Source organism: Cetorhinus maximus, chromosome 10 (genome assembly GCF_964194155.1).
Source record: "Cetorhinus maximus chromosome 10, sCetMax3.hap1.1, whole genome shotgun sequence".
Taxonomy (NCBI): Eukaryota; Metazoa; Chordata; class Chondrichthyes; order Lamniformes; family Cetorhinidae; genus Cetorhinus; species Cetorhinus maximus.
In genome coordinates, this window is record NC_135888.1 from 59,780,555 (window position 1) to 59,850,219 (window position 69,665).

The 69,665-nt window shown below is 42.7% G+C and overlaps 1 protein-coding gene and 1 non-coding gene across 6 annotated transcripts; both read right to left on the minus strand.

The window, feature by feature from the left end:
* Positions 1–2,885: 2,885 nt before the first annotated feature.
* Positions 2,886–33,455, minus strand: thg1l (tRNA-histidine guanylyltransferase 1-like). Of its 5 annotated transcripts, XM_078550522.1 has the most exons (8): positions 33,415–33,434; positions 25,486–25,670; positions 19,411–19,663; positions 15,931–16,107; positions 11,848–12,017; positions 11,038–11,126; positions 5,440–5,547; positions 2,886–3,558 (listed from the first exon to the last, which is right to left on the minus strand). In XM_078550522.1, exons 3-8 carry the CDS (start codon positions 19,653–19,655, stop codon positions 3,397–3,399), a joined length of 951 nt encoding a protein of 316 aa, XP_078406648.1. In that variant the 5' UTR covers positions 19,656–19,663; positions 25,486–25,670; positions 33,415–33,434; the 3' UTR covers positions 2,886–3,396. The 5 variants fall into 5 exon arrangements, with proteins under 5 accessions (XP_078406648.1, XP_078406651.1, XP_078406649.1 ...); XM_078550525.1 differs by lacking the exon at positions 25,486–25,670 and having other exon boundaries at positions 33,415–33,455; XM_078550523.1 differs by lacking the exon at positions 33,415–33,434 and having other exon boundaries at positions 25,524–25,692.
* Positions 20,251–20,369, minus strand: LOC144686146 (5S ribosomal RNA). The gene has a single exon (XR_013577850.1). It is a non-coding gene; the product is annotated as a 5S ribosomal RNA (ribosomal RNA).
* Positions 33,456–69,665: the final 36,210 nt, after the last annotated feature.

A 69,665-nucleotide genomic window follows, 5' to 3' on the forward strand; every position in this document is an offset into this window, starting at 1 on the left:
GCCGCCATCTTGAATTCCCACGCGCTGGGCATTGTGGGATCCCTCTCCACATTGAATCAAATCCTTCAGGCTGTCCCGAAGTGTCTCCCCGCCGATCAATCACTACCTGTTAAAAGCGCGGTGACTTGTCAGGAAACATAGCAGTCAATTTGCACACAGACACCATCCTACAGGCCAGATAATCTGTCACCACAGTGTTATCCCATAGGAATGAACATTGGTTGACCTCCCCTGCTCTTCAAATTCAGTCGTAGGACCCTTCTCACACACCCGGGAGGGTAGACAGGGGCCTCTGTTTAGCCTGTTGCGAACACAGCACCCCTGCCACCCACCCCACACACACAACGTGGCACTCCCTCAGCACTGAAGCAAATGGCCAGCCTGGATTAGGTACTCAAATCTCTGGAGTTGGGAGCTTGAATCAACAACCTTCTGCCATATGGTCAATAGTGTACCAACTGAGCCATGGCTGACACCTTGATCACATCTCAAATTTACATAACACCTTTTTCTCAAAACCATACAAAGCACCCCACAGTCAATGATATACTTTTGAAGTGGAATCACTATTTTGCAGCAGCCAATTTGCACACAGGAAGATCCTCCATCAATCCATTTACAATGGTGACAAGTTAGACTTGCCTAAATGCAGATGTGGATTGGTAACACTGGTCCAATGAAAGGAAACATTAAGTACTACTCAAAATAAATGCTAAACCACATCCATATCAAGTTTTATTGTAAATCCCATCCCCCATAGCTATTGATTCATAATATAAGAGCAAAGCGATAAGAGCAACTATGAGGAAGGTGAACACAGTCAGGGTGAGGTTGTGGACATCAATAATTTGAATATGTCTCATCATATCTAGTGAAACCTAAATTTTGTTCATACATTCTGAACTCATGCTTTTAAGCAATTTATAAAAATCATGTCCAGTTCAACAATGCACATCCACCTGAGGTCCACCTGTCCCTCTCCATGGCCAAATAATATTATTTGACGCTCCTCCTAGATAAGAACAAATCCAAATTGCCTTTCTCCAGTGCTACCCGTCTCCTCGGACTTCACTTCTGCCCTCCCTTTTGCTCTCAACAGTGTGAGCTCAGACTTCTTTGCCCCTCTCACCCATTTCAGCTGGTTTTGCTTTGCATTGTTCCACATAGCCCAAAGAAACCAAAACAAACAAGGACAAAATATCCAAGTAGGCTAGATACATTTTTTATGCCCGGTAGCTCTGACCTAATGTTCCATGGCTCACAGCAAGTGTCAGCATTCTAGATATGTTTGATATTTCTAGAGTGTGGTCAGCTCAGAGTTAGAACTGCACAAGTGCTGTTAAATATCTTCAATAAAACAGCTATGAACACAAATCAGGCATGTATTTTTAAAATAAACTACCCCAACATAAATTCTATTCCCTGGCCACCTAGGCCATTCCTCTCCCCAACTATTGACTGCTGCTGAACCAGACTGTTCATAACTTTGGTATCCTACATGACCCCAAACTAAGCTTCCAACCACCTATCCTCTACCATCACCAAGTCCTCCACCTCCATAACATTGCCCCACGCTGCCCCTGCCTCAGCCCTTCCACTGCTGAAATCCTCATCTATACCTTTGTCACTACTAGACTGACTAATCCAATGCTCTCCTGGCTGGTCCTCTGCCTTGCACTCTGTAAACTTAGGCTGGTCCAAAACTCTGCAACCCATAAACTAATTCATTCCAAGTCCCATCACCCATCTGTTCTCAATAGTATACCTTAGAACCCAGTGTCAAAATCGTGTTTGACAATTTTATTACGAGTTTTTTGAGGATCTTTGAGATTCTAAGGAACTTGACAGGTAAGATGTTGAGACGATGTTTTGCCTCGTGGAGAATCAAGAACTAGGGGGCACAGTCCCAAGGAATCTCTCATTTAAGACAGAGATGAGGAGGGTCCCTCTCATCAGTCTTTGGAATTCTCTATTCCAGATAGCAGCTGAGGCTGGGCCATTGAATATATTCAAGGCTGAGTTAGACACAATTTTGATTCTCAGGGGAGTCAAGAATTATGAGAGGCAGGCAGCAGAGTGGAGCTGAGGCCATGATCAGATCAGCCACAATCTTATTGAATATCTTGAGGAGGCCAAATGGCCTATTCCATTATTTTATGTTCTTATACCTCATTTTTAAAACTCTCATCCTGGTTTTTAAATCCCTCCATGGCCTCATTCCTCCCCATCTCTAATCTTCACTAGATCCACAACTGTCCATGGTCTGTGCTTTTATGATTCTCTTGCACATCCCTGATTTCCTTAGCTACAACATTGGCAGCTGTGCCTGCAGTTGCCTAGGCCTTAAGATCTGGAGATCCCTCCCTAAACTCGTCCAGCTCTCTCTCCTCCTTTAAAATGCTCTTTAAAATCTTCCTCTTTGACTACGCTTAGGTCACATGTCCTACCTAATATTTTCTTATTTGGCTTGTTGTCAAGCTGTGTGTGATGACACCCCTGTGAAGCAGTTTATGTTGTTTGATTACATTAAAACACTATATAAATATAAGTTGTACTCATTGCTAATCACAAGCATAAAAAGTGCTCAATGGCCCATATTAAATCATCCACCTAGAAAACATGCAAATCCCTCCCCCACCACCCATCACAGCATTCAACTAGCCCACACAGAGGCAGTTGCCGCCACTATCTCTACCTTGAAGTCTCTTACAGGTATTAATGACTACAAAGAAAAAAATGACTAGCTAAAAATCTTCTGTGAATTTGTACAAAGGTCTGCAAAGTAAGTCAGCTTAGCTTCACTGCTAAGTATCCGAGTGTAAGGTGCATAAATAATGAAATAGGTTGAACATGCATGAACTAACACAACTCACTGGGAAAAGGCATTTAAAAAGGTTACCAACATTTAATATGAGAATTATTAACCTGAATTTGGGACTCAATTACAGCCATAATATTACATTTCTTCATTCAAAGACATTTATCAAAAACACATCTAATATTAAAACATTAAAAAGCCACATATAAATTCAACTTTAAATGGGGTCAGGGCCCCAGCTTAAATTTTATAGTCTCTTCCAAAGTTCACTTCAGCCAGTAGCAGGGAATGATGGCTAGCCTTGGTCAGGGAGGCAAGGAAAGATAAAAACAAAGGACTCTTGTTCCTGCATGCTAACCAGTGAATGCCACTGGAAGGTACACCTGTGTATCTTGGAACCAGACAGGGAGCTGACTTGTTCGTGATGCATCATCCCTCTATCCCTGATATATCATTCCCTGCAGCTCAGTCAAAAATCACCACCTGAACAAGACAGCATGAGCACCAACAGTGCTTGTTGATCTGTACTCCAGCACATCAACACCATCTGGAGTGGGGGAGCAAAAGAGGTCTTCTGCTTAGCTGTCATCAGCAAGAATCTCCAAATGCTCTTCCCAGAACTTATCACCAATGATGTCCACATGAAATGGGAGTACTTTGTTACGAGTTCTTTTCACCACAACAGTTTTCCCCTCTGGTGCATCCGGAGTTGTGACCCTTTTCTCAATAGTTTCTTCAACCTTAAGGGGGAAAAAAATCAAAAGGGGATCTCAACACCATTAAATTCACAAGATTAGTAAATTTTGATCTTTATTTCACAATGATAACATGGTATTAGGAATTTAATAACCACAATCTGACCAAGATAAATCTCACCACAAATGCACATTAAAACATAGCATTGAGGTACAAACAAAGGACTAACAGACCCAATAAGATTGTCCTATTTAAAGATCAACTTCACCATATCTTCTGCACTCAATGCTCTCCAGAAGATCAAATTGCCCCTTGAAACCATTTAAACTATCCACTTCAACAGCCTTTCCTTGTAACCTATGCCGCAACTCATTATAATTGGGCTAAAGCGTTTCTCCTGACTGCCTCCACCGGTATTTGAATTCCACATCTGCTAGAGCAGGAATCAATCCTATCCGCTACAGGGCTGTAGCTTGTTCCAAACACTGATACTTCAAGCAACAGAGAAGACTTGCATTTCTATAACATCTTTCATGAGCACATGATATTCTTTCAAAGCACTTTACAGCAGTACCTCTGAAGTGTAGTCGCTGTAGTAATGTAGGAAATGCGGCAGCCAATTTGCACAGCAAGCTCCCACACACAGCAATGTGATAACGACCAGATAAACAAATTTTAAAAGTAAAAAGTGATATTGTTTGAGGGATAAATATTGACCAGGACACCAGGGAAAACTCCACTGCTCTTCTTCGAAATAGTGCCATGGGATCCTTTATATTCACCTGACGGAGAAGATGGGGTCGCAATTTAACATCTCCCAAAGACTGTTTATTTATATTTTTCTTTATTTATTCTATCATGGGATGTGGGTATTGCTGGCAAGGCCAGCATTTGCTGCCCATCCCTATTTGCCCTTCAACTGAGTGGCTTGCTAGGCCATTTCAGAGAGCAGTTGAGAGTCAACCACATTGCTGTGGATCTGGAGTCACATGTAGGCCAGACCACATAAGGATGGAAGATTTCCTTCCCTATAGAATATTAGTGAACCAGATGGGTTTTACGACAACTGATGGTTTCACGGTCACAATTACTGAGACTAACTTGCAATTCTAGATGTTATGAATTGAATTTAAATTCTACCAACTACCATGGTGGGATTTGATCCTGTGTCCCTATAGTATTAGCCTGGGTCTCTGGATTTACTAGTCCAGTGACATTACCACTACGCCACCGTCTCCCCAGACTTGGTGTTTATATAGTGCCTAATTAATCATGTCCTCAGCATAACCAAGTGCAATTCATTAAAAATGAATTATTTTTGAAGTGCAGTCACATTTTTCTCGTAAACAAACATTGTGGCCAATTTGCACACAGTAAGATGGTCAGATTAAAATCAGGACCTTCCATTTCTGTATGGCTGATTTGATGCTGCCTTCAATACAAAGAAAGCCAATCACCTTTTACACATGCACTTATACAGCACAGAGCTCCACCTGCATCTTTCCACATATGCTTCATTCAGCAAGCCAAATAGAAACAGAGCATCTCATTAACCTTTATTGTTGGAGATCAAATCCCATAACAATATATGACCTAAAGAGAGGATTACTCACGCTCACAGAACATCATGCAACCTGGAAGTTTCAGTTACATTCCCAACCCAGAATGAGTCCCAAACAATCTCCGCTGCCACCACAGTCAACCTCCTAATTCCCGCAGATTATAAATATACCAAAGGGTTCCTTTTCCTACGATGTTTCTTCCCTACATTTGCTTTGTTCTTGGTTCCCAGTGAGGGGGGAACACGAGGAGGGAGCTACAGAGGCAGCTGAGTGGATAGCCTCGAACTTGCAATGAAACACTGGTCACAGTGTAAATCCTGGACATCAATGTGGTTGGTATACTAGCTATACTAATATACTCACCTTATGCCATATCAGCACAGTTCCTTTTCTATAAATTTCTGGTTCATTATTGTAGTTAATGTTGAATTCCAGAAATAAAATGTCATTTTTTTCTCCTGCAAGAGTGCCCTATGCCAGAAGTAAAAAAAAATGCATCATTTAGTGAATTAAAAAACATCTCTCCTCAAGTTACAATTTAAAAACAAGCAGTTCCAAAAGTGGCAAGCACAGCACAAGATCTACAGATACTAATGGATGGGATGAAATAGGGAAAGCTTGTGGAATGAAAATTAATGTAAAAGAAAAAGTTATGAAGATCGGAAAATATAATGACAGGAAAGTGAAGGTCAACATCTTGGATAGCAATTGCAATTTAAGTAGCTGGGAAATATCTCGTCAGAAGATGCTTATTACCAGAAGGAAATCAGAGCTAGAGTAACAATGGCAAATAATGCATTCTCCAAATATAAAGAATTTTTCTTCAGAAGAATGAGTAGACATCCTAAGAAAAGAGCTATCAGGATTGTGGTTTGGTGTGTCTTGTTGCACTGTGCTGAAGCATGGATCTTGAGAAAAGATAAAAGGACACCCAAAGACTAGAAAATTGTGAAATGTGGTTCTGGAGGAGGATGGAATGGGTTAGATGGAGAGAACTCAAAAGCAATGAAGGCGTTCTCAGGATGGTGGAAGAGGAAAGATTGTTAGTAAACATCATCAAGAAAAGGTAACAAGGTTGTGTTGGCCATATTCTAAGGCATGAGAACCTGCTGAAGGAGGTGATTGAAGGAAAATTAAAGGGATATAGACCAAGAGGGAGAAAGACAATGACCATGTACACAACTTGAAATTGAAAATGGAAAGGCTCCTTTATGCAACTGAAAAAGGAAAGCTAAGACCACAAGTTATGGAACAATGAGCAGAGAACCTGCCCTTAGGCAGATCACTAGTACTGGTTTTTAAAAATTAAATACTTGCATTTATATAAATGTTATTACAGCCCTCAAACCAACCTGGCATAAGTGTTACTTTGAATCGCAAGGATTTGTACAGTCAAATTGGCAGTCATTTTGCACATCAGGATCCCAGAAACAGCAATCAGAATAATGACAACCTCACGGAATTTTAATGGCACCATTCAGAGACGACCATTCGGCCCATTGTATCTGCACCGGCTCTCCAAATGAGCATTATGAACCAGTGTCATTGCTGTGCCTTTTCCCTGTATCCCTGCACATTGTTTCTATTCAAATTATCATCTAATGCCCTCTTGAATGCCTCGATTGAACTTGCCTCCACCACACTTCCAGGCAGTGCATTCCATACCTGAACCATTCGTTGTGTGAAAAAGATTTTTCTTGCGTCACATTTGCTTCTTTTGCAAATCACTTTAAATCTGTGCCCTCTCATTCTCGATCCTTTTACAGGTGGGAACAGCTTCTCCCTATCTATTCTGTCCAGCCCCGTCATGGTTTAGAGCATCTCTATCAAATCTCCTCTTAGCCGCTTTCTCTCCAAGGATAACAATCTCAACCTTTCCAATCTATCTTCGTGACTGAAGTTTCTCATCCCTGGAACCATTCTTGTAAACCTCTTCTGCACTCTCTCCAATGTGTTCACATCCTTCCAAAATGTGGCACCCAGAACTGTACAAGATACTCCAGCTGAGGTCTAACGAGTGTCTTTTATACATTCAGCGTAACCTCCTTGATCTTGTACTCTTATGCCCCTATTAATAAAGCCCAGGATACTATATGCTTTATTAGCTGCTCTCTCCACCTGTCCTGCCACTTTCAATGATCTATGCACACGTACACTCAGGTGTTATGACCGATGCAGCTGGTAAAGCAGAGTTATTTAAAAATCCCAGAGGGAAACTTTAAACAACTGTCATAGCCAGTAATTTAAGTGTTATGTTTGAGATGTGACTCTAAACTCAGGAATCAGACCACTAGTTCTCGAGGCTTTACATTAAACCAATTAGAAACATTTTATTAATTCACACAGGTTAAAATATATGTACACATGGCTACAAATTACTACTATCATAACTTATAACAAATTCCCAAACTAATCTCCATTAAGGCAACAGCAACTCAGACTTAACCAAAGCGCCAGGCAAAGCATTTTCACCTTACAATTTCAAAATGAGGTTCTTCCACTTTGGAGCCAGTTGGAGGCTTGCAGCTGCCTTTTGATCTTACATTGCCTCTGCCTGCACACCTGAAAACTACTGAAGTTATACCTATCAGCCCCATTGAATGTTAATTCTCATTATATCAACAATTTCTTTGAACTTCACCTTTTAACAATGAAACCCCTTTCATAATACCAATTTTATTAGTAATATAAACATATTGCTTGGTAGCTGTCAGAAAGGTATCAAGTTTTCATCCCACTTCTTGAATGCTCTATTCAAAAAATGCAAATGCATGCTATCTCTCTGTTTATATCTCAAACTAGTACATCAAAGCACCCAGACTAGCTGGCTTTAATCCAATTAGACATACCCATAGACCAAGCCTCTATTTTAAAAGAAAAATATTTTCCAAAATATTATATATTTTAATAGCTTCATGACACCAGGTCTTTCTGCTCCTGCACCCCCTTCAAAATTTCACCCCTTATTTTATATTGGCTGCACACGTTTTTCCTACCAAAATGCACCACCTCTCACTTCTCCACATTGAACTTCATATGCTCACTCCACCAACTTGTCTATGTCCCTTTGAAGTTCTACACTGTCCTCCTCTCAGTTTACAACACTCCCAACTTTGTATCATTTGCAAACTTTGAAATTGTCCCCTGCACACCAAGATCTAGATCATTAATATATATCAGGAAAAGCAAGGGTCCTAATACCGACCCCTGGGGAACTCCACTACAAACCTTCCTTCAGCCTGAAAAATATCCATTGACTATTACTCTCCTTCCTATTTTTCAACCAATTTTGTATCCACGTTGCAACTGTCCCTTTTATTCCATGAGCAATAACTTTTCTCAAATCTGTTGTGTGGCACTGTATGAAATGCCTTTTGAAAGTCCATGTACACCACATCAACAGCATTGCCTTCATTGACCTTTTCAGTTACCTCTTCAAAAAACTCCAGCAAGTTAGTTAAACATGATTTCCCCTTTAGAAATCCATGATGGCTCTTCCTTATCAACCCATATTTTTTCATGTGACTACTAATTCTATCCCAAATAATTGTTTCTAGAATCCTGCCCATCGCTGAAGTTAAACTGACTGGTCTGTAATTGCTGGGCTTATCCTTACAACCTTTTCTTGATGGTACTGGTTATAGGCAGAGTGATGGCAAGGACACCAGAACAGCACTCTGCCCTTCTCTAAATAGCACCATGGATTCTTTAGTGTCAACTTAAACAAGCAGATGAGACATTAGTTTAATACCTCACCTGAAGGACTGCACCTCTGGCAGTGCAGCACTCCTTCAGTACTGCACTGAAGTGTCAGCCTAGATTGGGAGCTCGGATTCTGATGGAGGCATGAGTAGCATGGGTATTAGCATGGGTAGAAGATTGGCTGGCTGGTAAAACACAGTATGCATAAACGGGTCTTTTTCTGATTGGCAGGATGTGACAAGTGGAGTCCCGCAGGAATCTGTGCTGGGGCTTCAGCTTTTTACAATTAATATCAATGACTTAGATGAGGGGAGTGAAGGCATGGTAGCTAAATTTACAGATGACACAAAGATAGATAGAAAAGTATGTTGCGAAGAGAACATAAGAGGCTGCAGACAGATATAGATAGGTTGAGTGGGTGGGCAACAATCTGGCAGATGAAGTATAATGTAAGAAAATGTGAAGTTGTTCACTTTGGCAGGAAAAATAAAAAAGCCGAGTATTACTTAAACGGAGATTGGCTGCAGAATTCAGAGTTGCAGAGGGATCTAGGTGTTCTAGTGCATGAATCACAAAGTTAGTAAGCAGGTACAGCAAGTAATTAAGAAGGCTAATGGAATGCTATCCTTTATTATGAGAGGAATTGAACATAAAAAGTGAGGATGTTATGCTTTAGTTATACAGAGCATTGGTGAGATATCTCGAATAGTGTGCGCTGTTTTGGTCTCCTTATTTAATGAAGGATGTAAATGCATTTGAGGCGTTTCAGAGGAGGTTTACTAGATTGATACCTGGAATGAGTGGGTTGTCTTATGAGGAAAGGTTAGGCAGACTGGGCTTGTTTCCACTGGAGTTTAGAAGAGCAAGTGGTGACTTGATTGAAGTATATAAGATCCTGAACGGTATTGACAAGGTGAATGTGGAAAGGATGTTTCCTCTTGTGGGTGAATCCAGAACTAGGGGCAGAGTTTTAAAATTAGGGGTTGCCCTTTTAGGACAGAGATTAGGAGAAATTTTCTCTCAGGGGGCTGAGAGACTTTGGAGCCTCCAAAGCCGGTGGAGACGGAGTTACTTAATATTTTTAAGGCAGAGGTAGATAGATTCTTGTTAAGCAAGGGTATCAATGGTTATCAGAGGTGGATGGAAATGTGGAATTCGAAACACACGATGATCAGCCTTGATCTTATTGAATGGCGGAGCAGGCTCACAGGCCAAATGGTCTACTCCTGTTCCTGCAAAAGCCTTTAAAGTACCTCTTTCCCATAGAGATATTATAGCTGTCAGCAGCAGCCCTTAGCTATGGAAGTGAAAAAAATAAAAGTTATGCCTTAGAATCCTAATCACTAAGTAGCAACTGCTGCTGAAACTGCACTTATGTGGATACCAGTGGGCAAACAATTGGACTTCACTGTGAGGTCCTCCACAATCAGATGGTCTGTTAACTCTCAAGATTCCTGCAAGAAAGACAAATTTGGTGTGGCTCCGTAGGACAATCCTGATTCTTTTACTACAATACAGGCATGTGGACACAGGAGAAAGAATCACCTGATCAATAATCTTTATTTATCAAATAAATAAAATTACTGGTTATATCAGGTTTATGAGTTAGACACATTTAAACTCTCAAACAACGGACTCATTACTGTAAACTAAACATTCCGATCACTTACGAGAGTCCACCTTCGGACGATTTAGAGTCCCAATAGTTTTCCGGTGCATCTATCGTTAGAGTTCAACACAGAAGGTTAGTTTGTAAGGATAATGCCTAAGGGTGCCAGCAGTCAAGTAGACAACCTTCTCTGCTCATGCATGCCCACTGTAGCTCTATTTGTTCATTATTCTCCAAATATTTCACATGTTTGAGCAGTTAGGCCAACTGTAAAGGTGAACACTTCCCATCTTCCCAGACATTTTTTACACTTGAAGATGTGCTCATCCCTGAGTTATAACCTTAGCAGACACACCAATGCCTAGTATGCTCTCTCTGTCAACATTATTATACCACCAGCTTTCTATTCTATGCTTAAACCTATTAACCCCATAATCTATTACCATTATTCTACATTGTTTACTATTACTAGCATTGCCTAAACCTAAAACTGATAAAGGGGTTTTTTCCCACCAGCATGATACCCCATATCATTAAGAGACGAGAAGAGAAACAAGTGGGAAAAAGACATCCATTTAAAACAAAATTTCACACATGCAATTAAGCAGTCCCAGTCCTAACCCAGTGAGTAGCATGTCAGGATTTTGTACCTTCAGTTTCTCTTCCGCTTCACTGTTGGACAAACCACCTTGCAGCACCAATGCCCAAAAAGTTGTGTTGTAAAGATTATTAATATGACCTATTGATGGAAAACTATTGTTAGTGCAGTTAAAAGCAGAATATTCTGAATAATTTATTTCAATACAAACCTATGCTGGACATGCATACAATGGCCCAGTGGATGACAGAGAATTCATGCACTTGAACAGTTAAAGTAGAACCCATCTTACAGCACGAAGCAGTCACTAATCTTTCAATGGGAAGGAAATTTGGGACAGAGTTGGAATTTTCATCTTATGTTCACTTGAAACATGAAAAAATAAAATTATCTAGTAAACTGTGTCACAGACCACCACAGTGCCTCAGACTATGCTGAGGTATCTTATGTCAGTTGGGGGCAACAGTGGCAAGTCACTTCACTGGCTTTGGGAGAGACTAACTTGGGCTGCAACTATTACAGTTGAAACAGTTGAAAGTGCATTCAAGTGATTTCAGGCTGACTTTATCAGACCTTAGAACACAGATGCATGTACACACATATCGAATGGGATGCTTCCATCCCATTTTAGTGATGAGCAAATACTCACCAAGGCTCACGTGAACAATGGCCACTAGGCCAAGGTATCAGAGAGCCATGAGATCCTGTATCCCAGCAAAGAGACAAAGCCTTTAAGAGGGGAGGGGGAAAATTATAGTGGTTTGATAACTTTTTTAAAAATATATTAAGCAAAAGCATTAGGAAAATGAAAATAATCTCCCTTAAATTGCAAATACAAAAACAACCCAGTTAAATTTCTCACAATCTGCCTGCCTCCAGCTTAGGTAGTCTCGCAGGTTCTGGTTGCTAGGATACAGAACAACTCTCCCATCAAATCCAGGTGGAAATAAGAGGGCCTGATCTTTAAAGTAATCTTGCCAGTAGAAAACAAAGCTGGAAGAAAACTGGGAGACCACATGGCTCATGAATTTGCTGTTGGAAGAAGAGAAAAAATAAAATGAATGTCAATCTCACGGAAAATGAAGTTCTATTTATCTTATTACCTGTTTTATATTATCTTGGTTCTGAAAAAGATCTGCCCTTTGGCTCTAAGTAAATATGCAATCCCAGTGGTACTCTTTGGTTAGAATGTGGGACTTGCAACATGGAGCAGTGAGGCAAATGGCAGAGTAATCTAGATAAGTACACAAGGGAGAAATGAATAGAAGGAATTGCAGATAGGGTTAGATGAAATAAGATGGGAGAAGGCTCATGTGTACATAAACACCAGCATAGAACCAATTAGGCCAAATTACTCACTTCTAGTGCTGTAAATTCTTTGTTTTTATGCTATTTGGGTTAGATAGACCCCATGCTTGATCCTGGCGTATACTGATTTAGCTAATCTCAGTCAGGGCAGTTTAATCGGTGGGCTCCTTTTCCCTTTTGGTGGGCAGAGAAGAGGAGAAATAATGGTATGCGCAAGGGAAGCAGTGCACCTGCCTGCCAACACTCACTGTCTCAGGTGATATTGAAGAACAGCCTCGAGTGAGGTTCCAGGGGGCTGCTGTCAACCCCAGCACCAATCCAGGAGCTGACTGCAGTCAAAAAAACAGTAGCCAACTGGAATTAACATTTCTCCTGCCACTGTCCCTCTCCCACTGCCAAATGAACAAGACTCTCCCATTTAACCCTTCAGTATAAATAACAGTTAATATAGTGGAATATGATTAGCAGGTTGTATGTCACAGAGTTTCTCAAGCACACACAGAAAGGAGAAACCCTCCAGCCCATCATGCTTGTGCCAGCTCGCTGCAGTGTATTATTCTGGTGATGATACCAGAGTTGAATAGGTAATATTGAGGTCAGATTGGATAGAAACATAGGACTTAGGAGCAGGAGTTGGCCATTCAGCCCTCCGAACTTGATCCGTCATTTGAGATCATGGCTGATCTGGTTGTGGTCTCAAATGCACTTTGTCACCTGCCCCCCACAACCTTTGACTCACTTGTCTACCAAAAATCTGTCTAATTCAGCCTTGAATAAATTCAAAACCCAGCCTCTCCTGTTTTCTGGAGAAGAGAATTCCACAGACTAATGACCCTCAGAGTAAAAAGTTCCCATCTTCATCTTAAAAGGGAGACCTCTTATTCTTAAACTGTGTCCCCTAGTTCTCATTTCTCCCGCAAGTGGAAACATCCTCCTGGTATCTACCTCATCAAGTCCCCTCAGGAATTTATACATTTCAATAAGATCACCTCTTGTTCTTCTAAACTCCAACGGGCACAGTCCCAACCTGTTCAACTTTTCTTCATAAGATAAGCCCCTTGTCCCAAGAATGAGTCAAGTGAACCTTCTCTGAACTGCTTCTAATGCAATTATATCTTTTTTCAAATGAGACCAAAACTTCACACAGTATTCTAGATGTGGTTTCACCAAGGCCCTAAGCAGCTGCAGTAAAACTTCTCTACTTTTATATTCCATTCCCCTTGCAATGAATGCCAACATTCCATTTGCCTTCCTAATCACTTGTTTATCTGCAGACTAACCTTTTGTGATTCATGTACCAGGACACCCAGATCCCTCTGTACCAGTGAGTTCTGCAATCTCTTTTCATTTAAATAGTATACTGCTTTTCTATTCTTCCTGCAAAGTGGACAGGTTCACATTTTCCCACATTATGCTCCATCTGCCAAATTTTTGCTCACTCACTTAACCTGTCTATATCCCTTTGCAGACTCTCTACCTCCTCTTAAGGACTTACTTTCCTACCTATCTTAATGTCATCAGCAAATATAGCTACCATATCTTTGGTCCCTTCATCCAAATCATTGCTGTAGATTGCAAACATTGAGACCCCAGCACTGATCCCTGTGGTACTCCACTTGTTACTTGTTGTCAACCCAAAAAAAAACCATATTCCTACTCTCTGCTTCCCGTTGGCTAACCAATCCTTTATCCATTGTAAATAACATATAAAAGTTGATCAAACTTTTCACGTTTGTTGCAGCTCGGGGAGCAGTGGGGCTTGATATTGCAGTGCACTATCCCCATTGAGTCGTGACACCATGCTAATATGTTACCGCCTACACCATGTAATCTTATCTTATGTAGTAACCTTTGATGTGGCACCTTATCAAATACCTTCTGGAAATCCAAGTATACCACATCTACAGGTTCTCCTTTATCCGCATTGCTTGTTACTTCCTCAAAAAAACTCCCATAAATTAGTTAAACACAATTTCACTTTCACAAACCCGTGTTGACTCTGCCTGATCAAATTATGATTTGCTAAGTATTCAGCTATAACCGCCTTAATAATTGATTCTAGCAATTTCCCTATGACAGATGTTAGGCTAACTGGCCTATAGTTTCCTACTTTCTGTCTCCCAGCTGTAAGAAATTGGGATCTTAAATGAACAGATATTTTCTGCATAATATAACACCCGTAAAAAGCTGTCCGAAAAGGCAACAATTTTTAAACAGTCCGTGGAAACCGGCACGGTCGCTTAGTTCATGTTGTCATTCCTAAGTTAAGATGACGTCCTATGTAGCCCCTTATCAATGCAATTGTTTAGAAAGAACCACGATATGACCAATAGCAGGATGGAAACTTAAAAGCTGACATCATGCAGGGTGACGTACAAGGGTAACCACTCGGACATTTGGAATACCTGTCCTGTATCCATTGGTCAGAATAGTTAGATAGTTGATAGATAGATGATTGACACTGGGTTAGCCTCCAGCTCTCAAAAAAAGCATATATAGGTGTTATACTGGTGGTAGGGGGCTGACGTGCTGCGGAAGTGCTGATGAGGTGGCAGTGTTCGTTGGGCAGCTGCCTTCTTCAGATGGATCGGAGGAGGAGGATCAAGAGATCGAAGGAAGAGTTTCTTAACACTTCGACTAGAGAGCGGAATGCTGTTATCACAAGCTGTAACAAGCTGGGTCGTATACTTTTTCTAATTAGTTAATGTATCATATCTAGACTGTTGCTTCTTAATCAATTTAAAATTATTTATGACTAATCGACTTTCTATTTAGGTATCTGTGGGCCCAAATCCAAAAATCTTACACCCTTTTCTTGCATAAAAGGTGTTGCATTAGCTATTTTCTAGGATAGACTAGGTGTTTATTCCCTTAAGTATAGAAGATTAAGGAATGATATGATAGCGATATTTGAAAATGATAAAATGAGTTGATAGTTTATCTCACTACCTTATTTCCGTCCAGAACAAGGTGGCATAATCTTAAAATTAGAACAAGATCGTTCCTGATGTCAGGAAGCATTGCCCCGTCCCGCTTCAAAAAACTGTTGCAACTCAGGGTCAACTGAAAAGTTCAAAATTGAGATTTTCTTTTTAATCAAGGACATTAAGGGATATGGAAGCAAGGCAAGCAGATGGAATTAAGATACAGATCAGCAATGATCTAATCGATGGAGGAACCAGGCTCAAAAGGCTGAATGTCCTTCTTCTGTTCCTATGTACATTCCCTCGCAAGCTTTTAAATTCCTTTTCAAATGCTTACCCATTTCCCTTACAGAAGCGACTTGCTCATTCCATCTTTCAACCACACTCAGCATTAAAGTAAATCGAACCTCTTTCATCCTTCTCGGAATCTTAAATTTATGCCTGCTAGTTTTCTAGTTACTGGCTAGTAGAAAGAGTTCTTCCCTGTTCTCCTCAAAGTTTCTCATAATAGCCTCCATCAGATCTTCTCTTAACCTCAGTTGAAAGAGTCTCCATTCGTCTAGTTTTTCCTCATATCTACAGCCTCAGTATACGTAACCAGTGTATTTAGTAGACATATCATTGCTTCCCCTGACACTCGGCCCACAGTACATCTGAAACAAATAAAACCAGAAAACTAGTCCGTAGTGAAAGCCTCTATTTGTACACTGCACCTTGCTCTCCTCTTAAACCAGTTAGTTCTCTTTTTAAAGACAAAGCTGTATTCATCACTTTGGCCGTAGGCGATCACAACATCATTCAGTTCTTCCATGACAGTCAATGCGCATTTAGTCATCAAACGGAGGGCCCGGTCATCGTTGGGCTTTTTGAAACCGTGCTGATCTGCAAACCTGAAGTCAAGAAACTGGTTTAAGTAAGAGTTGACCAAAAGGCAGGAGTTTCAAACAGTAGCACCTTTGCATACTGAACAGAATTTAGAAAACAAATATATTACACCAGGATGCGAAGCTCTGGCCCGACTCCACATGACAAAAGGAGAAGCACTTGCCTCTAATTCAGCAGCAGAAGAATCTCAAAGTCGAGTTGCTAAATAATTGACTAAGGATCTGAACCCAGACCAATTTTCTCCTCCCAAATCCAGGGCTACCGAGGGCAATTGAACTCTTATCCCAATATGAGATCAAAGGCTTGTGGGTTTTTACTGGCTATGTATCATAACAAATACTGATAACTAGTTTTACATGACACTCTTCTTTAAAAAAAAGTCTGGCGACCTTTAAAAAGTAGCATTTATTGCCCTTTCCCAGCTGCCTTCAGATGGTGTCACAGATGGGGCAGATCAGGTAAGGGGTAGCCAGTTTCTGCACATTAGTCATCCAAGTGGATTTTAGCAACAATACAACAGCTTGTATTATGGTCCTAGCCCACAAGTGACCAGATGTATTGAATTACCAACCTGTTTTGTTGATATTTGAACTGACACCCTCTGGGTCATTAAACTGGTATCACAATCGCTTGCCTACTCTATTCTTTTTCCTGTAACCATTAGTTTGCAAAGGTTTATAGTTTCATTGCTTTCATGTGCTATTTATGCAATGGTTCAGTTAAAGCCTCGTTCAAAACTAAGTGACTTGGGAAGCACACCAACTTAAGTCAACCCCCAATATATGACTTAGAGTGTGTCCATTGACTAACTGTGGATGACTAGTAACATGAAAGCTTGCACATGCCACTGAATGTGAATAAATAAAAAATCCTCTTTTTCTGCATCTCAAAACTGTGGAACTCCTTCCCTCTCAGTCCTTCAATCCAGAGGACTTTTATAACTGAAGCTTGGTGTAATCTAACTTCTACTTCTTGAGAGACCACCTCCTCTTTTAAAACTTTCATGTCTTGCAATATCTACACCCAAGATTTCTCAATTAAAGGAAAATTAAAACCCTACCCATCTAAATGTGCGGCAACACTTGTACAAGCTTGGTTGATGCATCATTGACCTATTCAAGATACCATTCTGTTTAATGGCCAGAATTGCATCGTGCTTACATTCGCTCAGCTGATGGCACTCACTTCCTAAGTTAGATAGAATGGGTTTCAGCCCCATTCTGAGATTCAGCTCATAATCTCAGTTAACATCAAGGGTGCTGCATTATCAGGGATACCATTCAGAAAACATTGAAATGAGTTCCTGTATGTTCAAGTGGATAAAAAAGATGACCTGAGCAACATTTACTCTCTCAGTCAGTACCAACAAAAAATTGTGGAATGTTGCTGGCACGGAATGACACGTTCCTGACACTTCAAGAAAGTATTGACTTGTACTTATATATCAATGAGGTAAAACGTCCCAAGACACTTCACAATCAATCAATCAAAAAAAGGAGATATTAGAATAGGTGACTAAAAGCTTTGTTAAAGAGGTAGGTTTTAAGGATCATCTTAAAAGGAAAAGAGATGGAGAGATATAGGGAGGGAATGTAAGAGCTGAGGGCATAGACGGCTAAAGGCATGGCTGCCGAAAGTGAAATTATGAAATTTCAGGATGTTCAAGAATTGTAGCAACATACAAGTACATTTGGGTTTATAGAGCTGGACGGATGCAGCCATCAAAGAATTTGAACAGAAGGATTAGAATTTTAAAACCATAGCCGGGATCTGGTGGTCATAGCCGTGTGGTTAAGGTGATAGACTATAGATCCATTGGGGTAATTTTGAGGTGTTTGAGCCAAGTACAGAGAACCAATATGGATTTGTAACAGCTGGGTCATGTCTAATGAGTGTAACTGAGTTTTTTCAGGAAATGACTAAAGTAGTAGACAGGGGAATATCTTTGGACATAGTGTATATGGGGTTGCACAAGGCATTTGATAAAGTCCCACATTAGAAACTTTTAGCTAAAATTAAAGCTTATGAAATTGAAGGCATAATATTGACGTTGTTTTGAGATCAGTTAGGTGATAGACAATAGTAGGGACAATAGGCGTGCACTTGAATTGGAAGAAATTATTAGCTGTGTCCCACAAGGATCTATGCTATGACTCAAGTATTCACTACATTTATTGATGGCTTAGAAAATACAATAGAGAGCTATATTATCCAAGTTTGCCGATGATGAAAATTGACAGTATAGTAATTCGTGTAGATGGGGGCATAAAATTACAAAGACATTTATAAAGCGAGTGGATGGAATGGTAACAGATGGATTTCAATACAGATGAGTGCGAAGTCATTGATTTTGGACCAAAAGAAATGAAAAAGCGTGAGCATTATTTAAATGGTGAAAATCTAGAACAATGGAAGTCCTAAGGTATTTAGAGGTTGATGTACACAGATTACTAAAATGTAGTAGTCAGGTACAAAATATAATCAAAAAAGCTAATGGAATTATAGCCTTTATAACAAGGGGCCTAGAATAATAAAAGAAATGTAGTTTTGCTATAGCTATACAAAACTCTGGTTAGACCACATGTGGAATAATGTGTACAGCTCTCACCAGGCCACAGAAAGGATATACTGGGCTTGGAAAAAGTGCAGCAGATTCACCAGAATATTATCAGGGTTCCAATGGTTAGATTAGGAGAGATTATGTAAATTAAACCTGTATTTCCTGGAACATAGAAGATTAAGAGGCGAGTTAATTTGAGGTGTATAGAACTTTGAAAGGAATCATAGGTAAAGTAGTTTTTTCTGCTGGTGGAGGAGTCTAGAACAAGGCCACATAACTTTAAAATCAGAAGCAAGCCATTTAGGAGAAATGTTAGGAAACACTTCACAAAGTGTGGTAGAAATGTGGAACTCTCTCCTATATAAAAAAGCTAACTCAATTAATAATTTTAAAACAAAGTGATAGATTTTTGGTACATAAGGGCTTTGAAGGATATGGGGTGAAGGCAAGTGGGTGGAGTTAAGATACACACCATCCATTCTATAACGAAACAATGAAACAGACTCAAGGAGTTGAATGGCCTATCTTGTTCCTATGTTGGTGAACGAGGAGCCAAAGTAGATCAGCGAACGCAAATGATGGATGAAGCTGACTTGGTGCAAGTTGAGATACAAACAGCAGAGACTTAGATGGATTTTAAATTTAGGGACTGCATAAAACACCTCAAAATGCTTTGAGGACATAATCAACCATTTACTCTTCTACATTTTATCATTATGTATTGCATGATACTATGCTTTCCACTCACTTGTGAAAATTCCGGCCATCCAGTCGAACCACAACCCAGCAATTTTGCAGACAGGTATCATCAGCTTCAAAGTTGCGAACATATTCAAATTTACTTTTAGCCATAGTTTTGTGACTTTGAGCACGCATGTGTCGCATGACCCAAAAGAATCCACATCCAACTGCACTTGTTTTCCTATTGCATCTGGAAAGACCGGCTGCAACAGCAGCTTTTAAAAGTCGTTTCAAATATGCCCCATACAGCATCAGGTGGTCTGCAAAAGTAAAGAGGCTAATGCTTAATATCATTACCAAACTCTAGAGTGCACAAAGGTTTAAGGTGCTATCGTTTTCACAATCTTTTATTCAGTCACAAATACAGCCTGCATTTATAAATCATTAACGTAATAACAAAAATCCCAAGTCATTTAGCATCCTGCATGAAGGCCACAGTCAGCATTTTACCAACATATTACCCTACAAAGTTATGGTATGTGGGTCTGGATCAATGTTCCTTCCAAGTTCCAACACAGGATAATCACAAATTGCCATGAAGAAAAATTTATAGCACACAAATGAATAGGCTGCACACAACAAGTTGTCAGAGGAAATGTTGACCTAGACCCATGCTGCTGTATCTTGATGGCTAATCTCTTGCTTTTTTTGCATGCTTTTTTCCCTTTTCTGCTTTTCTCTCCCAACCTTGTCCCAAACCCCACCCCTTTGCATAACAGCATGAGAAAGTGCATCAGAAAAACAGGCAAAAGAAAGCAAGGATGAGTTCTAGCAAATAGCAAAACTGGTGATGGATTAACAGCAGCGTTAATGTACAGAGCTGTGAGCAGCCTCTACTGGCAGAAAAAGCCTACTGCACCTGGTATTCCCAGGCAGTCTCCCATCCAAGTACTAACCAGGCCTGAGTCTGCTTAGCTTCCGAGATCAGACGAGATCGGGCGTTTTCAGACTAGTGTGGCCATAGGCATTTGCTAGCTGGTTATTACTTTGCTTAAAGGCATGCGGTACTGTCATTCAGCCCCATCTATTAGCTCAGAGAATTTATTTTTCCCTTTGCCACCTTATCCTCTTTCAGCACTCTTCCTCCCACAGAAACAAACCACAAGCACTACCCTTGAGCTTCTAACAGTACAGTAAAACCTGTAGACAAACCCCCAAAAAACCAAAATTATAAAAATGACACTGACAGCCCCAGATAACTTTACATTATGATGGATACAAACTGCCCTCTGAATTGTGCAAATTACAAACAACAGAAAAGTCCTCAAATTTCTCAAAAAGTCCTCAAACACAGGTACTTGTGAGGCGGCAACAGATGAAAACAATGGCTTTTCTGTAACGAGGCCGCTTCAGCCAACATCCAAAGAGTAGGGAAAGTCAACCCTTCCAACCACCGCCCCCAGGACTGGATACTAGCTTAGTTTTGTCCCAGAGACAGAGAAGCCTTTGCCTGGCATGTGACAGAGAGAATTTGCTGCATGGTTTGGTGGTTGAGCCAGAAACCCTCAGTTCATTTAATCTGCACCTAAAGTGCTGTAACCTGCAAGGCTACAGACTGGGTGCTGGAAGGTGGGATTAGAATGGGCAGCTAGTTTCTTCTGCTGGCACAGACATGATGGGCTGAATGGCCTCTGTCTGTGCTGTAACTTTTCTATGGTTCTAACAGCCCATTCCACAGAAATCAGACTGGTACTTCCACAACAGCTCGATCAACAGTTCGACGACAGCTCCTCACACCCCGCTTCCTGTAAGGACTCCATCCCATTCTCTCAGTTCCTTCGCCTCCGTCGCATCTGTTCTGATGATGCTACCTTCAAAAACAGTTCCTCTGACATGTCCTCCTTCTTCCTTAACCGAGGTTTTCCACCCACGGTCGTTGACAGGGCCCTCAACCGTGTCTGGCCCATCTCCCACGCATCCACCCTCACGCCTTCTCCTCCCTCCCAGAAACATGATAGGGTCCCCCTTGTCCTCACTTATCACCCCACCAGCCTCCGCATTCAAAGGATCATCCTCCGCCATTTCCACCAACTCCAGCATGATGCCACCACCAAACACATCTTCCCTTCACCCCCCCGGCGGCATTCCATAGGGATCGTTCCCTCCGGGACACCCTGGTCCACTCCTCCATCACCCCCCTACTCCTCAACCCCCACCTATGGCACCTCCCCATGCCCACGCAGAAGATGCAACACCTGCCCCTTCACTTCCTCTCTCCTCACCGTCCAAGGGCCCAAACACTCCTTTCAAGTGAAGCAGCATTTCACTTGCATTTCCCCTAACTTAGTCTACTGCATTCATTGCTCCCAATGCGGTCTCCTCTACATTGGAGAGACCAAATGCAAACTGGGCGACCGCTTTGCAGAACACCTGCGGTCTGTCCGCAAGAAAGACCCAAACCTCCCTGTCGCTTGCCATTTTAACACTCCACCCTGCTCTCTTGCCCACATGTCTGTCCTTGGCTTGCTGCATTGTTCCAGTGAAGCCCAACGCAAACTGGAGGAACAGCACCTCATCTTCCGACTAGGCACTTTACAGCCTTCCGGGCTGAATATTGAATTCAACAACTTTAGATCTTAAACTCCTCCTCCCCCCATCCCCACCCCATTTCCTCCCCCTCCTTTTTTTTGTTTTCAATAATTTATATAGATTTTTCTTTTCCCACCTATTTCCATTACTTTTAAATCTACAACTAATACCTTGTCAATCTTTCCACCCCACCCCCACTAGAGCTGTACCTTGAGTGTCCTGCCATCCATTCTTAATTAGCACTTTTCTTAGATAATATCACCACCTTCAACACCTCTTTGATCCTTTTGTTTGTGACATCTTTTGATTATCTGCTCCTATCACTGCTTGCTTGTCCATACAACCACCCCACCCCCAACTTCTCTCCCCCCACCCCCCACCTTAAACCAGCTTATATTTCACCCCTCTCCTAACTATACTTCAGTTCTGTTGAAGGGTCGTGTGGACCCGAAACGTCGACTCTTTTCTTCTCCACCGATGCTGCCAGACCTGCTGAGTTTTTCCGGGTAATTCTGTTTTTGTTTTGGTACTTCCACAAGATGGGGCCTGGGTCTCCAGGGCATTATCAGTAGATAATATGCAACAGTCATTGAATTAACTTCCTGCTGCAGTCTATGTACCCTCTCTCCATTGAGATCATCCTACTAATGCTGTAGGGAGCTGGAACCAGAGCGTATCCAGGAGGAGGCTGGAGATCAGGAATGTTGGATGCTGTTATCCACAATGGTGTCTGATATAGGGGGGCTCAGCACTTGGCAGGTGAGGAGTGGATCCAAAATCCAACGGTATCTCACTGGGGTGGGAGGGGGAAGGTGGTGGGTTGGTGTGGAGATGCGACGGAGTCTGGGAATGTCTTAGGGAGCAAAGGAAGAGAAAGGGAAGTGCAGGGAACTAGGAGTCAAGAGACTGGGACTCCCAATGAAGGGTGGGGTGGCCAGCATCATGTTTTGCAGAGCCAGGAACAGCAGAAACATGGGCTTTGAGAAGAGGTGCAGCCAGTAAACTGGAAGAACCAATGGGGGAAAATGAGAGAAAGGATCTTAAACTGAGGGCAATTTTCCACATTGTCAGGTAATTGCCAGTGTTGTTTCTGTACTAGAACAGCTTGGTTAGGGGCACAGCTAGCTCTGGGGCACGTCTTCAATACTATAGCTGGGATGCTGTCAGGGCCCATAGCCTTTAATGTGTTCAGTGCTTTCAGCCCTTTCTTATCACATGGAGTGGATTGAATTGACTGAAGTCTAACATCTGTGATGCTGGGAACTGAGGAGGGGGGCCCAGAAGGATCATCTACTTGGTACTTCTGGCTGAAGGTGGTTGCAAATACTTTATATTAAATATGAAAGGGAAGGGCATACAAATATGAAAAGGAGGAATATAATATCCGGAGGAAAAAGGAGGTAGTGTACCAGGGCCTGAAGGCATCCTACTGTACTGTAATTTGTTTTCCCTCTTTGCCTGCCCAAGAGTTAGAACCATAGAATGATACAAAGCACATGTCTGTCTGATTCACCAGTATATGTCCCTCTGAAATCCATTACCACTCATTGCATACAACATTTCCAAATTTTTACCTGCAAACTTTGAAATTTTGCCCAATATATCCAAGTCATTCATAGAAAAAGTGCAGTTGTCACAATACTAAGCCCCTACTGTCCCTCCAAACTGAAAAGAAAACAACGATTCACCATACTTTTATTCCTTAGTCAGTTTTGTATCAATGTAGCCAGTTTCTTTCATCCCAAGGCTTTCAATGTGCTAACAAGTCTATTGCACGGTGTTTTGTCTAACGCCTTTCGAAAGAACATAAACACAATTCAATCGCACTAGCCTCAACAACCACCTCCGTTACTTCAAAGTACTCACTCAAGTTAGCAAATATAATTTGCCTTTAACAGATCCATGCAGACTCTCATTTATTAGCCTATGCTTTTACAAATGCCAATTTATTTTGTCTCAAATCTCCACCAGTGACATTAGACTGACTGTAGTTACCAGGGAGTGTAATGTTTGCAATCCTCCTGTCCTCTAGAACCACCCCCCCTTCCAAGGAGTGGAAAATTGTGGCTAGAGCCTCTGCAATTTCTGCCCTTACTTCCCTCAGTAACCTAGGATGCATGCTATCCAGACCAAGTGACTTTTACTACTTTTAAGGGCCTCCTCTTTATTTTTACCCTATCCAAAAGTCACTGCTACCCGCTTTACTACAGTGGCAGTATCCTTTTCTCTAGTGAAGGCAGGTGTAAGCAATGATTTAATATCTCAGCTGTGGCCTGTGCCTCCACAGGAAGATCTCCTTTTTCAGTCCCTACTCAGCTGTATTCTTCCTTCAACTGCCCTCGTATTATTTACGTATTTATATGAGTCTTTTGAGTTCCCCTTTATATTAGGCACTAAACTATTCCTCCCTATTCCCTTTCACAAATAATTTCTGTATTTCTATATTCAGCTTGGTTTTCTACCGTATTATGAACTTTACAATTGTTATAAACTTCAGTATGTCAAGCAGCACATCACCCAACTTCAGGTGGTAGAGTCCACTGTTTCCCATTCCCGCCAAATATTATCAGGTAATACTCATTTTAAAGCAGTATTAAAGGCAGAGCAGAGGGCAGAGGAGCAAAGGTGAAGGATGTGCAAGTAGCCACATGGAAGGAAAGCTCTGCTCAAATTGCAGCAAAGACACCATCACTTAGGACTGACTGGTAAGCCTGAAACGAATTGGGAAGAATCACTGAGTGAGCACTGGGTGTTGAATGTGAGAAATTTCCATATAGATGCATTCTGCTGAGACTGCTGGCGAAGAAGGTAGATGGAGCTTTACTCTGTATCTAACCTGCGCTGTACCTGCCCAGGGATTGTTTGATAGGACAGTGTCAAGAGATCATGCTGTATCTAACCTGCCCTGTGTTTGCTGCTCAAATTGGATCCTTGAAAAGTAGTGTTCCTTTCTCTAGCACCAAAAGGGAAGGAAAGCCATTTCTTCATACCCACATCTCCCCAGCCTCAGCTTTCAGCACTGGTCCAATGCCTTCTACCTCCCACACCCCCATCATCCCCACTCCCTTCATGCACCCATTGCCCCGTCTTCTCCCCCCCCACATCATCCCCACTCCCCTCTTGCACCTACTGCCCCAACGCCACCCCCACACCTCACCAACCCCCCGCCTCGACACCCCCCCCCCGCCAAGTTCCAACCCCTACCTCGACACCCCCCCTCCTCGACAGCCCCAGCCTCAGACCTAGGCGCCACCCACCTCACCTCAACACCGCAGCGCCACCCTCCCATCAACACCCCCAGCGCCAAACCCCCCCACCCACCTGGACAGCCCCAGGCTCACCCGCCACCACCCCCCCTTTACCGGCCCTGCCGTCTGCGGGACCCCCTTTACCGAGCCTGCCGTCTGCGGGACCCCCCTTGACCGGCCCTGCTGTCTGCGGGCTTGTCGCTCCCCCCTACCCCGGGCTTCCATCATCGGGGAGATGAGAGGCCGCACCGCCTTCTCTCACCTTGTACAAGGCTTCATCTGCCAACTCGGCAAAGCGCTCTTACTTTCTCTGTCAGCAAACAGCTCCAGACTGTCAACCAACCTGCTCCGAGATTAAAAAGCACCAGTTACGCTTCCCTCGCATCCCACAGTCTGGCTCCGGGTGGGCCGCTCTGAGGCTGCGCAGAACCGCAGGCCACGCGCTCAGACTCCGAGCGGAACCACTTCCAGTTAGGATGGTGGTTCACCTCTCTCATAACAAACAATAAAATAAAGTAAATCAATAAGTGGGAGAGTTAACCAGCATTATAAAAATTACTGTTACATGTAATTAGTCATAAATTCCCTCGCTGCCCTCATCCGTGAGTAATTTGTACTTTCACACATTTGCAAATTTTATCTCTCCCTCCTTCTCTAGTGGTACATCTCGGTGACCGGGGCGATGATTGACAGACTTGGCCACGCCCTCCCATGAGTATCCGCCCCTTTTCCTCAGGCCCCGCCCCTACACGCGCCCCCTTACCGTGGCTCCGCCCCTCTCCAGTGTCTCCTCGCCGGGCCCTGCCCTCTCCCTGTTGGCCCCGCCCAGCGGTGACGTCGCTCTCCCTCCCGATTGTGACGCGGCGCCGGGACACGTGCCGGGCAAATGATTTTCAAAAAGGTTCGATCCGTTTGTTACCAACGAAACAAACCCAACAAAAGGGTGAGGGCAGTGAGTGTGGAGTGAAGAAGGATCCCATTGACTGAGATCACAATAAAATAATGATCACAATGGAGGCATCTCCGAATAAAGCAATCCAGGTAAACAGAGAGCCAAAAGAGGAGAGATTGCAGGTGAAAAACGGCATTGGGAAACACTTGTCAAATAACCAAAGGGTTATTAACCTTTTGGGAAAGGAGGGTAAAAATGAGGTTGAATTATTCCTCAAGCATCGCACCCAAAACCAATAGCACCTAAATGAAAATTCAGGACTTCTCTTTATGGCATTGAAAAAGAAGAGTAATTTGTAAATATATTTGGTGGCATCATCTTGGATGAGGGACAACTAAAAAGCTGCCAAAACTTGATGGGTTCTCTTAAATCACTTTTTTCTTGCTATCTAACCAAATGTGTCCTCTTTCTGTCTTGCATTTCAATTGGAAGAATTGCTATTCAATTACTATTCAACGCCTTGAGTAGATGATGTGCTTTGCTATTTTCCTCCAGCAGCAGATATGGGATTCCCCTTTCCTCCCCCATTCATTTCAGAGGATATGGTTGAAATGAGCTGTGGATGGTTAGTTGGGAGGCTCTGAAGTTTGGTCTTGTATGTTGGGTACAGTAATAGCCTAGCCATGGGACTGATGAGTTTAATACAAAAGAAACATTGTGCTGTGTTGTAAACATCTAATAATATTAGCAAGAATGAGTACAGTGTTTCAATTGCTGTTATGGGAGAACAAGTGTTACCAATATTAAACCATTGCCAAGATTCACCTATTAGGTGATGTGTTGCATTTATTAATCAGAGATGTAGGAATGAAAGATTAATGCATTGCTCTTGGTACTTGCTGAAGTGTAGTCTTGTCAAATATCTTAAACAACAGGACAAGTTCAGGTGGCTTCAAACCAAAATCTGAACCCCAGATTGAGTTAATATAATTCTGTCAATGTGGGCAGTATTACTACTTTTCACTTCCAGTGTTTTTGGTCTGCGCTTGGGTATCCTAGCAGGCATTGGCAGTCAGGACACTCCCTGCAGTTAATGTGGGATGACATGCTCACTGAGGGATTACCAATTGTGATGTAAGCATTGCAAATTTATTGAGTGATAATCTGCACTTGATTACCAGGAAATGGGACTTTCAGTGTGGCAATCGGGCATTTAATGTTGCTGACATTCTGACATTTTGTGTGGAAAAAAGGTGCAGATGAGACTTGGACTACATCACGTAGAAACTGTCAAGGTAACCTTCTTCAAAATGTTTAAAGGAAAAGCACAGTTACATGCTTTATATTGTAATATAATTAACAATTTGCCCTTTTAAAAATTGAAATGACTTCTAAACTTTCATTGGTTTTTGGTCGTAATGAGGTTTCTAATGCCTTTCACACTGCTGTTTTTCCAAATTATTGAGATGCAACTGTTCATGTTGATTTTGCTCTATCGTAATAGTCTTGCCTCTGTCACCAATTTGGATGCTCAACTCAGGATTTGAGATCACATAATCTCTGGTGATACTTCAGTATAGTACTGATGGAATGCTGAAATGTTGGATATGCTGTCTTTTATATGAGTTGTTTAAATGTGAAAGATTCTCTGGCTCCTTGAAGATTAGGGAATTTCTGTATTTTCCTAGTCAATGTTCACCCTTCAGCCAGCATCATCAAACCAAACTTACTGCTTGTTTGTCTCATTTACTCTGTATGGAAACTTTTTTTCCCCAAGAATATACCTTATTCAAAACTTCGTAAAAATACATGACAAAATATTTCAACTTGAAAATGACAGAAAACGCAATAAAATTTAACTTGTCTCCATAGATGTTTCACTCTTAGGTGCCTCTGTACAATTGTAATACTCTTGATATTCATAATATACATTCTATGTCAGGCATACAGCCTGGGGGTTCGACAAATTTTTCAGCCTCTCAATGTACTATGACTGAAAAGTCTTAACGACCTTTCACCATTACACTTCTGCAGTGGCTGCCCCAAGTTTTAGTGCATCTCCCTTGCTCTGTTTGGGAATTTGCTGTGTGCAAAATGGCTGCTACATTTACCCACATAATAGAGACAACACAGTAATTGGTCATGAAGGACTTAGGGTATCCTGAGCAGGTGATAGGTACTGTACACATGCACCTACTTAAACTTTATTACAAAGATTTATTGGAATAAGAAGGAAAAACAAATTACCCCCAAATTATCAGAAAATGCTATGACTTACCTTCAGACTGTTTTCTGTATTATTATTTTAATTGAAGATCCTCCATCCTTAGTATCTCCTTCCTATTCTATTTATAAGCTTCTAATTTTCTTTAGCTGTCTAACTCTCAGGGCAACTGTCAGAGGCTGAAGTGGACTGTTTGTGACCTTGGTGTTATATTTGACCATGAGATGAGTTTCCAACCACATATCTGCACCGTTACTAAGACAGCCTATTTCCACCTCTGTAACATTGGCAGACTCTGCCCCAACCTCAGCTGCTGAAACCCCCATACTTGCCTTTGTTACCTTTACTAATGCACTCCTGGCCAGCCTCCCACATTCTGCCCTCTGAAAACTTGTAGTCATCCAAAACTCTGCTGCCAGTGTTCTTACTGACACCAGGTCAAGTTCACCCATCACCTCTGTACTTGCTGACCCACATTGGCTCTCAGTCAAGCAATGCCTCAATTATAAAATTCTCATCCTTGGGGCTGAATTTTACATGCTCCCGGCAGGCATATTTCCTGTAGTGGGGGGACTCATAAAATGGCATGGCCGCCATTCCACCATCTTCCCGCCCATGCCAAGCTCACCCCCATAATATGGTGGGGTGAGTGGGCAGGCGCCAAAATCAGCAGCCTGCCTGCCATATTTAAATGAACAATTCAGGGTGAATTAGGCTTGTTATCAAACTTGTCAGGATGGTGAATAACTTGAAGAGGGATTTGCAAGTGGTGGTGTTCCCATGCATCTGCTGTCCTTATCCTTCTAGGTGGTAGAGGTCATGGGTTTGGAAGATGAAGTCGACAGAGGTGCGACGAGCTGCTGCAGTGCATCTTGTAGATGGTATACACTGCTGCCACTGTGCATTGGTGATGGAGAGAGTGAATGTTTAAGGTAGTGGATGGGATGTTGATCGAGCAGGCTGCTCTGTCTTTGATGGTGTCAGCTTGAGTGTTGGTGGAGCTGTGCCTATCCAGGCAAGTGGAGAGTATTTCATCACACTCCTGACAAATATTAAAACACAATACACTGAAACTAGACTGGTACAAGAAGTAGATCTAGATTGGCCTAGAGAGACCGTGGCTCTTAAACGGGGTATCTGGAGGAACTTTCATTTGAAAAACAGGAGACTGTTTAGTGCATATAGTAATTTGTTTTCATTTATATCATATACAGAGCAAAGTTAACTTTCCAAAGCATTGCTCCTCAGAATATAGTTAAACCCATATGCTTAGGATCCATAGCATAACTAAAATATTCATAACGCCAAGGATGGGAATTTCTGCCCCGCCAACCACTAGGATCGTCCGGTCATGCCGAAAGTCAATGGACTTTTAGCTGGGCCACCAAATCTCCCGCAGCTGGTCCTGCCAAGATGGGGCCGGAAAATCCCAGCCTACTTATTGGAATCTGCCTGGTGGATAATAGTAATTGGTAGAACATTGAAAGTCCACAAAACTTGGCCTTATACAAATTCTGAAGCAACATTCTAATCACAGAAGACAAGTACAATCTAAAGAACAAAATAAACACTGTCCAGCTTTGTTCATCAAATAAAAGAGAAAAAAATACAAAAAACAGAAGTAACATAAACATGTAATGAGGCAATCTTGTGCAAGGCATTGTCCTGTAAAAATTCTGATAAATAATCAGTGAGTGGCTAATTTGAGGACAGGTCAAGGATTTTTCACCATATTCACCTTGGCAAGAGAATGAATGACACTGTATGCAACAGTGAGTAGGTTAGATGCCTCACAAATTGTACCTGGAAGTTGTCTGAGAGCTCAGAAAGACTTAGGCCAGAATCTTCTGTTCGGCATGCGGGGGCAGGCCCCGCACGTTGATGCGTAAGATGACATGCAGTGACATCGGGTGTGCATCCCGACGTCACCACGCGCCATTCCGGACTTTAGTTCTGCAGGCGCGCACCAGAGTCAGCTGCGCGCCTGCCGAACTGTCAAAGACCTGTTAAGTTCATTAATAATCTAATTGACGTAATTGTCAGGCTGCCCGTCCAACCTTAAGGTTGGCGAGCAGGCGAAGAGCCCAGGCGGCCTTCGCATTTTTCATGAAACCTCATCCATGGGCGTGATGAGGTTTCATAAAGGTTTTATTGATTCAATAAAAATTTTCATGAAAATTCATTAACATGGTCCAGCTCATGTGACACTGTCACATGAGGGGACGTGTCTGAATAATTTTATTTTTTCTTTTTCTAAATGTGTCATTATGAAATTAATCTCCTTGAGGCACAGATTTCTGCGCTCTTTCGTGCACCTCCTCAAAAGAGCGCAGGCCCGACTCTCCCTCTTCCCCTCACCCACACAGGTAGCATTGAACGCGACTGGGCGCACATCACCCTAGGCGAGCCTTAATTGGTCCGCCCACATAAAATGGTGGTGCGCAGCCGATCGCAGGCGGCAATCGGCCTCGCGCCCGCCCTACAGGGAGTAAATTCTCCCCCTAGAATCATATATGCACTCTCTTTGAAAGTGTTGTCCAATATAGTCCCATTGACCACCTTTTTCTCCATAAGAGTAAAATGAGTCTTGTGATACATGCCTTTTGAATGTTCCTAAGAAATCCCCTGCCATCGTCCTTTCAGGTACTGCATTCCAGATCCTAACAATCCATTGTGTGAAAAATATTGTCCTCATTTATCATCGAGTTCTCTATTATTTTAAATCCATAGAACACACAAGAACACAAGAATTAGGAGCAGGGGTAGACCATGTGGCCCCTCGTGTCTGCTCCGCCATTCGATAAGATCATGGCTAATCTGATAGTGGCCTCACTTTTACTTCCCTATCTGCCCCCTGTAACTCTTGGCTCCCTTTTTATCAAAGATCTATTTAACTCAATCTTGAACATATTCAATGATCCTCCCTTCACTGCTCTCTGGAGAAGAAGAATTCCACAGACTAATCACCCTCTGAGAGAAAAAAATTCTCCTTATTTCAGTCCTAAATGGGAGACCCTTAATTTTTAAACTGTGACCCCTGGTTCCAGACTTCTCCACAAGGGAAAACATCCTCTCAGCATCCACCCTGTCAAGTCTTCTCAGGATCTTATATGTTTCAATTAGATCACCCATCATTCTCCTGAAAACCAGTGGATATAGGCCCAACCTGTTCAACATTTCCTTATAAGATAACCCAATCATCCCAGTATTCAGTCAAGTAAACATTCCCTGAACTGCTTCTAATGCAATTATATATTTTCTCAAATGGAGAGCAAAACTGCACCCAGTACTCCAAATATGGTCTCACCAGTGTCCTGTACAAATGTAGCATAACTTCCCGACTTTTATATTCCATTCCCCTTGCAATAAACAACAACATTGCTTTTGCTTTCATAACCACTTGCTGCACCTGCATACTAACTTTTTGTGACTCATGTACCAGGACACCCTTATCACTCTGTGCTGTAGAGTTCTGCGGTCTCACTCCATTCAAATAATATACTGCTTTTCTATTCTTTTTGCCAAGATGGACAAATTCACATCTCCCCACATTATACTCCATCTGCCAAATTTTTTGCCCACTGATTTAACCTATCTAATTCCCTCTGTAAACTCTTCATGTCCCCTTGACAACTTACCTTCCTACCTATGTCATCCACAAATTTAGGTACCATATGTTCAGTCCCTTCATCCAAGTCATTGATATAGATTGTAAATTGTTCAGGGCCCAACACTGATCACTGTGGCACTCCACTAGATACAGCTTCCCAACCTGAAAAAGACCCATCTATCCCTACTCTCTGCTTCCTGTTAGCTAACCAATCCTCTATCCACACTAATATGTTACCCCCTACACCATGAGCTCTTATTTTGTGAAGGAACTTTTGATATGGTACCTTATAGAATGACTTTTGGAAATCCAAGTACATCACATCTACAGGTTCCCTTCATCCATGTTGCTTGTTACTCCATCATAGAATTGTAATAAATTAGTCAAACACTTTCCCTTTCACAAAACCATGTTGACTTTGCTTGATTTTCTAAATGTCCTGCTGTTACTTCCTATTCTAGCATTTTCCCTATGAGAGACATTAAACCACCTGGCCTGTAGTTTCCTGCTTTCTGGCTCCCTCCTTTCTTCAATAGAGGTGTTACATGAGTGATTCCCTAATATGCCTGGGACCTTTCCAGAATCTAGCGAATTTTGGAAGATCACAACCAATGCATCTACCGTCTCCGCACCCACTTCTTTTAAGACTCTAGGATGAAAGCCATCAGGTTCAGGGGATGTGTTAACTTCTAGTTCTAATAGTTTTCCCAGTACCTTTTCCCTTGAGATTGTGATTATTTTAAGTTCCTCCCTCCCTTTTGCCTCTTGATTTTCAAGTGTTCTTGGTATTTTTTTCTGTCTTCTGCAGTGAAAACAGATGCAAAATACCTGTTCAACACTTCCATTATTTCGTTGTTTCCTGTTATTAATTCTCCAGTCTCACCCTGAAAGGGATCAATGCTCACTTTAATTGCTCTTTTCCTTTTAAATACTTGTAGAAACTCTTATTATCTGTTTTCATATTGCTAGCTAGCTTTCTCTCACACTCTAATTTCTCCCTCCTTTCTTTCGCCATTCTTTGCTGATTTCTAAAATCTGTCTAATCTTCTGACCTACCACTAATTTTCACAGTATTGTGCTTTTTCTTTCAATTTGATACTATCTTTAACTCCCTTAGTTAGCTACGGATGATGCATCCTTCTCATAGAGTCTTTCTTTCCCAATTGACTATCTCCTTAAATGTCTGCCACTGTTTCTCTACTGTTCTACCTTTTAACTTATTTTCCCCGTTCAGTTTCATGACCATGTAAATGGTGTTTCCTCAAAGTGGTCCATAAGTTCAGAATTTATGTGTGTGTGAACGTAGCCCCCTTTTAGTCTGGGAGTGATCCAATTTAAAGATAACCCAGCAGTCAAGCGTTATTCTTAAACTAGATAATGGTTAGTTTACTACAAACTACTGCTGAAAATTACTTAAGAAAAAGTGATAAGGTTATTAACTAAAATACAGATACAAAGAATTAAAATGCAGATAAAGGAAAAAGATGCTTAAAGACAAGATTTCCAACCAGACTCTGGGAGATATGGGGTAGAATTTTCAGGTTGGCGAGTGGGGGCGGGGCCGCTCACTGACGTGTAAAATGACGTGCGGTGACGTCAGGCAGGCGTCCCGACGTCACTGCGCGCCATTTAGGATTTCAGTTCAGTGGGCGCGCAGCCAGCTTGGCTCCGTGCCCGCCGAACTGTCAAAGGCCTGTTAAAAACTATTTGAAATAATTAAACGAGCTGCCCGTCCAACCTTAAGGTTGGCGGGCAGGTGAAGAGCCCAGGCAGTCTTCGCATTTTTCATGGAACCTCATCCACAGGCGGGATGAGGTTTCATGAAGTGTTTAAAAATTCACTAAAAAAATGTTTAAAAATTCATTGACATGTCCCAGCTCATGTGACACTGTCTCATAAGGGGGCATGTTTTAATTTCTTTATTTAGATGTTTAAAACTTAAACAAATCTGCGCTCTTTCGCACCCCGACTCAGGGATTCCCCCCCCCCCCCCCCGCCGCCCACACAGGGAGGGGATTCCCTGAGTCGGGGCCTACGCTCTTTCGTAAAATGGTGGTGTGGCCCCGATTGGGTTTGCGCCCACCCCTGCCCGCCCTCACACAACCCTTCCGATGGGGGTTATATTTCTGCCCATTGGTGCGGCCTGTTGCTTGTATTCCTTCTTTCTGAAGTCTAGGGGTTGAAACTTGAGATTCGTTTTAGCAATGTTGATGACTTGCGATCGAAGAGTTGGAGTTTTTCTCCATAGGTGGACTTGATAAGTAGAGCAGATGCTGGGAGAGAGTTTATGGCTCCTTTCCTTACTGGAAACTGCAGGTACTGACACCTGAAGATTGCCTGGTTTATTTTCAGCAGACCAGGAATGATTTTCTGAATGCCTAACTTTGTAACCCCCAGTGACAGAGAGAGATCCACAGCTCTCACAAGCCATTCACAGTTAGTTCAGCTGAGAGGTGTGTGCTGGAACTGACTTCTTGAGGTCTTCTGTGTACTCTACACAGTGCCACACAAAATAGCTTCTTACAGCCTCCTTTATACAGTTCAAGACACAAAAAAATGGCTGCAATGTCAATTTTCAATAAGTCATTGCTCCAAACAAGTAAGGAAGTTAATTATGTTGAGGTCCTTTGAAATCCCTTCCTGTCTCCTATTCCCTTAGAAGCCAAAGGGTTTTCATACCTTTTAGAAGATTCAATGCACATCCCTGGTGGGATCTTTGAATTTTAATTCCTCTTCATAGCCAGCTGTAGAGATAAGAGCCTGACAAGCTTTGACCAAGCACAGAAAGGTGCCAGGTTGTTAGCCTGGACTTCTATTTTGGAAAAGAGGCTTTTAAACACAATTTAAAGGTTTGAAAACGGAAATGTACCTTTAAAACAATTGCCCTTAAAATCTATAATCTCATAAATACAAGTTCATGATACCCTATAATTGCCTTTATTTAAGGTTAAGACACTAGTCTTAGACCCACTTTTCAACACTTCTCTCCCTCAAACTGAATGCAAAATTCTATCATGTTATGATCACTGCTACCTAAAGGTCCCGTACTATAAGGTCACTAATTAAATTTGCCTTATTGCACACTACCAGGTCTGGAATGGCCTGCTCTCTGGTTGGCTCTAGAATGTGCTGCTCTAAGAAATCATCCCAAAAACACTCCATCACTCTTCTTCCAGGCTACCTTTGTCGATCTGATTTGTCAAACCTATGTGGAGATTAAAATCACCCTTGATTAAATCTGTATATCTCTTGCAGTGTAGTTACTGTTAGGAGGCCTATAAGCTATGTCCAAAAGTGATTTATTTGATATTTCTTGTCTCTCACTGAAGCTGATTCTACATCTTGATTTTTAGAACTAAGATCATCTCTCACTATTGTAATTATGTCATCCTTAAATAACAGAGCAACTCCACCACCTTTTCCTAGCTTATGTCCTTCTCAAATGTCAAGTACTCTTGAATATTCAGAGGCCAGGCTTGGTCATCTTGCAGCCATGTCTCTGTGATGGCTGTCAGGTCATACATATTTATTTCTATTTGAGCTGACAACTCATCGATTTGTTACGACTGCAATGGACATTCAGATATAGAGACTTTAAATCTGCCTTTTTACTATTTTTGCACACTCTGGCCATATCTGCTGGCTCACTCTTAATTTTGCATGCTCTGTCCCTTCCTGCCACTCTCTGATTAACATTACCCTTATTTCCACCATGTTCTCTTGCCTTTTCTTTTCCCTTTAATTTACCACATCTTCCTCACATAATCCCTCGTAGAGGGTCACAGGCATCTCACATTATGAGTACCTTAATAAGACTTACTGAACTATGCCATAACCTTACAACATGGTGGCAGCGAACGGAACAGCTCAAAACCTCGCAGAGACTGCAGAAGAAAATTAAAATCCTGGAAAACCAATAGAAAAATCAAAGAAGCATTCTGATTTGAAGCAAAGCTCAAAAAAGCAAGGCACTGAAGGAAATCGCCAGAGAAAAGCTCCAGTGAAATACTTGGAAGCTAAGGGCAGAAATTGAATTCCTCACTGCAGCAGGAGACTCCATGGAACCCTGTGGATGTCCAGCTTTTGTGCCCACAGTGTGCAGAGTCAGCAGCCCTAGCAGGGATGAGCTAAAAATTTGAAGTTCCTGGACAACACAAATCCTGAAAAAAGTTAAATACTGCAGTGGTCAGAAATTGCCATTTAAATCACAGTCCAAGGAACCCGATCCTCGAGTTGGTGCCTGAACACGTGGCAGCCATGCTCGCTCCAAAAACAGAAACAAATTCATGAAAAATAAATCGCGACTGAGTAGCCTGCTTAAAAAAACCCAGCAAAAGCCAGGATTTGACACTTCCATGACCCGATGACATAGCGCAAAAGCATGGTAGATTCTAACCAGTAGATCCAGGCAGCCATTGTTGAAAAAATTTAAACGCTGAGATTGTAAATGCCAGCTGCCTCGGATTTCCGGAAACCTCTTAAAGCTGATCCAGCAAATTAAAATTTTTAACCATGGATCAGAATTCTACTCTTCCAAACCAACTTGGACCCATGCAAGGGCCAAACCTGACCGAAAAGTGGGCATCCTGGAGAAGAAAGTTTTTAAATTACCAGAGTACATCAGGTCTAAGTAGGAAATCAGAAGAAGTCCAGATTAATACGTTTTTATACGCGTTCATTGAATTTGCTGACAAAGTAATCCTAATGCAATGCATTGATGAAGCTCAGCAAGCTTCAATGAAATACTAAACACCTTTGACAAATACTTTAACCTTCAAGTTGTGGAGCACCACAGAGCTTAAAAAGAGGGATAGAAAACCCGCAGTAAAGCTACGAAAGGGAATGACACTACCCAAGCAAACCACACGAGGGTGCCAGAGAGGCAGGGAAATTTCCAGAAGTCTTAAAGATAAATCTTTTTGAAATGCCAACACATTTCCCAAACTACAACCGCAGGTGGCAGTGCTGAGCAAGCTGACTATGGTCAAGGGGAAAGTTGTGGACCATTCCATGCTATGTGCGGATAATGAAGCCACATGCAGCACTATTACAGAAATTGAACAAGGTAGGACTTCACCAGAGGCAGACCTGGCTAACATTGAAACCAAATTGAACAACAAGGACAAAGCTCTACAGCAGGCAGAGAAAGAAAAGGCAGAAGTAAGATCGGAAAATGTTCATATCAAAGCTGAACTGGAAGATTTGAAACACAAGGTTCAAGCTGACTATGTGCCTTTGGAAACACATGATAAACTAAGGTCTTCAATTAACCAAACTGTTCAAGATCTGAAAAGGCAAATTTCTGAGTTGTCACAAAGGTGCAAGCTCGAAAAACAATTAGAAAATAAGAGAGTAATCAAAGATTTTGGTGCAGTCATGAAACAAGTGAGAATTAAGGTTCCATTTTTGAAAAGTCAATATCAACTTGCATCGCACCGAGCTGCACAAAGGAAGAAAAAGGAAACATACTGTATTGACGAGCTGAGAGTTTATTCTCCCCGTAAAGAACAGGATAAACCAACGATCATCCATAACAAAAAGTGGGGAGTTGACAAAGAGCGATTCAGTGCCAAGGAACGAAAAAAGATGAAAAGACACCCAGATGCCAGCACAGCCTCCAATTCAACAAAGCTTACCTGCAGCGACAGTGCCTACCACTCCTCTGACAGTAGTGAGAACAAGATATGGAAGAGTTCTAATGCCTTCAGACTGCCTGAACCTATGGACTCCGATACTTGAGGTGGGGGGGAGATGGTGTAGTAGTAATGATGTAAATACATGAGGGTAAACTGGGATAACTTGTAAATACATTGGATAAAGACTTGGGGGAGGTGTAGTATGAGTCTAGCACATAAAAGGTTGACATGGGACTGAGTACAGTACCCCCCACACAGTGATGTAAGATAACACATGACCCCCACCTAGGAGTCAGTGTAGTTTTGGACAGATGTGTATAGGAGCAAGCATGGAGACAACTCCTAGCTTGGATCTTTACTGTACCTAAGTATATAGCTTCCAGTAGTTAATAAATATTTACTGTTGAATTACCTAAGACTAGGAATACCTTAGTAAGATCTACCGAACTACGCCCAACAACTTGCAGCAGACGACACATCAGCTTCACAACCAATAGGGTATTACAGTCTCAGAGGACAATGGTTCTGGTGCTTGGAGCAGTCAGATGGTGCCCTGAACTACCCTCCTGCAAGGACTTTGGTCATAGTGGTGGCCCATAACATGGCCCTCCAGAAAGGTGTGGACCTTTAAGATAGTGAGGCCCTGGAAGGGGACAACTCATTGAGGAGCAAGGTGAGAGAGGAGGAGGAGGAAATTGAGGCAGAGGGAGATAATGATGAACAGAAAGGTGCCCCTGCTGCACGATGTTGTGGCCTCCTCCTGTCACCCTCCAGGAAGAGAACCTTCCTCCTCTCTGTCATGGGTGCCAGTCAATAATCAATCAAATCAATGCACTGTCATTGTCCTAATGGAAATTCATAACCCTAAACCCTAAACCCTAACCCTAAACCCTAAACCCTAAACCCTAACCCTAACCCCCGTTGACAAGTTTTGTATCGCTTGCAAACTTCAAAATTTACTCCCTCTACCCAAATCCAGGTTTTGTATATCTATATATCAAGAAAAGCAATGGCCCTGATACCCTGTAGCCAATTACTTACCTAAGTTACCACCATCACTTTAATTCCATGCATTTCTATTTTTCAATTGAGTCTGTTACGTGATACCCCATCAAATGCCTTTGAAAGTCCACACTTGGAAATATGATGTAATGAATCTTCTTCTGGCCGAATGCATGTTTGCAACCATATATCTGTATGTAACGTTTAACACTTGTATTTTAACTTCTGTTTACGATAAGGTGAGTTCCAGGCAGTAGCTATCTCTGAGTAAGCTCCACAGGTAAAAGCAGTGGTTTGTCAAATTCTATTACTGCTGTCCTCAGATATTTTGAAGAGATGTTGAACATCAAGGTGCAACTCACAAGTTTTATGCTTCCCACCTTTGGATGGAAGTCCTGCTTAATTTATTATGTTATTGAATATTTGAAAAAAGAGAAATTTTTTGTCAAAGTTTTTTGTCTTGTACTCATCAGGGCAATTCGCAAGATGAAAGGCTTCGACAAAAAATGTATTTTTTTCAGCAATACTCAAGTTCTGTACTATCAAACAATTATTGAATTTTTGTTGTAATGATCTTGTAGCAAAAACTGAGTGAAAGTAAGCCATCATTGTCTAGTATTTTAATCGTAGTAGCTTTCAATTGTACAGAGCTGGAGATCTTTGTTCCCTTCTGCCTTCCAAACAAGGCTCCAATTATTAATTAATGGACAGATACAAGCTTTGCAGAACGATTGTGATAAACAGATGTGATTCCTTTTCCCTTGAAGATTTCCATTGTTCTACTAGCTCTTCCAGACATTTTTACTATTTTTGTGCCACACCATAATGTGGATGTTGTTCTGAAGCTAAAGAGCTGAATGTTTACAACTAAAGAGAACTTGATAGAAGAGAGTTACCTGAACAATTTCAGTGAAATTATTTATGTATGTTCCTATGTAATTTTATTTTTGTTCACGGGAAGATTGTTCAATATATTTAAGAATGCAGGGTATTTAATATTGATATTCTTCAAGCTACCTCCTTTATACAAGATCAAAAACCTTTAAATGGAGCACAAAGGGTAAGTAATAGGGAATGTGAAGAGACAAAAGTGCGCCATCACTAAAAGCTAGTGCACAGATACAAAAAGTATTCAAACAGGCTTATAGATTTTTGGCCTTTATGTGAAAGGGACAGGAAGACATATCAAAAGCCAAATTTTAAAAGGTGGCATCATCTGAATACTCAACAGATCAGACAGCATCTGCGGAGACAGAAACAGAGTTAATCGATGACCTTTCATCGGAACTGGCAGAAATTAAAGGTAGTAGATTTTAAGCAGGTGCAGAGGCTGGGGAAGGTGAGGTGGAGGCGAGGAAAGAGCAAAAGGGAAGTTCTCTGATAGGGTGGAAGGCAAGAGTGATTCAATGACAAAAGGGATGCTGGTTCAAGGCAAAAAGTGGTGCTAATGGGACAAATAAAGAAACAAAATATGTAAATGGCAACAGCAGAACCATAACCGGCAGCGGCCAACCAAAACATTGTGAACAGTGGTTATTGTAGTGTAAAGGGTTAATGTTAAATATCTAAATAAACAGTGTACATCATCAATGATGTAAGGTCGCATGACAACAGAACATACTGAGGGATGATTCTGTGTGAAGCCTCTTGCTAAGCCTGGTCCTGTATATAGTTAGAAGAATGCTTAATAAAAGGTCAAGTTTATCAGCAGCCTTGGCTCCAGCAGTCTCTATCAATCCTGACCGAGGATAACCTTAGCCAAGACGCACACGATGACAGCAGATGGTGACAGTGGTAAAGACAGTGCAAAAAGCACCAAGTAAAAATCCCAATACTGAAGACATACAGAAATAAAAGTCCAGCAACTGCAAAAGCAGCAAGCAAAATTACTGTGAGGGAGGGACAGCACAGGAAAAATGCCAACAGAACTCGAAGAAAGGCTAGAGTGGATAAAAGTCATAGAGAAAATCTTACCCCTACCAGAGTGTTTCAAATACGTGGAAGGCTCAGATCAAGCCAAGAAGTGGCAGAATTAGCGTCATAGGTTTTCCTGGTACAGAACCACATTGGGACCAGCAGAGAAGCCTAAGAACAGGTCAGTACCCTTCTCTACATCATAGGTGGTAGTGCAGCTGACGAACATATGAACAAGAAGCAGGAGTAGGCCATTCAGCCCCTTGAGCCTGTTCCACCATTTAATAAGATGATGGCTGATCTGATAGTAACTTGAAGTCTGCATCACACTTACCCCCGATAACCTATCACCCCATTGCTTACCAAGAATCTATCCACCTCTGCCTTAAAAATATTCAAAGACTCTGCTTCCACCACCTTTTCAGGAAGCGTTCCAAAGGCTCACAACCCTCTGAGGGAAATTAAATTGCCTGATCCCTGTTTCAAATGGGCAACTCCTAATTTTTGAACAGTGACCCCTAATTCTACATTCTTCCACTAGAGGAAACATCCTCTGCACATTCGCCCTGTCAAGACCCCTCAGGATCTTATATGTTTCAATCAAGTCTCCTCTTACTCTTCTAAACTCTAGCTGATACAAGCCTACTCTGTCCAACCTTTCCTCAAAAGACAACCCACCCATGGTAAACCTTCTCTGAACTGCTTCCAACGCATTTACATCCTTCCTTAAATAAGGTGACCAATACTGTACACAGTACTCCAAATGTGGTCTCACTCAAGCCCTGTACAACTGAAGCATAACCTCCCTATTTTTGTATTCAATTCCCCTCGCAATAAATGGCGACATTCTATTAGCTTTCCTAATTATCTGCTGTACCTGCATACTAGTCTTTTGTGATTCATGCACTAGAACACCCAGATCCCGCTGCACCTCATAGCTCTGCAATGTCTCACCATTTAGATTCTCTTTTATTCTTCTTGCCAAAATAGACAATTCGACATTTTCCCACATTATACTCCATCTGCCAGATCTTTGCCCACTCACTTAACCTATATATGTCTGTTTGTAACCTCCTTATTTCCTCTTCACAACTTACTTTCCTACCTATCTTTGTGTCATCAGCAAATTTGGCAACCATCCCTTCAATTCCTTCATCCAAGTCATTTATATAAATTGTAAGCAGTTGTACTGGCCAGACAGGGCGTAGCTGAAGAAGTGGTGACATACAGAGATGTTATAAAAGCTTTTGATACACATTTCGGCCTTAGAAAGGACACAATTATAAAAAGGGCTAAGTTCAATAGACATACCCAAAGACTGGGAGAGAGCATAGGTTCCTTCATTAATGACTTATATCGACTAGCTCAGAATTGCGAATATGGAGCAGTAAAAGGCAAATTAATTCGTGATCAATTGTTGTAGGCATCTTAGAAGAGACTTTATCAGATCTTCTACAGTTGGAGAGGATTTAACCCTATGAAAGGCTGTGCAGTTAACAAGCTAGACACAAGTGAGAAAGCAAAATCATTAATTTATTTGAGGTGACTGGGAGATTTTGTGGAGAAAATGACTGACACAGTGCAGCTTATAGGACACAGAAGTAACAGCTTCTCAAAAACAGAGAAAGAGCAAAGAGGGCACGGTAGTCCTCAGTTTCTTGCTGAATTGTGTTCTCGTTCTCAGCCTCTATTGATCCTGACTAAGGGCAACCTAAGCTAACCTAAGGCCCACAACAATGATAACAGAGTTATAACCTAAAATTGTTGAACTCAGTGTTAAAGCCGGAAGCCTGGCTGGCCTGTATTTTACTTCTAGTGCGTTTTAGAACTACAGGGCTACAGGAATAGAGTGGGGGGATGGGACTGACGGCTTTGATGCACATGAGCTGCACAGAATTGATGGGCCAAATGGCCTCCTTCTGTGCTTTAAATGACCTTATGAATCTAAGGCTCTAAAGAGCCGAATCAAAAGATGAGGTACTATTCCTTGAGTTTCCATTGAGCTTCATCGGAACAGTGTAAGAGTTTGAAGATCTAGAGGCAAGAGCGGGAGTGGGACAAAGAATTAAAATGGCAAGAGAATGGAAGCTCAGGGTCGCTCTTGTAGACTGAACAGAGGCATTAAGATGAGTTTGTAACCATAGATCTGCTTCATTGTCAAGACTGCTTACTTCCACCTCCATAACATTGCCCAATACCATCCCTGCCTCAGCTCACCTGCTGTTGAAACTTTCATCAGTGCCTTTACAACTTGACCATTGCAATGCTCTCCTTACTGATCTTTCGCTTCCACCCTACATAAACTTGAGCTCACCCGAAACTCTGTTGTCCCTATCTTAACTTGCATCAAGTCCCTATCACCTCTTACTACTGTGTTCGCTGACCTACATTGGCACTCTGTCTGGAAACGCCTCAATGTTAAAATTTTCATCCATCTTTTCAAATCCTTATATCTATACCTTCCTCCAGCCCTTCCATCCTTTGAGGGTGCAGCACTCCTCCAAGTATAGCAGCTAGTGCCTTTCTGATTTTAATCACTCCTCACTGGTCACCATATTACCTAGGCTCTGAAATTCACTCCCTAACCCTCTCTGCCTCTCTGTTTCTCTCTTTTTAGACGCTCCTTAAAGCTCTTTGGCCGAGCTTTGATCATGTGTCCTGATATCTCCTTCTGTGCCTTGGTGTCAAATTTTAATTAATAACATTCTTAGGAAATGCCATTTTGCTATGTTAAAGGTGGTATATAAATGGAGGTTGTTGTAAGTTATTGGTAGACATTGGAGACCATGGGTTGAGAAAGATCTCCAGAGGAGGTTAGGTCAGTGATGAATCTGGGAAATGATGCCTTGATATTCAGGGGAAGATAGGAGGAAGTGAAACAGTTAGCATTCAGCCTCAACCAACAGGTCTGCTCACAAAATAACAATAGTGCCACCTTGTTAGTAGTTTTAATGATAAAGGAAAAGTTCTTAAGAGAGGTACATTAGCTTTGGAAAGGTTACCGATTTTCCGGATCACTACTAGGACTTGTGAAGTTAATTTATGAGGCCAAGTTACATAAACTTGGTTTATATTCCCTGAGTTTAAGACGTTGAAAAGTGATCTCATAAAATTATTTAAAATGGTTAGGGGATTCAATAGGATTAAAACAGAGAAATGAGTTCCTCTGGTGGGAGTCCAGAACAGGGAGGTATACCTTACAATTAGAAAAATAACTTTTTCAAACAAAGGGCAATGGAAATCTGGAACTTGCCAGAGGAGGTTAGGTCAGTGATGAATCTGGGAAATAATGCCTTGATATTCAGGGGAAGATAGGAGGAAGTGAAACAGTTAGCATTCAGCCTCAACCAACAGGTCTGCTCACAAAATAACAACAGTGCCACCTTGTTAGTAGTTTTAATGAAATTAAACTGCTCAAGATTCAGATTGATTATTTTTTGTTAGGTAAAGGTGTTAAGGGATATGGCGCAGAAACTTTTAAATGAAGTTGAGGTATCGATCAGCTGTGGTTGAGTTGAATGGTGGAATAAGCCCCAACACAGATCCTTGTGGAATACCCCTGGTCACATGCTGTCAATTGGAGTACCTGCCCTTTATCCCTACTCTCTAGCTCTTTGGACTCAGCCAATTTCCTAACCAGATCAATAGTTTGCTGTCAGTTCCATGAGCTTCAACTTTATCTAACAGTCTGTGCAATCAGTGCTTTCTGGAAGTCTATATAAATATCACCCATAAACATTCCCCTTTCCATTACTTTAGTCGCCTCTTCAAAAATTCGATCAGATTTGACAGGCATTTAGAAGTGCATGCTGGCTCTCTCTGATCAGCTGAAAATTTTCAAAGCTCTGAAGAAGAGTCATACGGACTCGAAATGTTAACTCTGTCCTTCTCTCCATAGATGCTGTCAGACCTGCTGAATTTTTCCAGCATTTTTTGTTTTTGTTTCAGATTTCCAGCATCCGCAGTATTTTGCCTTTATCATTGCATCCATAAACATTTGACTCCAGTCTGGCTGATGGCAGCACACATACCCTCTGTGATAAGGCTCCTGTCATGGAGACGCAGCGGAGGCCCTAATAGTCACTCGATTCAAGGAGAATGTTGACGACATGCAGTGAGGACACTCTGTAGATATTCACATAGCCTCTGAGAATGTCCGACTCCTGTCTGGCTCAGGGCAGCCTGCTTGCACTCTGTGATCAGGGTCGTATCATGGAGATGCAGCCATGAAACTTTAAATGCACCTGATCCTTTGTCCGCCTTCAGCATCTGACCTCTTCAGGAGCATAGCATCACCGGTCACAGATGCTGAAGAGATGGGAGCCAGCCCCACCTTAAAAGTGCTGAGAGCACACAGAGAGAATGATGGAACTCTGTGACACCTGCCCACGATATTCTGGCAGCAATGGCAAGCACCAAGGTGCAGGCATCACTAATGCATCCAGTGAGTGTGAAGTCGGAGCATCACTTTGGTCTGAAGGCTGCACAAAGCACAGGGAAGAGGCCCTGGACTGAGACACCTGCCTTTATCTTGTGCAGGAACCAAGGTTTCACATCTGAATGACACGAACACTGCTTATCAGAACAAGGAGCCATAGTCAAGGAGACATTTTTGGGAGTTTATTGACAATAGTGAACATTATGGACAAGTGATTAACACCCATGTCCAGGCTGTGCAACTACATCTTCTTAAGAGGTGTCAGCTGTGGCTCAGTTCATAGCACCCTCGCCTTTGAATCAGAAGGTTGTGGGTTCATGTCCCACGCCCGGAAACCAAGAACTGTGAATGTACTCGAAAGAGTTACATGTGATCTGTTGATAACTCGAAAGAGTTACATTTTCTTAAGAGGTGTCAGCTGTGGCTCAGTTCATAGCACCCTCGCCTTTGAATCAGAAGGTTGTGGGTTCATGTCCCACTCCTGGAAACCAAGAACTGTGAATGTACTCGAAAGAGTTACATGTGATCTGTTGATAACTCGAAAGAGTTACATCTTCTTAAGAGGTGTCAGCTGTGGCTCAGTTCATAGCACCCTCGCCTTTGAATCAGAAGGTTGTGGGTTCATGTCCCACTCCCGGAAAAAAAAAAGTCAAGAACTGTGAATGTACTCGAAAGAGTTACATCTTCTTAACGAGGTGTCAGCTGTGGCTCAGTTCATAGCACCCTCACCTTTGAATCAGAGGGGTGTGGGTTCATGTCCCACTCCTGGAAAACCAAGAACTGTGATTGTACTCGAAAGAAGTTGCAATCTGTGACTGTTGGTAACTCGAAAGAGTTTCCCTAAGGACGGTTGTGCTCGGACCCGATGTCATTTTAGGTCTCGAGGTGGCACAGGTGCGCGGTGATCTTCCGGCTGAACGTTCCCCTGTTCGGACGGAATTCCACATTGGCCCCAAGCCCCGAACCCTCCCTCGAGTGCCGGTGCCCCGCAATAATATGAGCTGCCTCGGGGACATGCCCTCCGTGCCATTCGGCACGGTGTGGAGGGGTTTTCTGTACGGACTGCTGCTGCACACCTTCCATTTTCTCGCCCTGGTCCGCCGCCCGGACACGCGCTGGTGTGCCTTGTTGCCGTCCGGCGGCGGAGGCCCCCGATGGGAGGCCCTCGACGGAGGTGTTCTCCCTCTTTCTATTGGGGACCTGGGTTGGAGGGTGTTGCATGCAGCAGTCCCCTACAATAGGAGAATGTTTAGGATCACGGACTCCCAGGACACATGTCCTTTTTGCGGTCTTGTGGAGTCCGTGGACCATGCATATATAGGATGTCTTAGGCTGCACTCCCTTTTTAGTTATTTAAAAAATCTTTTGTTACTATTTTGTTTGCACTTCAGTCCCACGCTCCTGATCTACGGACACCCGGTGCCGAAGGGGGTCGGGAAGGAGGAGGACCTCCTCGTGAACCTGCTCCTAGGCTTGGCCAAGTTGGCCATCAACAGGTCCAGGCAGCGGGCGATCGACGGGGGAGTCCCGCCCGATTGTTTGTCCCTCTTCCGCGGCTACGTTCGCGGCCGGGTGTCCCTGGAAAGGGAGCACGCGGTGTCTGCCGGCACCATCGAGGCCTTCCGTGCCCGGTGGGCACCGCGGGGACTGGGGTGTTTTGTTGACCCCTTTAATCACATCTTGGTTTGATGTTTGTAAGGTTCCTTTAAAGTTTTTCCTTGATTTTACAGCTGACCTGACTTAGGGGCTGTGCTTAATTTCTCCCTTGTTATTGTTAATTTAGTTAATTGTTTTGACTCCAAAAGAGTTACATCTTCTTAACGAGGTGTCAGCTATGGCTCAGTTCATAGCACCCTCGCCTTTGAATCAGAGAGTTGTGGGTTCATGTCCCACTCCCGGAAACCAAGAACTGTGATTGTACTCGAAAGAGTTGCAATCTGTGACTGTTAGGAGGTGTCAGCTGTGGCTCAGTTCATAGCACCCTCGCCTTTGAATCAGAGGGTTGTGGGTTCATGTCCCACTCCCGGAAACCAAGAACTGTGAATGTACTCGAAAGAGTTACATTCTGTGACTGTTGATAACTTGAAAGAGTTACATCTTCTTAACGAGGTGTCAGCTGTGGCTCAGTTCATAGCACCCTCGCCTTTGAATCAGAGGGTTGTGGGTTCATGTCCCACTCCCGGAAACCAAGAACTGTGAATGTACTCGAAAGAGTTACATTCTGTGACTGTTGATAACTTGAAAGAGTTACATCTTCTTAACGAGGTGTCAGCTGTGGCTCAGTTCATAGCACCCTCGCCTTTGAATCAGAGGGTTGTGGGTTCATGTCCCACTCCCGGAAACCAAGAACTGTGAATGTGCTCGAAAGAGTTACAATCTGTGACTGTTGATAACTCGAAAGAGTTACATCTTCTTAACGAGGTGTCAGCTGTGGCTCAGTTCATAGCACCCTCGCCTTTGAATCAGAGGGTCGTGGGTTCCTGTTCCACTCCCGGAAACCAAGAACTGTGAATGTACTCGAAAGAGTTACATTCTGTGACTGTTGATAACTCGAAAGAGTTACATCTTCTTAACGAGGTGTCAGCTGTGGCTCAGTTCATAGCACCCTCGCCTTTGAATCAGAGGGTTGTGGGTTCATGTCCCACTCCCGGAAACCAAGAACTGTGATTGTACTCGAAAGAGTTGCAATCTGTGACTGTTGATAACTCGAAAGAGTTTCCATTCCTTCGAAAAGAGTTACATCTTCTTAACGAGGTGTCAGCTGTGGCTCAGTTCATAGCACCCTCGCCTTTGAATCAGAGGGTTGTGGGTTCATGTCCCACTCCCGGAAACTAAGAACTGTGAATGTACTCGAAAGAGTTACATCTTCCTAACCCTGTCTTGGTGCTTCCCCAACATTCACAGCGGAAGTGGAGGCAGCCTGCTGACTGCTACACCCTGTCTGTGATGATCTTTGACTTCCTCTGGAGGGCCAAGATCGGAGGGCCGCAGCCTGCTTTTGGGGTCCTGCTGTGAGGCAGTGGTGCTCTCTTCAGGAAGTGGGAATTCGGATAGGCCGGATACTCCTGGATTCACCTGGGTGGATGGCCTGGGGTGTGGACCTGGTGACCCTCCTCTCTATGGGTGCCCGAGAGCCCCTGACTGACTGCATGAGGAGAAGGGGAAGCTGGAGTGAGATCGAGCTGCCCCACAGCGCTCTTGCGTCGACACTGTTGGAGGCCAACTTTAGCATCAGCAGTGGCATTCAGCCCATGCAGCAGTGCAGGACTGATGTCCTGGACCAAGTCTGTATGGCGGCTGGCATCCTACCAGTATTGACTTCAGTGTGTTGGCATACTGGCACTATCTCCTCAGCCTGAAGAGGGGAGGACTCCTCCATCGTGCCTTGCAGTCTGAGGAGTGCAGTGGACATCCCTTCCTGATGTTCCCAAGCTTGCCTTTGAAGCTCCAGCAGCTGAGGAACTGAGGTGTGACCGAGTCCAGAGGCTGGTCATCTGACTCGGACTCAGCAGATTTCTGGCCTCCAGCAGTCCTCCGAGTGCCGGAGACCTGGGAACTATCTGCCACCGCCTGCTATGGATCAGACAGTGCGATGTGATCAGCAGATTGTGATCCTGAGACTACTCTACAGCTAGGTCCCACCAAAGTGCATGTCTCTGCACTGGTGGAGGGTGTGGGTGAGCGCTGTGATGGGTCTTCAAGGAGGATGCCTTCAGATTCTTCTTCCGAGGTGCCTTTGGGGCTTGATTGGAGGCCCTGGGTCGTGGACTCACCTGGCTGCTTACCAGATGTGCCTGCCGAAGCAAGGGGAGATAATTAGTGCATGGCAGTGGCCTGTGAAACAGGACACATCACTTACAGCATGGTTCTCTGATAGATGCTGCACAGCTGGATCTTCACTTGGTAGGGGACCGCTGACCTCATTGTCAGCACAGGAACGGTCCAGATCTTCGCTGGACAACCGGATGATTCGATTTTCAAACTCCGTGAGTACCTTGATTTCAGGCATTCCTCCTCCAGTCTGCGACCTCACCCTCTTGCTGTGTGTCAGCTTGTTCTGCATGAATACAGATGGGGAGAGTGTAAATGAGAGGCCTGCCAGGCCAGATGATAAGTGTGCAGGCATGTGTGTGTGGTGGATGGTCCTGTGGATGGAATGAGGACAATGAAGATGTGTGTGAGAGAGTGAATGGTGATGTCCCTTGATCTGGCAGTGAGTGAGATCCCTGTGGATGTGTGATGGGTTTGTGGGTGTGTGAGTTGAGAGTGATGAGAACAGTGACTTTCCCTGGCGGAACGGCGGAGATCATTCATCCACTTTTGGGACTGGGCGGCTGTCCTCTTTTGCATAGTGTTGGCACTGACCACCGCTGCCACCACCTCCCAAGCCGGATTGGTGATGTTGCTGCCCCTCCTGTGGCCAGAGCGGGAGTGGAGGACATCACGGTGGGCCTCCAATCAAGCCCCAAAGGCACCTCGGAAGAAGAATCCGAAGGCATCCTCCTTGAAGACCCATCACAGCGCTCACCCACACCCTGCACCAGTGCAGAGACATGCACTTTGGTGGGACCTAGCTGTAGAGTAGCCTCAGGATCACAATCTGCTGAGCACATCATACTGTCTGATCCACAGCAGGCGGCGGCAGATACTTCCCAGGTCTCCGGCACTCGGAGGACTGCTGGAGGCCAGAAATCTGCTGAGTCCTAGTCAGATGACGAGCCTCTGGACTCGGTCATACCTCAGTTGCTGGAGCGTCCAAAAGACGCTCAAGGGACGTGTCATTAAACCAGCGGGGGGTGGGGGGGATGGGGGTTGGCGCTGCAGTGTTCTTGCTATTCGGGGCCATGTTTTCTTTGCAGCAGTCCTTGTCTGGAAACACTGAGAGGTGTTCGCACAGCTACACTTTAAATATGGCGCGCGGTGTGAGGAAGCGGTGAGGTGATGGCATGGCAGGCAAATGAGAGCCTGCCCGCCATGGAAACAGCGTGTTTCCTGGGAATGCGTGATTAGTAAGAGAGGATTGGGACAATATGGTGCGCTCGGTGGGAAAAACGTTTTTTCTCTGCAGATTTCTGGACTCCAGTAGCCCTCTGAGTGCCGGGGACCTGCACTTAGTGCAAATCTGGGATGATTTTGCTCATTGTTTCTGACCTCCCTCTTTTTTTCCTTATGTAATAGTAAAAGTTGATCTTTTACTTTTGTGTTGTCTCTTATGTCCTCAGTTTCTGTTGTAAGAAATTGCACCTTTTAAAATATTATAGATTTCTTATAGAATTAGCAGGCATAATATTGTGAATGCCTATCAGGAGGTCGTATGCTTTCTTTCCCTTCAGAAAAAAATTCTTAGCACCCAGGGACAGAGATAAAGATTATAGCCAAGGGGAATAGTGCTCTCAGGGGTCTGATGTCGAAGTCTTCTGGTACAGGTTTCTATGTTGACATTCCTAAGTCAATAGGTCAGCATCTTGTACCTTCTTATCTATGCAAGTGTCTGGCAGGAGTTAACAAATGGCACCCAGCATGTGACAAGTTAAAAGATGACCTCAGCCAAAGTGATGGACAAAGGGGAGATGATAACTTGGCTACCTGTCCATTGGTCATTGGCCAGAAGAACACGAACATGTGATTGTTTTCTCTGTGTCAATTGGCCCCTAGAAATAAAGTACATTAGCAGGTGCTCAGTGGGGGGAGTTGAGGGGGCAGTCTTCATCAAGCAGCTGCCTTCTTCAGATGGAGGAAGACTGGAAGGAAAGCTTCCTAGCACCTTGGTTAGTTCAAGAAGAAAGAGAAGAAAAGGAGAACAGAAAAGACAAGAGACTGCTGCCCCCAACTGCTGAAATTGGCATCATCCATTTGTCTGGGACCTGTAAACTATCCTCACCTGTCACGGATTGTATGCTTTTCCTCTCTATTTAACTTATGCATCATATTTGAACTGTTGTTCCTTAATAAAGTTCTTAATAAACTACTCTAAAATAACTTAATGAGTTCAACCCTCTTTTTGGGTTGTCTGTGACTCCCGAACCTAAAACCTGCACCATGGCTGTTTGAATTAACTTTTGTTAAATTTTGTTATTGTTTTGGTGAAATAATGCTTGATATTTTTCAAAAAGACAATATCAGCTACTTAGCTCATGAAAGCACAGAAATAAAACAGAAACAGAAGCCTTTGGTCATTCATGATTGTGGTAATGCTTCAGCTGAAGCTACCTCCTCTAATTTCATAGCTCTGCCCTCCCTTGTATCCTATTAAAGTTACCCTTTTCAAAAGCTGCCCAGTTCCCTTTAAACTGATAGCCACATCTGGTAAAACATCATAACCTATGAATTTAGCCACCCACTTCCTCCGTGTTACAGGCGTAATCCTGTCTGTAAACCCCCAATATAGTGGGCAAGAGGTGTGCACATGCTTCAGGCTGAAGTGTGCCATGTTGGTAGAGGAGGTCGCATTGGTGACAGGAGTGCGTGCTGACAACATTCAAAGTCAAAAATAATGAAGGTAAGTCAGGGAACCAAGCTTCTTGCTGGATCAGTGTTTCAGTTTTAATTTGTTTGCCATAAACTGACCTTGCACAGCACGATGTGCTGCTAATGGCATAAAAAAATCTCTCACCAACGCTACTTAAAGGAAAGATGGAGTGAGTGCTTAGAGGTTAGTTGCTACTTTATAATTTCTGGCTTTTGCATGACTTCTAGGCATTTTTTGATGCATTTTATGTCATTTTTTCTGCACAGAGAAGATTCCCTGATGTTGCATTTCCACTGTTCATTTCATCACAAATAGTTTAGCTACAGAGATGAGTATTCACAAAGGGCTACCGTTGGGGCTGGAGGATGAGGGTGAGCGGCAAGGAGGACATCACAGAGCAGAGAAGCTGCCAGAAGAGGGAGGAGGATGGCACTAAACAAGAGGCCATATTCACAGAGAGCTTTCAGGAACCCACAGTTCCCACATCAGCTTTGCTCAGGAGCCATGAATGAGACACATTCACCACCAAGGAGGCTCCTGAGCTATGTTACCTGCTGCAGCCATAACTCAAGCCTCAAACCAGGGCTTGGACAGAATTGCCTTTGGCTATCAAGGTCACGTAACCCTCAACTCTTATGTCACAGACTCAGTTCAAGCTGCACTGATGTCAATGACATCTCATAGTTCTCAGTTCAGTATGTGTATCAGGGAGATCAGTGAGGCTCTTACATCGGAATAAACACCTATATTCCTCTCCCTATTGATAGGGCTAAGCAAAATGAGAGAGTGCAAGGTTTCACATTGTTATAGAGTTGATCTTTAGACAACTTTTCTTAGTGGAAACATTTAACTTTATTTACAAGACAGCAGCAGCAACTACACGTATGCATTAAACTCCATAACTAAAAAACAACTCCCCTGGAGAAGTTCCCTGCACTATTAACACATTGGTTTACACAGATCATGTGATCTTATAACACGGGATTATTTTAAAGTTACAGTCTACATTTCCCAAAACTATAATTACTACATTCCTACCCCTTTAACTTTTCTGTACATTTTGCATTTACAAGGATATTTATTTCATGACATTACAATATTTATGTAGGTCGTGAAATTACAAGTTCAGTCTTTCAAGTGATTTCCTGATCCGTGTGGAATTTCGCCGCTCCATGACTTCAGATTATTTTGTAGGAAACACATTCTCAGGAACCGCATTAACATCAGGTACCTCATTAGGCAGTTCAGTGTCTTCGACTCTGACAGAGACGTCGGGCATGTCTGTCCTTGGCTGAGCAACTTCAACAGGAACCACTGGTTCAGTACAGGTGGAACATCATTTTGCTGGGGTATCTCCCCTTTTCTTAAATGATCCACATGCTTATCGGTGATTCGGTCCTCCACCGAAATTCATTACATACGCTGCACTCATTTTGCACTGTCTCACTATGTGTCCACTTCTGTGACAAAAATAACATTCAACCTTTTTTAAATTGCTAATTGCTAGAAGACTGATTGTTTCTATGTTGATGGAAGTTAGTTTTAGATTTAGTTGCTAAGCTGTTTCCTCTCATTCTTTGGTTAGCGGGGGCTGTTTCCCGCTTGTTGACAGAGTCCCGGCTTTTCACGCCGCTTTCGGCCGACTGTTCCAAGCCAACTAGGAGAACGGTGCCACTTTGTGCCCCTTGAATTGCTTGTGAATCCCTTACAGTGCTTTCCATCGCCAGCGCTATTTCTAACACTTTCTTAAAATCAAGATTCACTTCAACCAGCAATCTTTGCTGAATAGTGTCTTCCTGCATGCCACATACTAAACAATCTCTGAGCATGTCATTCAGGGTTTCACCGAGATCACAATATTCTGTTAATTGTTTTAATTTCACCACATAGGTAGCAATTGTCTCCCCTGGGGCTCTATTCTGCGAATTGAACCTGAACCTCTGCACTGTGACTGAGGGCTTTGGTTGAAAATGTTCCTTAACGAGGTCTACTTGTTCACGGAAAGTCTTCAAATCTGGGGCCATCAAGCTTCGAATTAAACTGTAGGTCTTAGTCCCACAAATACTCAGGAGAATCGCTCTCCTCTTTTCTTTCCCCGTAATTCCATTTGCTTGAAAGAAGAACGCAAGGCCTTCTATATACTGAGACCAATCATCTGTGGCTGGCTCAAAGGAATTGATTCTGCCAAACTGTGGCATTTTGGATGAATATATCTTGTTTTATTTTTAACGAACTTAGATACTCACAATCGCTGGGCGAGGTACAGCACCAAATCTGATTTATTCTCATCGCCAGTTTGTTATAGAGTTGATCTTCAGACAGCTTTTCTTAGTGGAAACATTTACCTTTGTTACAAGACAGCAACAGCAACTAGACATGTGCATCATACTCTAAAGAAGAACTCCCCTGTAGAGATTCCCCGCGCTGTTAACGCAGATCATGTGATCTTACAACACAGGATTACTCTTAAAGCTACGGTCCTACGTTTCCCAAAACTATAATTGCTTCATGCATACATTGATATGCTTCCCCAAGGTGCAAAGACTGCAGCTACATTGCGTATTGAGCCCTATTCATTAGCCTGGCATCTTTATCATTCCAGAGGAATTCCATTTCCTGCATGTATAACTGGTTTACGGCCAGAGGCGTTGTATCATGCAGATCTGCATCGCTAACCCAGCTGCAGTCATGACTCTTTCATCCTATGCTAGCCCTTTTGTGGCACCTTTATTCCACATGGGCACCAAGTTACAGGCTAGCTTTTGGTCAACAAAGGATATCCCACTGGACATGGCTCATGACTCAAGTGAGAAACTGCACACGGCTGGAGAGCATGCTTAAAGCAAGATCCATGTTGCCACAAGGAACATTATCAAGTCAACAGGCATGCTGAAGCTATACTTTCATTGCCTGAACCATCCCAGAGGAGATTTGCAGTACACCCCAGTATCTTTGCAAGCATGCTTCATAACTTTGCCATCATGAGGGGCCAACCCTTACCAGACAGCAAGAAATATAGGAGCAACAGGTAGAGGGGGAGGAGGGGCTGTGACCACCAGAACCCTTATCTGTCCGAGCTATCAAAGACAATTGAGAAGCGCTTCACTAAAATCAGCCCTCCTGGTCCCCATTTCCCATCTGTCTCACACTCCTTACCATTCTTCTTACAATCACTTCCTGATTGCCCTCCTTCACTCCAGATTTAGGGTTCTTGTCCTCAGATCATTACAAAGTCAAATGCCAACCACAAATTCAGAATGAAAAGCAAGTTCATCAAACAAATCATGTCAGCATTGACAAAAAAAAACCCTTGTTTTACACCCTTGATGCTGGCTTGTGCCCTTCTTTTCCTATCCTGGTACACCTACAAAGTGTTCCCCCAGATACTTTAGCTTGGGAGGTTGAAGGCTGCTTAGTTTGGAGTGAGGACAATTGAGATGACCTTGGAATATAACCTCAGCCAGCACTGGGCCCAGAGGGCTCAATTGCAGTCTACAACATCTTGGTGTGAGCTACAGCAGTTTGGGCTGGTTAGCTGAGCAGCACAGGCAAGGGTAGTAGTGGAGAGTCTGATATGCTGCCCTGAGACAGGGAAGCTGATACTTCTCCCCCTGAGCTAAGGGCTCGGGGATAATGCCTCAGCACTCTTTGGGCTCTGCTAGAGAATAGGGTGCAGGAATGATATGATTCCTTGGAAGCCCTTTCAACAGTGGCCCTTAAAGGCAAAATAGTAGCCATCTCATCTCCCATACCTGCAGTTTCTGCTGCCTTGGAAGATGCCATAAGATACTCCATTATGATGGGCTCCATTTCACTGTTGGTGGAGCTGACCACTAGATTCACGTTGGATGGAATGATCTCAATACTGTGCACAAATCTGGTCTCCATGTTTCGTGATACTGTGCACAATCTAGCAGGCTGCACGCCTAGCATTTCCTTAGTGTTTAATTGACTGTCACCTCTCTTTAAGGAATGTCTATCTTCTCTCCGACAGGATTTCTGCCTGTCTCTTTTGCCCTGTTCACCTTCATTGCTTTCCATTTCTCTCCTGGTGTTTGACAAGGTGTTTACTAAAACTCGCTTTCACAGCCATATTTCCTTCCTCAGTGACTGTCTCCGTCTCCGACTTACCCCACGTGGATTCGAACTGAAGTTGCATCCCTCATGTTTCGAACTCACCCAGGATTACAGGTATCTCCGGGACATACAACGCTCCTCGGACTACTGTTCTCGTTGCATCCTGAGATCCACACTCAGTGCTATGTGCCACCATATGAACACACTCAACCTCTCCCTCCAGCAGCACCAACGCACCCTATCTCTAAGCTGTCCTTGCCCCCAGTTTCATATTATTCTTCGTCTCATCCGACACCTCAACAAGAAACTTTGTCTCTTTCTTTCAGGTGCAAAGGAAGGCAATCTGCAACAACTCATCGACACCAACGCCCATTCAGGACCCTCCAACCCTGCCCATCCCTCTGTCCCCATCCCGTCTTCCAATTCCAGCCCCAGGCGTGTATTCACCATACCCTCTGACCTTCCTCTCTCTGATGCTGAACGTTCAGTGCTCAGCAAAGGACTCAGTTTCATACCCTTACGCCCTCATCTCAATGAATTTTGGGCTCGGCATGATGCTGAACTCTTCTTCCGCCGCTTTCGTCTCCGTGTACACCTCCATCCCCCACTGGGATGGTCTGAGGGCTCTCCACTTCTTCCTCGAACAGAGGCCCGAACAATCCCCATCCACCACTACTCTCCTCCGTCTGGCTGAACTTGTTCTCTCACTGAACAATTTCTCCTTAAACTCGTCTAACTTCCTCTAACTAAAAGGTGTGGCTATGGGTACCCGCTTGGGCCCCAGTTATGCCTGTCTCTATATGGGGTATGTAGAGCATTCCTTGTTCCAGCCCTACTCAGTCCCCCTCCCACAACTCTTTCTCCGGTACATTGATGACTGCTTTGGTGCCGCTTCATGCTCTCGTCTGGACCTGGAAAAATTTCTTAATTTTGCTTCCAATTTCCACCCCTCCATCATTTTCACGTGGTCCATCACTGACACTTCCCTTCCCTTCCCTTCCTTGACCTCTCAGTCTCAATTTCTGGTGATAGACTGTCCACCAATATTCATTACAAGCCTACCGACTCCCACAGCTACCTCGACTACAGTTCCTCACACCCCGCTTCCTGTAAGGACTCCATCCCATTCTCCCAGTTCCTTCGCCTCCGTCACATATGTTCTGATGATGCCACTTTCCAAAACAACTCCTCTGATATGTCTTCCTTCTTCCTTAACTGAGGTTTTCCATCCACGGTGGTTGACAGGGTCCTCAACCGTGTCCGGCCCATCTCCCGCGCATCCGCCCTCACACCTTTCCTCTTCCTCCCAGAACCATAATAGGGTCCCCCTTGTCCTCACTTATCACCCCACCAGTCTCCGCATTCAAAGGATCATCCTCCGCCATTTCCACCAACTCCAGCATGATGCCACCACCAAACAAATCTTCCCTTAAGCCCCCCTGGCGGCTTTCTGCATGGATCGTTCCCTCCGGGACACCCTGGTCCACTCCGCCATCACCCCCTACACCTCAACCCCCTCCCATGGCACCTTCCCATGCAACCGCAGAAGGTGCAACACTTGCCCCTTCACTTCCCCCCTCCTCATCATCCAAGGGCCCAAACACTCCTTTCAAGTGAAGCAGCGCTTCACTTGCACTTCCCTCAATTTAGTCTACTGCATTCGCTACTCCCAATGTGGTCTCCTCCACATTGGAGAGACCAAACGCAGACTGGGTGACCACTTTGCAGAACACCTTAGGTTTGTCCACAAGCATGACCCAGACCTCCCTGTCGCTTGTCATTTCAACACACCACCCTGCTCTCATGCCCACATGTCCGTCCTTGGCCTGCTGCAATGTTCCCGTGAAGCTCAACGCAAATTGGAGGAACAACACCTCATCTTCCGACTAGGCACTTTACAGCCTTCCAGACTTAATATTGAGTTCAACAATTTCAGATCATAAAATCTCTCCTCCATCCCCACCCCCTTTCCAATCCCCCTTTTTCCAATAATTTATAATTTAAAAAAAAATGTATTTTTCTTTTTCCGCCTATTTTTAAATTTATTTCAATCTATTGTTTAATCTCTACTTTTGAGCCCATTTCGATTCCCCCCCCCCCACTAGGGCCATCTGCCACTAGCTTGTCCTGCTTTCTACCCTTAATGTCCCCATTAGCACATTCTTTAGATAATATCACTACCGTCACTGTTATAATTCTCATGTACAGATGATTTTCTGGAGACCAGAATTGCATTGATGGAGTTTCAGGTTATATGGCTGATTCTTCAGCTCATTCATTATCAGTTTGCAGAGGCCTTGTGATGCAGTGGGTAGTGTCCCTGTCTCTGAGTCCAGGTTCAAGTTCCACTCCAGGACTTGATAGTCATGGAAGGTGCGTTTATAATGTGGACAAAAAGGTTAAGATTATTAACCTACAAATCCCTCCAATGCACCTATGGCAGGAGTGGGAGAGTCTCTTGGTCAGCCAGAACTATGTTGTAGCTGCAGCACAACAGCTTCTTCATGTGCAGTTCTTGTCACAGGATATACTCTATGATAAGCACCCTCCTCATTTTGAGGCACTAACAGAAAAATCAGTTTGCAGAAATTCTCACTCTCTAATCTTCACCTACATATAAACACTAAATGCACTTCAAAAATATTTGGAACAAAGGGATATATTTCTAATCATTACAAAGCCTGAGTATGACAATTTCATGGATTTTTTTTCTATTTAGAGGATCAACATCATCATTATTACCTTTACAATTATGTTGGGAATCAACAATAACAGTAACTTCTATTTATATAGTATCTTCAATGTCGTAAAATATCCCAAGATGCTTCTAAAGAATGTGATCAAAGAAAGCATTGACACCTAGCCAAAGAAGGAGACTTTAGGACAGGTGACCAAAATTTTGGTCAGAGATCCAATTCACATCCTGACTTCCCAGAACTTGTTCACCATCTCCAAGGCACGAGTCAGGAGTGTAATAGAATACTCTTCACTTGTTGTATGAGTGTAATTCCAACGACACTCAAGAAGCTCAACACCATCCATGGCAAAGTAGCCTACTTGATTGGTACCAGCCGCCGCCAACTTAAATATTCAATCCCTCCGCTCCCAGCAGGCAGCGGAACACTGTCTACCATCTACAAGATGCGCTGCAGCAATCACCAAGCCTCCTGCAACAACACCTTCCAAAACTCACAGGCCGGGATTTTCCGTGCCCGCCAGCATCGGGCGTGTTCGGTGGCGCGAGCAAACAATATGGCACGATTGGTTTCACGATGGCGTGAAGCCAGTTTGCGATTATTCGCTCACCCTGACAATAGCGGGCTGCGTTCTCCACCATTGGGACGTCAGGAATCTCATTATAATACATCAGCATGTCATGATTAGGTTTGCCCGCCGGAATCGCCCTCCAACCACTGGACCATATGCCCACGTTGGTGGGAAAACATGCCGACGTGCTTCACAACAGCACATAAGCAATGTGCACCTGGAGTGCTGCATTTCGCTCGGGACTTCAAGGTTTGCTTGCTTACCTTGCTTCGGGCAGCACTCGCAGTCATCAACGTCAGTCTTCACAGGCAGCACCGCATCACTTTTAGGGGGACTCACGGCAGGTCTCTGCCTACCAGATCAGCCATATGTGGATGGCTTTTCAATGGCTGCAGGACTCGGGCTTGATTGGCGAAGGGGGAGAAGTGGCCTCAGGCAAGGAAAGAGGCTACAGGATGAGAGCTGTACTGAGCAAGGAGGATATCCCAGGATGTATGTGGGAGTGCATGTTGATCTGTGCGTGGCCTCTAGATGGTAAAGGCTGAGAAGGCAGTCTCCAGAGGAAATGAGGTCAGATGGATATGTGAGCATATGTATGTGAGAGAGTGAATGGTGATGTACCTTGAGCTGGCAGTGTGTGAGTTGCCAGTGAATGTGTGATGGGCGTGAGTGTGTGAGTTTAGAGTGATGAAATGGTTGCCTTACCCTGGCTGTACAGATGAGATTGTTCATTTTCTATCTGCATTGGATGCCAACGTCTTCTGTGCAGCATTGGCACTAATCACCACTGCCACCGTCTTCCAAGCCTGCTTAGTCACGCCGCTGCCCATCCTGCATCCAGAACAGGACATCGCGGTGGGTCTCCACGGCGTCCAAAAGGCATTCCAGTGATGTGTCACTAAACCTGGGAGTTGCAGTCTTTTTGCCTTTTTTGGACATCTTCCCTGCTGTCGTCGTGGGCTGGAAGCACTGAGATATGTGTGCACGCTGGACATTAAATATGCTGCCCGGCTTGATGAAGTGGCAAGGTGGTGGTGGGCGGGTGAATGAGAGCCTGCCCGCCATGGAAACAGGGTGTTTCCCGGGAATGCATAACTAATGTGGTGGGTTTGGGACGATATGGTGTGAAAACCCAACACTGCGGCTGGTGGGTAAAACGTCGTTTTAAATACTTAGTGCAAATCTGGGATGATTCTGCCCACAATCTCTGCCACCTAGAAGAACAAGGACACAGATATATGGGAACACCACCACCCGTAAGTTCCCCTCCAAGTCATGTACCATTGTGACTAAGAACTATATCACCATTCCACCACTGTCGCTGGTCATAATCCTAGAACTCCTTTCCAAACAGCGCCACAAGAACTGCAGTGGCTCAACACAACCTTCTCAAGGGCACTTAGGGATAGGAAATGATGTTCCCATCCCATGAATCAATGAAAAAACTAAATCCATGTAGGATTTTTGGATATCAGATAGTATTCTCTTAATTAACTCACTTTGAAAGGTTCTAAGGAATGTCTTAAAGGAGGAGAAAGGACAAGAGATCTTTAGAAGGGGAATTCCAGAACTTAGGGCCTAGAAGGTTGAAGACACAGCTACCAATGTTGGGGCAGAGGAGATTGGTGGGCGGAGAGGGGGTTGGGGGGGGCGGTGACCATAAGAGGCCAAAATGGAGAACACAGTTCTCAGAGGGTTGCAGGTCTGAAGGAGGTCAAGAGATAGGGAAGGGTGATCTCATGAATGAATTTGAATATAAGGGTAATCATTTAAATTTAAGGCATCGGTGCACCAATGCAGGTCAGCAGCACAGAGGTAATGGGTTAATGGGACTTGGTTAGGATACTGGTAGCAGAGTTTTGGATGTGTTCAAGTTTGTGGAGGCTGGAAGATGGAAGACCAGCCAAGAGTACATTGCATTGTCAAGATTGGATGCAACGAATGCATTGGTAAGGGTTTCAGCAGCAGATTAGCTGAAGCACAGGCAGAGACAGGTAATATTTTGAGGTGGAAGTAGGTGGGTCTTGGTGATCTAGAGAATTTGCATTCACAACTCAGGGCCAGGCTAAGACATCTGCTTGTGAACAATCTGGATGAGCCTGAAAATGTGGCATGGGCTGCAGCAGTTCAAGAAGGCAGCTCACCACCACCTTCTCAAGGGCAACTAGGGATGGGCAATAAAGGCTGACCCAGCTGGTGAAGCCCACATCCCATGAATGAATTTTTAAAAAATCACTATGTGGTCAAATCAATTTTGCCATGAGAAGCATCTTCATGATTTTCACTACACTTTGAAAGTATTGTGCTCCAGTGATACTCAATGTTGTGTGTTCCAATAGCTATTACCTCAGTGAATGCTGGACTATAAAACTGCCCACTCAGAAGTAAAGTAACTTTTAATCTGTAGGAGAACATGTTGCTGTGCAAACCGGATTCTTATCTTTTGATGTATCATTTTGAGTGGTGATATGTATACCATATCTGCCAGACTGTGTTTATGGCAGGTGGTGAGGAAGAAACATGAGGGAAGGAAAAATCAACTTGACCTCGCCCTCACCAATCTACCTGTCACAGATGCACCTGCCCATGATAGTATTAGTAGTGACCATTGAAGTCTTTGTGGAGCCGAAGTCCCATCTCCACACTGAGAGTACCATTCATCATGTTGTGTGGCACAACCACCATGCTAGATGGGATAGATTCAGAACAGATCTAAGAGCTCAAAACTGGACATCCATGTAGCACAGTGGACCATTATCAGCAACAGAATTTTATTCAACCACAAGCTCCAACCTCATGGCCCAGCCTATCCCTGACTCTACCATTGCCATCAATCCTGGTTTGATGAGGAATACAGGAGAATATTCCAGGAGCAGTACTAGACATACATAAAAATGAGGTGCCAACCTGGTGAAGCTAAAACACAGGACTACATAAATGCTGAACTTTAAAAGCAGCATGCCTTGTCTTACTAAACTGTGTTGCTACTTTTAGTGATTTGTGCATCTGCACCCCTAAATCTCTTGGCTACTCTACCACATTAGAGTATTAGACTATTAGAATATTACTGAAACAATATGTGACCTTCTTATTTTTCTCCCCAAAATGTGTTAATGTCGTCTTCCTCTGTATTTACTATATGCCCCGATTTGGTGTTCTTGGCAAATTTTAAAATTGTACCTCCGAATCCCGGGTCCAAATTATAAATATAAAATTGTGAACAGCAGTGATCTCAGACTCGATCCATGTGGAACACCGCTTTCCACCTTTTACCAGTCTGTGTAGCAATCCTTAATCCCTACTGTCTGTTTACTGTTTTGTGGCCAATTTATATTAAGGTCGTAAAGTGAGCAATTTCATGAACCCCATTAACTCCAGTGCAGAGCCTCACAGTGGGAAGGGAGGTTTATCGGCTTTGACAATGCTAACAGTGCAAATAACTTAGCAATTTGTAGAGAATTGGAATTCAATACATATCTATTTTTTCTGTAAATTGCTGGCTTCTTTTTACAAATAATAGAGAACATGATTATCCTCCCAGTAATTTGTGCCCTGTTTGTTAGGCCAGTTATTAACAATGTGAAATGTATTCAATTAAATTTAGTAATATTACAATTTCTAAATAATTATCTGACATATGCACCTGGGGTTATAAATCCTGAAACTTACTCGACTGGTTAAAAAAAATCCAAATGTTGCATCAACTTTGCTGACATCTATAGAGGTATCTTGCAAGAAGACCAGCAATTTTGTACACACTGCAATGAACCCCTGTACAACATTATATTAGTATATTTCTCTGAATACACACATTACCCATAAATGCAAAATCAATATTTTAGTGCAGGAACAGCACATTTTGGTGTGACAGGTATATACAATTGGCGTGAATACTTTCATATCATCAGGATCCATAAGAAAAAAGAACACCAAGTGTACTTGCACATTCCAGAGGCAATCATATGAATGAGGGTTAAAAGGTTGACATGGAAGGGGGTGGAAAGAAGACACTGAAAACAGAATGGAAAGAGTGTTTACTTCCCCAGCCAAAACATAATTACAGGTAAGTAAAGCAACAGCATTGAATGACAAACCAAGCAGCATTAATTGTTTATCTTCATGACAATATGTGGCAGTAACTTGCAATGATTAAATATGCAAGAGAAAAACACATTTTTCTTTTAGACTGGCTGCCATATTGTGTTAATACTGGGTGAATATGAAAACAATACACAGCTGATAAAACAGTATGATCATCATATAAATGTCCATTATAGATTGACAAAAACACAGAGCTAAACAATAGTTTCCTATTTATGGTATTAGATTTATGAAAAATGGCTGCCTAACTTTTATTAGCATCACTGAAGGATGCTCCACAAAGTGGTACCACAGGAGAAAAAAGTAAAATGGATCTTGGTCTTCATATCCTTTATAAGTAGGCTCTCAGATGATTTGAGCTAGCTATAACAGCGCCTTTAACATCGGGAGCATCCCAAGGAACTTCAGAGACACAAGGAAAAAATGGACACTTGAGCCAAAGAAGAAGATATTAGGTGAGGTGAACAAAAGTTTGGTCAAATAGGTGTATTTTATGGATTGGTCTTAAAGATGGAACTAGACAGGCTGACGGGTTCATTTCAGAAGCTGGGTTCCAGGTGCCTGATGATATGGATGCCAAAGGTGAAGAAAAGAGTTGGGAAGAGGAGTGAGCCAATGAAACGAGAGTATAGGGCTGTGTTTATATGCTGAAGGGATGGTTGAGGCAGTAGAAGGATTTAAACACAAGGATGGATACCTTAATTTGGAGGTAGCTGGGAAAAAGCAGGGACAGGAGTGATAGGAGAGTGGTACTTACTGAAGGATAGCATTTGAACAGTGCATTGTTGGGTGAGCTGAAGTTAATGGAGGATGGAGGCCCATCTAGGAGAGATTTGAATAGTTGAGTCTGAAGGTGACAAAGGCATGATGAGGATTTCAATATCAGATTGGCTGAGGTTGTGGCAGACATCCTAAGATATGAGATTAGAAGCTCAGTTCAGGACAAATAATATGTTGTGTCATGTTTAGTAGGTGAGGAGGGGGATTGGAGTTGGTGTCAAGGGTATGTAGTTTGTAGTGAACAACAAAACTGATGGCTTTAGTCTTCCCATTGTTTATCTGTAGGAAATTATGACTCACCAAACATTGGATAGCAAACAACTAGGTATGAGGTCCAGCGAGATGCTGGCGAGTTAGAGCTGGGTGTCATCAACAAGCATACTGTGGAAACTGACCCCACATCTGCAGAGATGTTGCCAAAGAACAACGTGTAAATGAGTTAGAGGACAGCTCCAGTTGTGGATCCTTGGGAGACTCTCAAGGTGACAGTGTAGGGTGTGTGAACAGAAGCCACTGCTGGAGATTCTAAGAATGATAAGAGTGAAATCTAATGAGGGTATTTTCTCTAAACTGGACGATATTGGCAATGCTTTTGGAGGAGAATAGTGTGAGCAACTATGTCAAAGGTCACAGAGATTCGAGATGCATCAGAATGATAATGCACCATGGTCACAGTCACCGAGAATGCCTTTCATGATTTTGGGTCTGACCATTTTGGTGTTGCAGCAGGACGGAGTGGTTGGAGTGATTCAAACAGCAAGCTGTGGTAGAGATAGCAAGGATCTGGGAAGCAACAACACATTCAAGGAAAAGCTTGTTGAAGCAGTGTGATCTGTTCGCTGGTCACAATATGATTTTTGAAATGACATTTATATTTTGGATCATTATGCCAAATTTGCTTATCTCTGGAACTTCAGGCGATCCACTAGTCATCACCATGGACAGCTCCAAAACTTTTGACAATCTAGTATCATGTGCTTTTAAAAAAACCATATGGTCTTTTACCAAAGTTCCATTCGTGGTTGACAGGTTCTTTTAAATTTGTGCTTTAGGAGCTTGCTCGTCGTATCAATGTTCAACGTTTTTGGTATTCTCAATGGTTCGGCTTTGTTTGTAAATTCATTTTGTTCTTTCTTGTTATTATCGGAGATCTCCTACATTCTCCATCCAACACTATCTACTCTTTTCCTGATGATCCCATTCAATATCTTCATCACCCTTCTTCAGATTGCATGACCTCATTTGAATCATTCTTCTTGCAGTGCAGTAGTTGAATCATCTTGGCTGTCTCCATGTCTTTCAACAGCTCTTGAAAATCTTGTTTCAATTCTTCAAAAACACAATTTTTTTATGCCTTTTGAAAATCCAGTTTAGTGCTACTTCTTGAATCTATGGTTTTGCTCTTCTATGCAATGATCTCAACTAGACCTCCCAGATAACCTCTATTGATCTAGTTGCCTCCAAGAAACCTGTGTGTAAATATTTATTTTCCCCTTACCAACTACTAACACCCTATAAAACCCTAATTTATCCAAGACTGGAGTACTGCTCCCATATCTCATCATATTTCTCTAACACTGTTGCCAGATTTCTGGTCAGAATTTAAGAAAAAGCATACTAATAGGCAATCATCTCATTTAAACCCATATCTCTGCAAGAGGCCTTTTTTAGTCAACATCCACACTCTGTTGGATTTAAGACTCATTTAACCATTTGTTGCTCCATTTCATTAATTTTCAGGATATCAGAACTCCTTATCTCCATTTGTCTTCCCATTCCACAATCTACATGGCTCTGCAATCCAATTTTGCCAATTTTACCTGATCTGCTATGCTGCTTTTTTCAACTTTGGTGCACTATAGGCCTGACCTTTAACCTAGCTTTGTTAATATATAACTGGAGTAGGTGATTGATATCACAGAAATGGAATTGGGGAAAGCTATGTGTATGGATAAGAAATGGTAGCTAGGTTTTAGATTAGACATGAAGTAATGTACATTGGAGAACAAGAAACATGAAATGGACACATTAACTTGTTTCCATTAACAAAATATAAGAGAAGTACTTAGGTGTGATTGTTAACCATTTCCTGCAATGTCAACTGTTAGCAGTAGGTTAATCAAGAACTGAGATGCATTTGTTGATTATTGAATTATTTTAACTCTTTAGTTACTGAGATCAACCTTAGAATATTGCATGTAGGGTATAGTGCCTTCAAATAGAACTGATGCACTAGAGAGAATTCAGAAAAGAGAAACAGAGATGATTGCAGCACACAGAATTGTTTTAATTGGAGAAAAGAAGATTGATGTTCATATACAGGCCCACAAAATGTTAACAAGTATGAGTAATATAGATGTAAGCAGGCTGTTTAACTTGGAATATGATCACAGAACCAGAGCTACAAGTGCTAAAGTAAACTAAACTCCCACAGCACAGTAGATATGTGGGATAGATTCCTAATAAAAGTTGTTAATGTTATAACAATTAGCTTCTCAAAAAATGCAGGGTGAATGTCTGGTTGAAAGTTAGATTGAAGCCTGTGGGGTATGTGCAGACAGAATTAGATTTTGTGGAGTTTTCCTTGATTTACTGGAGGTCAGAGAGAGATTTTGCAGAACATTCCCTGAAGTGCAGGAATACATTTGGTGATACCCATGATAGAATGGATTGCACATGGCTTGTGGGAAAAAACAGCATTGATGGCCTGAAGGGCCTTTTCTCATTCCATGCTTTCTTATTTACAGATTACACTTGCACCTTTCTGTGGACTTTGGGAGAAATCTTCATTGGAGATACCCTCCACAGGATCATTTTCAGGATGAATGGCACATCGACTTGAGTGCCACTGGATGGTTCCCCTTCAGGTAACCTTCAGTTGACTCTGCGAAGATATAAATGGCAACATCTTGGCATGATATAGAGGAGAACTACTGGATTTTCACAATGACATGCAGCATATCAGTTGGACAGTTGACCTGCTAAGACAACCACACTTTGTGACATTGCAAAAAATTGCAATCTACTTGTTTCAGTTTTTGTGATTGAGCAACAGAAATTTCCCTGTTTAACTATCCTTTGGCATATTGGACTACATTCTCTTGTCTTCATACTCTCGGATTATGGTGGAGCAGTGAAAGTACAACACCCATTGTTGATATGTTCTTCTCTGTCAAACCTGTGGAAGATAGCTCCATTTGAGAAATTTTCTCCTCATACTTGTGTCTAAACTGAAATGTCTGTTCCTCAATGTACTCAGTTGCTTAGATTTCAGCAATTTATTTAGCCACATTATCTACAGGTGACGCCTCCAATTCCCTCATCCAGGATCACTGTGGAGTCCTGTCTTATTGACCATGAGAAAGTGAAATAATCATCAAAACAGACATAGGAGGCAAGGTTTTGCTTAATTCACATTGGAATATGCATTATCTGAGAACTATTTCACAGTAAGACTTTCCAAGAATTGATCATTAGTATGAGCATGTGCAATTTATGAAAAAGCAAATCTTAGCAGACCAATAACATTTGTCCGTGTTTAGGAGCAATCCATTGATATCGTAATGGATACTATATTGTGTGTAACAACAATGATTGAGATTGTAAAGTTCTGGAATATGGTTTGATAAGATGACTTAACACCAAAAACGGTGGAGACATTTCCACAGATTAGAAATATAATGGATTTCTTTTCCTTTGATCATGTAAATATACTTCCTTTGGACACATCAATATTTGACATTGTTACTTCTTAAGAATCCAGATAAGTGGCAATCTTACAGTTCTAAGCTTGATGCCTATAAGTAAATATAATTTTGATAATGGTTTACAGCATTGTTAGAGCTATTGTTGGGGCCGGGTTAGGGAAGAGCAAGGAACCTGGATTTCTGCTGTGCATCCTGTCATACCACCTTTCTTCAAGTGAGGAAAAAATAATGACTTACATAGATCAAATGATTTATTTGACATTTGAGATAGTAAATTAGAATTTTTAAAAATGACTGTTAATCGAAGGTCTTACTTCTCCAACTGCAAAGAATAAAAGCACCAGTTAATTTTTTTTAACATATTGTGACAAGTAAATACAATGGGAAGCCCTGAGTGGATGTTTTTCACTTCCAACGAAACTAGAAACAAAAATATTTTCCTTCAACATCTATATCTAACATCTTGGGAGGGATATTCAATATGGATGCTAATTTGATTAAATTTTTTAAAACTGAGATTGATAAATTTTTATTAGGTAAGGCTATGGAAAAAAGTTAGGTAGCTGGAGTTGAGGTATAGATCAGCCATAATCTAATAGAATGGTGAAGCAAGCTGAAGAGGCTAAATGGTCTATTTTTCTGTTCTTTTGTTAATTTTGAGTTAATTCAGATTTAGCTTTGCTTCTACTATATCTTCTTAAACTCTATTTTTCTTAAAAATAGAATGAACTATTACAAACTTGGCAGCTAATCGTCCTTCTCTGTTTCTGGTTTAGGTTGTATAAGATAAATTTAGTAGTCCCACACTCCTAATGGATAACGGTTCTTGAAAGAAGGCATGGGGAGATGATGGTGCAGTGTTAATGTCACTGGATTAGTAGTCCAGAGATCCAGGCTGTGCTCTGGGGACATGGGTTCAAGTCCCACCATGGCAGCTTACAACACTGATTGTTGTAAGAACCCATCTGGTTCACTAATGTCCTTTAGGGGAGGAAATCTGCCACCCTTAACTGGTCTGGCCTACATATGACTCCAGACTCATAGCAATGTGGTTGGCTCTTAACTGCCCACTGAAATGGCTTAGTAAGCCACTCTGTTCAAGGGCATATAGGGATGGGTAACAAATGCTGGCCTTGTCAGTGATGTCCCACATCCCAAGAATAAATAAAGAAACAAAACAAAGCACTCCTTTTAAGCATGGCTTCTCTGCAGGATCATCGAATCAGTGAATATTGCACAATATTTCCTCGTTATTAAAGTAATGATACTGGGTTGTTGCTTCAGGCTGTTCAAGTAGGATGATTGCTGCAAATCCAACAGATGCTTCAGTTGTTCATAGTATAATGCCGAAGCATTGAGAGCAGAAAAACAAACCAGTACCAATGTATCCAAAAATATTATTGGTGCATCCATTATACCCCTTTTTGTAGAGAATTACACCCCTTTTTGCATGAATCTTTACGAATCCCTAGCTCCACAAAAGGGCTCAAAATGCGATAAACAGGCATCATTTTGTTTGATGCATTTAGATTCCTTTTTATTCATTCTGGGGATATAGGCATCGCTAGCAAGGCTAGCATAGAAACTGGTGGGGAGCCTTCTTCTTGAACTGTTGCAATCTGTGTGGTGAAGCCGCTCCCATATGCTGTTAGGCAGGGAGTCTCAGGGTTTTGGCTGGACAATCATACAGCAACAGTGCCATGTTCACGTCATTACGGCACGTGACCTGGATGGGAACCTGGGAGTAATAGTGTTCCCATGCCCCCATTGGCCTTGAACTGTTAGGTGGTGGAGGCCATGGTTTTGGGAGGTGCTGGTGAGGAAACCTTGGTGAGTTGTTGCAGTGATTCCTGTAGACAGCACACATGGTAGCCACTGGTGGAGAGATTTGTTGTTTAAGCTGTACATCAATCTATCCCTCCAACTAGCCAATATAACTCACTTGTAGTGTCTTTGTTTGTAGTGCGCAAGCAGACGTAGCGTTCAATTGTTAAAACAACACACTATTTTTGCACTTGTATGTAGTGTTCACTACAAATTGGATTTACAAAGTTGCTTTTAAAATATTGTGTTACGCACTGTGTACAGTTCAAAACAATGGGCCCAATTTTAACCTATTCAAAATCTAACCACTGCAGAGAGGTAAAATTGGGTCCGATGCATTTACAAACCATTCATTTGGATCAACATCTGTATTTTTAATCAATAGACTTAATTCCACAATTGTACAAAAGAGAAAAATGATATAAGTACACTTCATTGTACACTGTAGTACACTATAGTGGTGAAAGGCTCACTTTATTTAAGCTGCCAAAATGGAATTCTGATTGTACTTCCCAAACACAATTCTTCATTTTATGGAAAACTA

Excerpts from the sequence above, each read along its gene's own strand:
- thg1l (XM_078550525.1), bottom strand. The coding sequence starts at position 19,655 with ATGCTGTATGGGGCATATTTGAAACGACTTTTAAAAGCTGCTGTTGCA. Across the intron at positions 16,108-19,410 it reads GATGGCCGGAATTTTCACAA|GTTTGCAGATCAGCACGGTT; the intron begins GTGAGTGGAAAG and ends TCTTGACTTCAG. Across the intron at positions 3,559-5,439 it reads CTGTGCTGATATGGCATAAG|GTTGAAGAAACTATTGAGAA; the intron begins GTGAGTATATTA and ends TTCCCCCTTAAG.